The sequence below is a fragment of the Tympanuchus pallidicinctus genome, unplaced genomic scaffold (assembly GCF_026119805.1).
Source record: "Tympanuchus pallidicinctus isolate F22 unplaced genomic scaffold, pur_lepc_1.0 scaffold31, whole genome shotgun sequence".
In the NCBI taxonomy this organism is placed as follows: Eukaryota; Metazoa; Chordata; class Aves; order Galliformes; family Phasianidae; genus Tympanuchus; species Tympanuchus pallidicinctus.
The window spans coordinates 13,639,569-13,698,391 of record NW_026294749.1 but is presented as its reverse complement, the minus strand read 5'-3'; the positions used below and the strand labels follow the sequence as shown (position 1 = coordinate 13,698,391).

At 36.7% G+C, this 58,823-nt stretch overlaps 1 protein-coding gene across 3 annotated transcripts; it reads left to right on the top strand.

Moving 5' to 3' along the window:
• Positions 1-658: 658 nt before the first annotated feature.
• SLC9A3 (solute carrier family 9 member A3) lies at positions 659-54,720 on the top strand. 3 transcript variants are annotated; one of them, XM_052697669.1, is made up of 17 exons: positions 659-854; positions 24,745-25,047; positions 30,387-30,547; positions 31,656-31,734; positions 32,458-32,635; positions 33,528-33,748; positions 35,681-35,883; positions 36,707-36,796; positions 38,561-38,631; positions 40,382-40,511; positions 46,109-46,224; positions 46,799-46,928; positions 47,405-47,581; positions 48,116-48,191; positions 50,004-50,117; positions 51,366-51,609; positions 54,599-54,720. In XM_052697669.1, exons 1-17 carry the CDS (start codon positions 659-661, stop codon positions 54,600-54,602), a joined length of 2,493 nt encoding a protein of 830 aa, XP_052553629.1. In that variant the 3' UTR covers positions 54,603-54,720. The 3 variants fall into 3 exon arrangements, with proteins under 3 accessions (XP_052553629.1, XP_052553630.1, XP_052553631.1); XM_052697671.1 differs by lacking the exon at positions 659-854 and adding an exon at positions 18,195-18,268; XM_052697670.1 differs by lacking the exon at positions 54,599-54,720 and having other exon boundaries at positions 51,366-51,613.
• The last annotated feature ends 4,103 nt before the right edge of the window (positions 54,721-58,823 follow it).

The window sequence follows — 58,823 nt, the reverse complement described above, 5'->3', positions numbered from 1 at the left end:
AGATCCGAAGGCGGTTTGAAGCTGAACATCAGAAAAAAATGCACTCCCTCTGGGAGTACTATTAGTACCGCGTCTGACGGAGCGGCTGACCCGTTTCGCTATACCTCAAAGGCATCAGGACGAACCCCCTCATCCAGCCCGAGTTGAGCACGGATCCTGGGCTCCGCCTTGGACGTGCGTGCGGAAGCGCCCCAGCCTTGGCCCCTAGCACCGAGAGCACAAGGTCGCTTCTTTCCAACCCCCATGTGCTCGGAGCCGAGCCGGGGCGGTTGGCACAACCCACAACCCAGCCTTCTATCGCCGCCTCGGCGGAGCGGAACTCTGCTGATCCCGAAAGGTGCTCAGCTAAGGGGCAGCACCGCTGCCTCCACGGAGTCACAAAAGCTCCGCCTCCGACCGATCTGGAACGGCTTGATAAAGGCAGGTGCGGGAAAGCAGCAGGAACCCAACTCGCAGCATCTGCCTATGTCCAGAGCCCCTGACACTTTCTTGCAAAGAAGCACCAGGGCCGGCCGTGCAGCCGTGCCGACGGTGGCGGGACGGGACCCGCTCCACCAGAGCGTCTGTGCGAGGAGACGAGCACCTCGCCCCCAAGGACCTCCGAAGAGGAGGGATTTCTCCGCGAAGGGGAAACAGGATTTTGTTGTGTGGCTTGGAGATGAGAGAGGTCTCTAGAATGGGGTTCCTCCTGGGACTGATGGATCTCCCAGCAGCGCTAGGAGAGAGAAGCTCGGGAAGCCCTACAAATAACAGCCATCCTCAGAGCTTTGCGATCGTCTCTTTCCGATGGGATCACGTGAAGGACCCTTATGTCATTACACTCTGGATACTTGTGGCCAGCTTGGCCAAAATTGGTGAGTCCCGAGTTATATATTAATATGTCCTCTTCCCTCCCCTTCCTCTTTTTCCTTCTCACATCCAACATAAATGAAGAGAGCTTATCAGAAGTCCACTGACCCGTTTTCAGGGGTTTTACTGTACTCTGTCCTGATTTCATAATACTGCCTTACATAGCACTTAGCAGTGTGATTTTCACCTTCCCGAGGGAGTTAAGTAGTTCATTTTCAACACCTAGGACTCTGGCTTTTGTGTCTGACTCCTTACACATGGTTGCATTCCTTGAAGCCTTTCATTACAGTTGTTCTCAGGAAAAGACTTTTTACAGACATGAAGTGACGATTAAGCTTTATTGCTTATCGAGTGCCCATTCCAACTGACAATATGCTGTTCTTTTAGATATAATTGGCAGATTTATGAGCTACCACCATCACAGATAAACGCAATAAAACCAACTTATGAACTTGGCAATCTCTGCTTTGCAAAGCACTGTTGTATTAGTGAAAGAAAATAAGGAAAATTATTTCACAGAGAAAGGTAACAGTGACTTAGTCTAATTGAATTCAGTATGTGTAAATACATGTGAGTACTCCTTCTCGTTCTCTGAACCTTGTGACACCTCCAAAAGCAATCTTATATTAATAATACTGTTTGCTGAACTAGAAAAGTGGCTGCTTATTTAGAATGTATTTTATTTCCATGATGCTATTATATTCTATTAGAATCATAGAATCATAGAATATCTGGTATTGAAAACAATTCACAAGGATTATCAAGCCCAACTCTTGGCTCCACACCTGACTATCTAAAATTTAAACCCTACATCTGAGAGCATTGTACAAACACTTCTTGAACTTCAGCAGGCTTGGTGTCATAACCACATCTCCAGGTAGCCTGTTCCAGTGCCCAATCAGTTTCTTGTGAATAACCTTTTTCTACTGTCCAGTCTGAACTTTACCTGAATCAATTTGATGCCGTTCCACTGGATACTTTTACCTTTGGGATCTAAAATGAGACCACTGTCAGTTTGGCTGATATTATCAACATCATTTTCAATTTTCAGTAAGTATTTTCTAAAATCAGTAGCAATTCGGCTGCGTGACCAGCTGAAAATCATGGTAATATTCTGTACTTGTACTGATAATACTGATATGGGATGGAAACATCATACACCATGGATTTGGCATGTTGCGCCAAATGAAAGATATAAACAGACAGCTCATGCATACAGTTGCACATAAGCTAAATGCACTGAGGATGGGTGAAAAGTACTGCTTCCACATTCAAATAAATTGAAATAATACTTTTCTAAAAGGGAGGAGACAAGTTATGCAAGGGTTATGTTGTTAAGTGGTTTTCAGCACTATGGGCATTGTTTAGATGCTTGCTGATATTACCAGAAGCTAAATATTGTTAACGGAATCAGTATTGAACTACAAGTATTTCAGATGGTAGCTACATTATCTAGATTACATAGAAATGCAGTTTTGATTTAACTGATTTGTATTGATGGGTTATATAGAGTAGAAAACTGGAGAAACCAGATATGGTGAAAAAAGCAGTGACAGTGTTGAGCCTCTGTAAATTTGTGCTAACTAATCTAAATAAAGACTCCTTGTCTGAACCATTCTTTTCTTAGTAAGTATTAACTCTCTGTTATTAAGACTTTCCTGCTTTCTATATGTACCAGCGTTATTCAAAATAATATTAGTGCTCAGCAGCCAGATCTGTGCTGTGGGAGAAACTCAGTGCAGCTAACAAGGCTTTGATTTATACTTAAAATGCTGAGGCTTGGAATGAGATTGTCTTGAATTAAGATGAGACATTTTATCATAAACTGTGTAGTACGTCTACAAATATTTGATTCTGGGAGTTAGGAAGATGAATACCACTGGTTCTGTTTTAAAATTATTTGCACTTATTTCATAGCTGCACAGAGCACGTTACTTACTAGTAAGAAGAGAGTGTCTATCATCAATTCCATCATTTTCCCAAGCTCTCGAACTTCAGACTTCTCTCACATTTATGATTGCAATCCTGCACTGCCCCATATGTTGTCTCCGAAGAAGCAGTGGACAGCTGCTGTATTCCTCTGCAGAGGAATAAATGCTCCTGTTCTCCCCACCAGCCACAAATAACATACAACTGATCAGAAAGGTACATTCACTGCCCAACTGTTGATTGATGCAGAAAGCGTGAAGATGTTCATGTAAATCAATGGGAAAGGGAAATGAAAAATCTGTCAGCCTTTTACCTGCCTGTGTGTGTCAAGAATTTTGGAAAGTAGGACAGAAATCCATCAGAAGATTCTGAAGGGCAAAAATGCTGGGCAGGACCAAGATCTCTAAATTTAAAAAGATGACAGAAAAGAATGGGGGAAAAAAATATAGAACATCTGACCCTGTGTATTACTTGAAGGCAGGCAAACACAGTACAATCAAAACAATGATTTTGTTCTGGATTTTTTGGAGAGGGGGGCTGAGTGAATCATGAAAGATCACCTCCCTGTGGCTATAGAAAATGATAGAGTGTTGACTGGCAATTGGGTTAGCAAAAGGTCGCCTGGGAATTGCAAGCTAGGGGTGAAAGATATATGATAATGCTTTGCTTTCTTTTGCATTACAGTAAGCTTAATTTTTTATTATTTGATAGTTAGCTTGCTCTTTTCCCCAACAAAAATGATTCTGATTGTGATATTATAAGATTTTGGGGAGGGTGTAATTAATAAAAGGCACTTTTAGCTCTTCTGGAACTTGTTATTCCTGTTTCATACATTCAGAATTTAATTTAGTGCTGGCAAAGTGTTCTGCATTAGAAGCTGTACTGTGTAAAATGTCGTTAAATATCTCTAACACACAAAGAAGTCTCTAGTGTTCTGAACTATATGCAAAGGAAGATTCTTATTTTTTTATTATTGTTTTTAATTTTTTAATTTTTAATTTATTTCATGTGAGGAATAATTATATATCTTGACAAATCTAAGTATTGGCACAAAGCTGTGGAATAAGTCTTCAGACAGTTGGCTTTCATGAACTGTAAGATACTTAGTCTGTGTCTAATATAAATAATCTCAGTCTACTTTTTCACATGTCATAATTGATTTGATATGACCCTCTCCATTTGAAGTCTTCCAGCTCCTTATTCTAAGGTTCACAGTGTTCCATCTAGACTAATTATCTTTATTTCCTCTTTTGATAGGCTTTCTTATCACTACACAACAGTATCCTTATGGGATAAGGCTAATAAACTACTCACATGTGTAAAGCTAAGCCTTAAAAACACCTTATCTCCATGAAGAAAGTACATCAGGTACATCTGAGAACCCTCCTGGTAGACTTCTTCCACTGTGTGTCCGCTTTCTGGTATCTCAGTTGTCCAAACTGCACAAGTAATATCAACACATACATACATGCTCATTATTTATAGTTACAGACTAGGTAACTTTGCCACGCACGCTCCTATTTCTTTATATGCCTATAATGGATCACAACTTGAAAACAATGATTTAATAAACACAAATATAGAAGATACAAGCAGTGGGAGCAAAGTCTGTTGTAGAAAAAGTCAAAGACAGGTGGGAGAAAAAGAACTCTGGAAGTAGGCAGAAGAAAAGGAATTATAAAGTCAGGAGAGAAAGTCAAAGAATCACACAATCACAGAATTGTAGGCATGGAAGGAACCTCTGGAGATCATCAAGTACAACTCCTCTGAAACAGTAGGTTCCCTACAGCAGGTTGCACAGAGAAGTGTCCAAACAGGTCTTAAATATCTCCAGAGAAGGGGACTCCACAACTTCTCCGGGCAGCTTGTTCCAGTGCTTTCACTGTAGAGAAGTTCTTCTTTGTGTTTGTATAGAACTTCCCATCTTCCAGTTTGTGCCCATTGCCTCTTGTTCCATTGCTGCATGCCACTGAAAATAACCTGTCCCTATCAACTTGACTCCTGTGCTTTAGATATTTGTAAACAGTGATGAGACCCCTCTCAGCTTTCTCCAGGTTGAAGAGACCCAGGTCTCTCAGCCTTTCCTCGTGTTTCCTCATATGCTCCAGGCCTGCCATCATCTCTGTGACCCACTGCTGGACTCTCTTTAGAAGATCTTTGTCTTTCTTGAACTTGTGGAGCCCAGAATTGGACACAGTATTCAAGTTTCATCTAAGAATATTGTATATGAGTTTGGTTTTTTTTCTAATGGTAGTGTAAATTAAAAAAAAAAAGTAGTATGTTTTTTACCTGAGGATATCCACCGTGTGCTGCTGTATGTGTGCTGCACTTGTTCAAAATCCCAGGTTGCAGAGAAAGTTTTTATATTTTCATTAACACTTGGGTAACTGCAAGACTTCTATCTGTGTTTTACATCTTTTTGACTACCACAACATTTTCCCATGCAACAGTTAATTGCTTTGCACTAAAAAAACTACAAAGCACATTTTTGTGTTGGTTTGTTTGTTTTTGTAGTGGCAATGTAGCCAGTGACAATGAGGCTCATTACTGAAGTCTGAGTAACATTTACTGCCTTATTTCTGCTACCTAGACTACTGACCTTACTATTTACAGGTCTAATCATTACTGCACAAGGTAACTTATCTCAGTAAGGCCAGCTTAAGCTCATTGTTACTGTTAAAATGCCATATCCATTTTTCTTCTTCACTCTGTCCCATGTCTGCACAAATAGCAGTACCCTTCTGAGAGATACAGTGGCCTTACAATGACATCTGCCAACGTCTTCAGTACTCTTGGATGAATCCCATCAGCATGCATGACTTTGGGTATGTTCAGTTTGCTTAAGTACTCTCTGATGTGATCCTCTACCACCAACAGTTTATCTTCTTTGCTCCATATTATCTCTCAGATCTTTGAAACCTGGGATTCCTGAAGGCCGGTCTTGCGAGTAAAAACCGAGCCAAAGAAGGCATTCAGCACGTCAGCTTTTTCCCTGTCCTGTGTAATCACAACCCCCACCTTATTCAGTGGGCCCATGCTTTCCCTAGTCTTCTTTCTGTCACTGGTGTATTTACAGAAGCCCTTCTTGTTGCCTTTAACATCTGTGGCCAGATTCAGTTCCATCTGGGCTTCAGTTTTCCTAACTTCATCACTGCATTCTTGGACATGTGTATGCCTCACAGGTTACTTGTCCCTATTTCTTTTCAGCTTTGGTTTTGTTGATTCATGCAGGCCTCCTGACATTTGTGCCTGACTTTCTCTTTGCTGGGATGAATCTCTTTTGAGTTTAGAGGAGATCCTTGGATATTAACCATATTTCTTCAATCTCTCTTGTCTCCAGAACATCCCATGAGACTCTTACAAGCAAATCCTTTACCAGTTCTATTTGTGCTCTCCTCAAGCTTGGGTTTGTGAATTTGTTTCTCACCCTCCTCTTTCCCCTGGGTTTCCCAAACTCCACCATCTCATAGTCACTTTGACCATTATATTGCCCAAAAGCCCCTTGTTAAAGACCCAGCAGAACACCTCTCATTGGATTTTCTGTCACTCGGAGAAGGAAGCTACCATTCAAAGCACTCTAGGAACCTCCTGGGTTGCTTGTGTCCTGGTGTGGCTGTCTCTCACATCCACACTTTATATTTTAGATTTAATTTTTCTACCCATTTAGCCTCCTGAATTTGCTCAGTGTGAATCAGATAAGGAAGTGTAAGAAATGGCAGGAGAGCATGTGGCTGTGAAAAGGAATGAGGAAGAAGGGTACATACCCTTCGGATTATCTGCGAGTCAAACCTTTGCCAACTGTTTTTGTCAGTGTAGTTTATTCTAAGTCTGTCACAAAGCCCTCAAATGCTGTCTTGTTTGAGTCCATCAGTTCTAAAGAACCCAAGATAAAATGAGCTGTGAAGTGCACTGTGTTTTTAAGCTTACAGAGAAATGGGTTCCCACTATATATCAGTCATGCTGTTACAATCAGGTTAGTTTATTTTACTGAAATCCAGTCAGCAAACTACCCTAAAGTCAAGTTATAGTTATTACACATGTAAGTAAACAATTGATCTGGAATGCAGGGATTCATTGAAAAATAAAAAGTCAGTGAAAAAAAGGTTATTTTCATCTTGTTTTAGTTTTCCTTTATTTCTCTAGACTTTAAAATATTTAGATTCTATGATCTGAGATGCCCAGAAGTGACTCCAGTTTCTGCATGCCTGGGACCCTTCGTATTGTCTCACTTATCTGAGAAAGGAGCATATTGTTAACACCAGCATTCCTGTGGAGAATGTTAAGCATGTTGGGATGGGCTAGGGAAGAAACAGTGAAATGCATATGTAACAACCCACCTAATTTTGACTTTTCAAGCAAAACCTTGCTCCTTTAAAGAAATCTGTACCCTTCCTCCAAAGAATCCATTTGACTCCAAATTTCTCCTGGCGTTTTAGGAGTAGTAAAAAGGGTCAGCTACTAAACTGATTTAGAGTATTGTTTTAATTATAGTAAAAATGTGAGAATAGGTCTTCCATTGGCAATTCTCTGTGTCTATCTCGTAAATACTATCTTTAAGAAGAAATGTTGAAGATTGCTTAGCAGAACTTTATTGTAAGTATTTAACTGAAAAAGGAATGAGAGAATCAGATGGCGAAGATATTTCCAGACCCTGCAAAGCACTAATTTTGTCGTAATTACAATGTTCTTTAAAAGCTGTTCTCATTAGCAAGTGATGAGAAATGATTTTGCGCTGTGACTAGAAAGACTGGACTGCCTTCCCCTGTGTACTGATAAAGATAACAAGGAAAAATACGTATTTATACTAAATTTCTTGCTTTATTGTGATCTCAGAGGAAACTGGAATAGGTTGGCATCCTTATAAAGGAAGTGCATACATTTCCTTCCTGGATATATCTTTTCATTAGCTACCTTAAAGTAGCAAAGCAACTACACAAAAATGCTGTAAATTTATGCTGGCAAAAGTGTTACATAACTGAGGTGCCTTCATTTTAAGCAATACTCTGCTTTCTCTTGTCCAGTTCTGTTTAGAATAGCTTTTAGTAAGAAATGTTAAGCAGTGCAAAATCACTACTGTCTAAGGCATAACAGCTTTTAAGACATGATTTTAGGCAAATGAAAATAACATTTTCATCATAGAATCCATTCACATTTTGGGTCCTAGGAACAATTGTATGCACATTTCTTTATCTAATTTATGATTTATAAATGGATATCTATCTCCACATTTTGTTTCTGTGCTGCTCTTGTATCTTATTCATCCTTTTCCTGTTTTTTCTGCCTACCTGAAACATACATCCCTCTTTCACCCCCCCCCCCCTCCACTCTCCAAGTCTTGTGAGACTCAAGTCTGAATTATTTAGAGTAAGGAAGAAGATATCAGGACGGTATAATTTGACAAGATTCAGATTACATCCCCTGACGAATAGGAAATGTGCAGTGACAACTTGTATGAACTACATAAGAAAAAGTCTCATTTAAAGAATGATCCTGAACTGAATACAGTTCAGGCATGCATACCAAAGAAAGGATCTTTGCCATCAATTATTTTCAAGCACCTGCACGCAAACTACTCTGCATTCTCTGCAGAACAATGGAATCCTTTTAATACTGTAGTCAGGTTTGTTGAAAACATTGATTTACTGTCTTTAGAGCTGAGGTCACTTATTACTTAGCCTACCGAACCCCAATATGACTGTAAATCTGTCATTTGGTAGCATAGCAGCAGACCACTGGCAGGCAAGTAGTTGAGTGCAAGCAACAAACCCTTTTAGATATATAAAAGTTCTTCAAGTGAAAGTTTTTGTGAAGTCTACTTTGTTTTTGTGAAATTGTTGTCTATTAGAGATCCTTCATAAGAAAGCTGATTTGTAGTTTATAATTTGTGATTTGTTTATTTGATGTGGCAGTAAAAAGGTGGTATTTCCAGTTGTTTTGACTTCTACCACATGAAGTCTATCAGAAATTAGTAAGTTTCACAACCAGTTTCCTTTTTGTTTTCAATTCAAATACAACACTTCTTTTCCTCCTATGTTAGTTACTCTATTTTAAGTACTCTGAAGTAATGGAGTAATTGATAACTGAGTTATTCTGTACCTTTTGTTTGGCTCTTTCTATTCCAGGACAAAATGTTCTGTGTCTAGAACACTCCTTATTTCTTGTCTATTTCTTTTCTGAATATTCTTTTTACACTTTCAGCAGACTGCCTGTAATTTTTTCTCATCTCCCTGCAGTAGTCCAGTTAAATTCATATCTCAAAGTACTAAAGACTCTAATTATTCTTTACCTAATTAAGAAGTGACACCCATTTAGATTTACTGAGTGTTAAAAGTCTCTGTAAACTGCAGAGCATGGCTGATTGGCCTTGTTGTAATAATTTGATTTATCTTGTGAAATAGCTTACCGAGTATGAAAAGAGAGACTTGATACCCAGTTGGCTGCTATGTAAAGTGCTGTGAAGTCATAAATACTGAAACTACCTACAGGCTGACAAGGAAGAGTCGAGATGGAATGCAAGACCTCAAGTGGAAACACTTTTAATTAAAGTACGAATATTTAATGTTTCATTGTGGAAGAAAAAGAAAATGGAAAGGCGTTCTGAAAGTCCTATGGGAAAGTGGGTTTTTAAGTAGGTAGTTCCAGGAGTTTTCTTCTTCCAGTAAATGAAAATAGAAGTTTCTTCTTCCAAGGATTTCCAAGAATTCTGGGTTCATTAATATGAACCCATTCATTAATATGCGCTATGCAAGTTCTTCAGCTGTTATCTATTGAAAGACAAAAAAAAAAACCCCGAGCAAACTGGGCCTTTTGTCAACCTCTAATGTTAAAAAACTATAGTCAAACTTCAAGAAAGAAAATCTCCAACCAGATTTTGTACATCTTTTCAAAAGAATTTGGTTATGATTCTCTCTTCAAAAATTACCAGTTTTAAAAAATGAAAAGAAGTTTTATTGGTCAGTTTGCTTCCAAAATTGGAGCTTGAAGGAAAATATTGAACATTCAGAAACCTGTGGTTTTGAGCCAGTAAGGTTTTTAATGGAAATCTCCCAAGTGTAAACAAATGAGGGGACTTGTCCAAACATAAAACTGATTCTATATTACAATTTTGTCATAGTTAAAATATTCTGACTCCGTGAATGTTTTTGTATTGTTTTAGTGTTATAGTGGTATTCAGAAACGAGAGGTGACATAGCATAGAATAACTCTAGGTTGATGTACTAACAATTAAATCGGAGGTACAGTTGTTATGTGATTGTATAACACATCTAACAACTAAGTATTGTTCCAGTATGGAGTTACTAAAACCCTCATATCCCTGTGGGATAGTAGTATGGGTTTGCATGTGGATGTAGATCTTCAAGCCTTGACATTTTAGGCATATGCAACTTCACTTAACCAGTCTGAATAGTAGTTCTTTTGTTCTGTTCTTATGCATAGCCTGGAGACTCTCTAGAAGAGAGGACAATATATGGTGGCCATACAATTCATGATGGCTATGCCCTTGTGACTCAAAGGAAGGAATGGTGAGATGTCAGCATAAAATTTAACTCTAACCTGGATGCTTACCCATTAAAATGGCTTCAATTTTCTTCCACTGGTTTGCGTTAGCTGTGTCACTCTCTCCTCTGCCTTCTCTTAACTGATGTAACATTTTAATCTGTTATTTCAGACAACTTAAATCATTCTCCAGGATGAACTGATATTCCAGAAAATAGTGTTATTTGACATGTATGTGTTGTAAGTTATGTTAACTGGTAATAGCCACCTGATTCAGCAGTAACCTATGTAACCTCAGAGGTGGTGGATGTAGTATTCCCTAGAATTCCTAATTTCCTGCAGAACAGGATGATAGAGTTTCTCATCCACCCACAACTGCACACAGAACTGCACACTTCTGTAGTTCTCTATACAATGTTGATATCATTCTTATTTTTTTTTAACTTGTGGAACTGGTACTTTGTCATTGTATCTCAGTTTCCCAGTTTCTAACAGGATTTTCCCAAGAAGAGACTCTCATTGTTCCTTCCATGAAACAATAACAACAAAACAAAATTCAAAACTACTGCAGAGTTATGTGGGTGGATATTCTGTAAATACAGTGCATCCTTTCTTTACAGAAAGGAACAGGAAATTTCTGTGTCTATGACAGTTATGTCCATAGTGATTAATTAACTCCTTATATGATGTTCCATTCCTAAGTTCCTTTCACTGCACAGCTAGCCGTGTAAGCACTAACTCTGGCTATGAGCACATTTCTGCCATTGAACTGTAAGTTTTGTCAAGCTATGTTATTTGGAGTGCATGTCAGCTGTCTTTTTTATTTAGTTACCTGTTCAGATTATTTCTCATGGATGATCATTATTGGAAGTTAGTGCTTTCATTTTCTAAGTAGAAATATTGCCTAAATATTTTGTTTACTTTGATGCATTTCTATAACACTTGCTACTGTAGATGTCATGTGGAAAAGCAGTGATATATATATTTATAGACAAAAGTAGACTTAAGTTATACTTAATCTTTCTAGCGTAAAAAGCAGAGTAATGTGTTCTGCATTTAAAAAAAAAGAGTTTGTATTGATCAGTGCATTGGTCTGTTGCGGAAAGAAATAGGATAGGATGTACTGTGGGAGAAGGAGCAGGATGGAAGCTGCAGATGGGAGTCTTATTATGTATGTTGAATAAAAAAGGATGTAATTCAATGGTGTGTAGAGGAGGGAGGAAGTTGTGCTGCCATCTATAGAGGTGTTGACAGCCTGAAGAAATGAACTAACAGGAGCCACATTGTTGATGGTTTATGGGCTGATTTGGCCCAGTTCCATGACTCGCCGGGTGGAGGGACCTGTGGATCCACACTCCAGAAAGGGACAAGAGAAAAGGATGGAGAGATGGGCCTAAAACAACTGCAGGCACCAGTACATTTTGGGATTGACCCAGCTGTAAAGAAGCTTCACAGAAAAGAACCTGGAATTCCTGGTAAGATAGCAAGATGAACATCGGGAATGTGCACTTTTCCATTAAGAAGACTTACAGTATTCTAGGGCTCTTTGTGCAAAGTGTTGACAGCAGGTTGAAGGAGGTGATTCTTTCCCTCAGCACCAGTGGGGCCACTCCAGAAGTAATGTGTCCAAGTTTTAGGTTCCCAGAACAAAAGAGATGGACTTTATATTGAATGTATAACAGGTTTACATATTAATTCATGGATTTTTTATTTTATGTTATTTTATCATAAAGAAGATAAATATTTGCTAAAGTCTAAAAGATTTTCTGTTAGTTTTACTTTTCCATTCACTGAAAGAATTTCTTCACAAGCTGATGACTGATTCTATAAATATGACCATTATTTGTAATCTCTTGCCATGAATGAGTTATGTAAAATTATTTTAGAATTTGCTCTATAAGGCTTCAAGAAAACAGATTCTTGGCTTGTTAAATCTGTTTTCAGAGGGATTTATTCAGTAGCTCTACGTATTTTCTTCTGGACTGGTGTATCTTAGAGGATACAGCTTGTTAGATGTGTAAAATGAGCATGCATAGCAAGGCTTATTTTTTCTCCACTAGTAAGGCATTTTATAGGTGAGGTAAATAGTAAGCATCACTTTGTTTTCTTCAGTGCTATATTAAGTATTCCTTCAATGTGGGGAGCTGCTATCTTATCCCTTCCCAACAGTCCTATAAACCCTTATTTTTTCTAGACGTTTAAAAGGGGGATTATATATCTGCCAGTTGCTGCATTGCATCATTGCACATAACAAGTTTTTTAAAAGGTTTAGCTATCCACAGTGGCAGAAACTTTATTTTTCTATTTTAATACATACTTTATTTCTTCTGCTTATGTATTCCATAAAGTATCATGCAGCAAACTCTTATAATTCCACTCAAAAAGAACAAAATACGTGCTGTAAAACAAGGCAGATTGTAGATCACTCAAGCCAGTTGTTTGAGTGGCTGTCTTCTATCCATAACAGATTCTGAAACTCATGCCCTGCAATTTATGAAGAGGTATATATTTAATGAAGTAGAAGTATCCAGGAGAATAAAGGTTTTTTTGTTACCCTTTTTTTCTGGATAATATTTAGGAATATAAGCTCTTCATTTTTCCAAGAGTTTCATTAGAAATAAAAACCACGAGTCCAGAAACTGCACTTTCTTTTCTGTATATTGTGATAAATACAGCACTGAAATTAATCATCAACGGGGCCCTTGTAATTCACCTCCACCTACCCCACACCCATGCTAATTTGGTCAACAACCAGATATTACCTAGTGTTAGGATAATGTTATTACACTTTGAATATGGGTCTAAAAAAGAGCTGTTACATTTATAATGCAGTGAGGGAAAGTGGCAGTTCATTAATACATGATGGTGTCCTGGCTATCTGAAATCATGTAGCCTGCAGGACTTGGAAGATGGTCATCTCTGTTTTTGGTACTGGTGAGCCTGCACCTAGAGTACTTTATTCAATTTTGTACCTCTCACTGCAGGGAAGTCACTGAGGTGCTAGAGCATAAGGGCAATGAAGCTGGTGAAGGGTCTGGTGCACAAGTCTTATGAGGAGCTGGTGATGGAACTGGGGTGGTTTAGTCTGGAGAAGAGGAGGCTCAGAGGAGACCTTGTTGCTCTCTACAGCTACCTGAAAGGAAATTGTTGTGAAGCAGGGTTTTTGGCCTCTTCTCCAGGTAACTTGCAATAGGACGAAAGGTAATGGCCTTAAATTACATGAGGGAGTGTTCAGGTTGCGTATATGTGGAAAATTTCTTCTCAGGTATAGTGGCAAGGCTTTGAGGCAGTCTGTGCAGGCAAGTGGTGGAGTCATCATCGCTGGAGGTTTTCAAGAAAAGGATAGATGTGGCACTTGGGGGCATGGTGGGCAATGGTGATGATGTGTTAACAGTTGGACAAGATGATCCTAGTGGCATTTTCCAACAAGATTCTGATTCTGTGATTCTACTATGATACATTACTCTTATTTGCAACCTTATATTCTTTACCATTTCACTAACAGAAGAACATCTCATTTTCATGTCTTGAATAGTTGTGAATAAAAGAGTAAAAAAAGAAAAAGACTGATTAACTGAAATGCTAAAGCTTTTGGCTCTGAAGCACTCAATAAAGTATCTTAATTATTCAGACTTTCCAGAGGAATACAACATAGTTTATGCTATTAAAAGTGAAGTTTCCAAGACATGTTCTCTTGAGAAATGCCACTGGTGTCTGAAAGTATGAGGATGTAAAAAGCTGCTTATTGTGATTCAGAAGGAAAAATTAAAACCGCCCGAAGATAAATCTGCCTGTGCAGATGGGAACTCAACTTATGTATGTGTTCTGAAGATCTTAGGTTAGGAAAGACCTACACAAATTAAGAATGAATGGTCTGTAGCTCTATTTTCCTTTTACTGCCTCATGTAATAGAATCAGTATTATCTGGTCTGTATACCCATTGCCCATGTGATAAATATTTTTTCTGTTTATTGTCCAGTGCTGTAAAATACAGCTAATAGTCACTATAGCAGTGCTTGTACTGTAGTCCCTAAAACACATTATCTTCATATGTGACTGAAAGAATCTTGATAACTCCCCCAATACTCTGGGAAATGCATGTCAGTGATGACTAACAGACATGCAAATTATGAAACTGGTTTAGTTGTTCACAAACTAAGCATTAATTAAAGAATGTCTGAGGTTGAAAAGGAGCTTTGGAAGTCATCTAGTCCAATTATCCTTTTCAAACAGAGACAGCTACAGGAGGTTGACCAGGACTGAAAAGAAAATGGGAAAATATATCCCATGTATCATACAATTACTTAGATGCTACTGCGCATAGAGAGTGCAGAATCCATACATTTGTGGAAAATTCAGCTGAAATTTGGCTTGACATTCCTCTATCATTTTTCTTCCTTAACTTTCTTTCCTCTCTCTCTCTCTCTCTCTCTTTCTTTCTTCCCCTCTCTTACCTACCCTGGCATTTATGTACATATGGAAGTGCTAAACCGAGCTTTTAAGATTTAAGTCTTATACAATTTTTTTTTTTTCCGTCTGTAGTCATTTTTTCATTTCTGATTTATCTGTGTTAAGTAATTTAGCTCCCTTCAATATAGACATTACTGTTCACATACTAGGTGCAACATTTTATTTACACTGAACTGCTCTCACATAATTAGTTTTGCACTAACATACTTAGGAGTACATGTAAAATCTTTATTCCTTGTTGACAGGGATCTGATAATGTAAAGGGTCCTATGCTGACATGATCTTGTATTGAGTACCATGTTTATTCTATGTGCATGATATTCTGGGATGTTGATTTTTAGGTAGGAAGAGGTTTGAGTTTTGTTTCCACCTTCCTTTCTTCTTGAAACATGCAGCTACTTGCAGTAACGAGATTTGAGATGTGAGTTATTACAAATGTAGCTTTTAGACAGTTGCATTTATCCCTCCTTTAACTTTCTTAACTATGACAAATTAAGCTAATCTTACCAGGAAATTCCTTTTGCATACTGAGCAATGCTAAGATTTCTTATTTTGTCTCTGTATGCACTACAAAATGCAAACGCATAGTTGAAGATACAATTGTCACGCAATTACCTTTCCACCCTATTTTGAAATACCAAAGCTACTTTCCATGTAACACATTATGCACTATGAGGTCACTATCCAGTCTTCTATTCTTCTTGTTACTAGTGTGTTCTTCAGTCTCAAAGGAGATAATAAAGATATGAGAGTTAATATATTACTTCCTCAGAAAAGCTGTAAGGACAAACAAACAAAAAAAAAAGGCGCCACGTTAGAGTGTATTCAATAATGGCATCTCAGACCTAATTGTGAGAAAAGAAAGGTCTCAGCTTTGCTCTCTGGAAAAATAAATCGTAGATTTCTGACAACATACTTCTTTCAGGGGCTGGAATGTATGCATCCAGTAAGGAAGCACGTCTTGTCATCTGCTCTCTGTTGCCTAAGTCAGAAACTCTCAGGATAGATTGGTAAAAATGTTGCTTTCAGAAACTTCCAATGAACAAATAAGTGTTCATATAGTTCAATATACAATAAGGATTGTAACATTGGATTTCTTACCTACGTCTTTCACAGATATCATCTTCCTTGCTCAATTCCTTAGCATCTTCTTTTTGATTGGAACTTATTAATATTAAACAAGGGAGTCTATCATTAAGTGGAGCGCTTTAAAGGGATTTGTATGTGGAGAAATAGGTGAGTGACAAATGTTTTCGCTGGCAGCCTCATAGAAAACTTATTTTTTCTGTTTTCTTCACAAAGTTTTGAAATCCCAAATACTTCACTAAGGGACTTCCACAGCCCTGTAAGAATCTCAGGAAAATACTCTTTATGTTTTGGGCATATTTTATTCTTCGTTCTTAATACCTTATACCTATAGGGAGTGTTTTCTCTGAAAACTGATTCAAGCTTGTTAGTAAAAATAATTAATCTGTAAAAACTGAGTTTTACTAAAAAGTGTTTTCCTACCCTATGACTTGGAGCACTCTTCATTGCTATTCCCCTCAGATCTTAAGCTATAATTATATCTCTCCTAATAGGCAGCAACCAGTAAGAAATCCTTGCCATCCCCTGGAGGAAGAAGAACAGAAAGTCTCTACACTAGAAGTAAATTTTCAGTTTCAAGCACCAGTATTAGACTTTTTCACAGAATCACACATTTAGAGGGTTTGGAAGGGACCTCAAGAGATCATCAAGTCCAATCCCCTTCATAAAGAAGGTACCTGCAATAGGTCACACAGGTAGGCATGCAGGCAGGTCTTGAATATCTTCACAGATGGAAACTCCACAACCTCTCTGGTCAACTTGTTCTTGTGCTCCATCATCTTTACCGTAAAGAAGTTCTTCTGCATGTTTGTATGGAACTTCCTGTGTCCAAGTTTTAGACCACTGCTCTTCGTCCTGTCACTGCACACCACCAAGAATAGCTTGGCCTCATTAGCCTCCCACCTCCCTTTAGATATTTATAAGCATTATTTGGATCCCCCATCAGCCTTCTTTTCCCCAGTTTGAACAGACCCAGGTTGCTCAGCTCTTTCTCGTACAGGAGATATTCCTGGACCTTTATTATCTTTGTGGTCTTCCACTGGATTCCTTCTAGGAGATCCCTGTCTTTTCTGAACTGGGGAGCCCAGAACTGGACACAGTGTTCTAAACATGCCTCACCAGGGCAGAGTAGAGGGGAGGATCACCTCCCTCAACCTGCAGGCCACAAACTTTGAATGCACCCCAAGATACAACTGGCCTTCTGGCCACCAGGACACCTGCTGGCTCATGGCCACTCTACCAGAACACTCAGGTCCCTCTCCTCTTCTTTATCTTCCTTTTTTCCTTGTACCTGGAATGGACCCAAAACAAGGAAAATAACTTATCCTGTGGTGCTTTGGTAATTTTTTGTGTAATTTATCTTAATACCATAACTGTTTCCACATATCACTAGTAATCCACTTCTTTGAAGTTCTTTATGTGTATGAGCAAAAGACAAAACATACTCAAATGGAGACTTGTTTTAATTCATTTACCATGTTAAAGTAAAGGTCCTAAGGAAACATTTTTCTCAAATACATTGTATGAAATGATTCATCTCCACATTTATATTTGTATTAACTATGGAATATTGTGTACTGAAAGAGAGTCCTTACACAGAAAAGCCATAGCAAACCTGAAATGACCTCAGTCCTCAGTGAGGAGCATTATCTTGTTCAAGAAGATTATCTTTAAAACTTAATTCTGATACCTTTACACAGGAAGTGAAGTGGTTTTTCTGATAATTTGCTGCCCTGTTTTATATCCTCTATTACACTTCAAGGTTTTTCTAATGTGCACTCTGCTCTCATTTTGAAATATTATTTTTGACTGTTCCCATTTATCTTTTAGTGTCGTTCAGTTCCATAAGGGCCAAGTGCTTGCACTTGCACTGCAGTGGGACTGTTCCTTCAAAAAAGAACTACTTGGCATAATTATGATAATCTGTACCCAACTGCTTAAACTTCATTATGCTCTAACTGCTTATAGAGATAATAGTTGCTTACTCACACACTTCTTTGAATTTGACTTGGGGCTATCTTGTTATGTTATGACCTGTCAGCTGGGAACCTTGACCTGTATGTTGGTTGCACTTTTAATTGCTAATGTATTTTGTTAATTGTTCACCTACAGAGAACAGTGACCCAAAATCTCCTATTTAATGAGCTCATTAAAATGCTGTACGCTTTTTAAATGGTAATCATTGCATATGTGACAAAGAAATCTTTCATGAGCTGGATAAAACTAAGCTCAGACCAGTTTATCTAAACAAGTTAAATATGAAGGACTTTGTGTCTTGCTTACAAAAAATATGTCCAAGAACAAGAATGATTACTATTAATATTCATGTTCTAGTACTTTATTTAAGACGGGGAAGCGACTGCTCTCCTCTATCCCACCCTTGCAAAGCCCCAGGTGAAATACTGTGTCCAAGTCTGGGGAACCCAACAAAAGACAGGTATGGAGCTTTTGGAAAGGGTCCACGGGAGGGTTATGAGGATGATCTAAGGGCTGGAACACCTCTGCTATGAAGATAGACTGAAGGTATTAGGCTTGTTCAGCCTGGAAAATAGAAGGATGTGGGAAGACCTCACTGTGGCCTTTCAATATTTAAAGGGAATTTATAAACATGAGGGAAATCAACTTTTTACAAGGGTTGATACAGATAGGGCGAGGGAGAATGGTTTTCAACTAAAGGAAGGGAGATTTAGATTAGATGTCAGGGGATTTTTACTGAGCGTGTGATCAGGTGCTGGAACAGGCTGCCCAGAGAGGTTGTGCATGCCCCATTCCTGAAGATGTTTAAGGCTGTGTTGGATGGGACCCTGCACAACCTAATCCAGGATTTGATCTGGTGGCTGGCTTCCCTGCCTGTGCCAGGGGGGTTGGATCTTGAGGTCTCTTCCAACTCAAGCAATTCTATGATTCTTTGATTCTAAGACAGTACCCAAGGACCTATACCAAAAAATACTCATACTGCTTGTTACATGATACATGGGTAAAAAATATTTGGTCCAAGTTTCTTCATAGATAGAATATCTCTTGTTTTTTTCAGTAAATCTTATTTTGCTAGATTTGGTAAAAGCATATGATTCATTAACACAATAATTTAAGTTCTGACTAAGTAATTGGTGAAAGCTATTTTCTTAAATGTTTTCTATCTCCTGTGTGTAAACAATTCAAAAACAACTAAATCAATTCATAAGAATACTGTTGTTGACACATCCACAGAACAGAATCTGAAAAACTATAAAAAATGTAATCAGTCATCTGACCAGGAAATAAATACTGAGTGTGCTCTGTAGATAAAGCTTAAAAAAGCAAATACAAATTGTAATGAGCAGCTTCAGCCATGTGGAGTCTGCTCAGACATTTCCTGGGCAGATGAGAAAGGCAGTTCCTTGTGCTTTGTGCTTTTTAGTGCTTTGAGTTTCTTTGAAATGAACCCTTTTAGAACACAATGAAAGATTTTTTTCTTGATTTAGACCTAAATGGATATACAGGTTACTAGGAGATCGAAGGTAGGACAAGGTAACGAAAGAAACTATAAGGAGATTATTTGTACATGTAATTAAAGTTCATTTTTTGTACAAGTCTTATGCAGGTTTTTGTTTGTTTGTTTTAATTTCCACTGCAAAAAAACTAAGTATCCTATTGCAGGTTTCAGATATAATTTCCATAAGCATCATGTACTGTAGATCTCATTACTGAACTAAAATAATTATGCAATTCTAAGAGCAAGAGAAAATGAAAAAAAAAAAAAAAGCTAAAATACTAAGAGAAATTTCATTCAGGGAATGGTAACAAGAATTTCTACGTGAAGCTGTGAACAAGAAGAGAGTGGCATGTGTATGTATGAGCTGTACACAAACTGTACACGGGTTGACTGTGAGTCACCAATGGGATAATGAAGCCAGGGTGTAGCAGAACTATAGATTATACCTGTGACTGGAAATTATTAATGGTGTTGGACATGTTGCTCCTATGGTAACTGATGCAGAAAGCAGTCTATACTTCTGATGACTCTTGAACTCAGAATGAAATAGAGCTCAACTGGAGAGTGAAAATAAACAGCTTGCTGTAATAGTACAAAGACAAGCAACAGAAAGAGATAGGTTTTTCCCTGTGGATATATAACACAAAATTAAGGATTTAACATCACAGTTAAAGAACTGTTTAAGAAAATTGAAATAATTTTCACACAGGCAAATGGGTATAAAATTGCTATGAATACTCTGATAGAAAGAGGTGGAGGCTGATGATGTACCTTCACAGAGATTTAGCAGGAGCAAAAATCTCTGAAATGAGGATCATCTTGTGTGGAGTTGTGATAATGGAGGTTTTTGGTGTGTGATCAAATAGTTCTTCCAGTTCTTATGATCATAACTGAAATTCCTGGATCCTCTGTGCAGGCTGCATAAGCAAGAGAGCTGGCAGGAAGATACTATGGATAGCGTATCTATAAAGAAAATGTACAGAATCACTAAAAGTTGCAGTGTTTTGCTTTTACTTTTGGTCAGTGGCAAGGCTTCTCAGAAGTTAGAGAGAATCAAGACTTGGATCTCAGAGTCAACTGTGACTTGATATCATATGATTATTTGATCTGTGTATGTGAAAATACAAACGCAAAACTGAAAAACACACTAATAGCATATTAGCAGTGTGTGCTTGACCCACTAGCAAAAATACAGCTGATATAAACCAAACTGTCAGTAGTGGTAGAAGGAACTAAGAAATGTTTGCAAATTTATTTCTACACTCTCAGGCAAACTATGGAAGCCAAAAGGCTGAAAAATCTGCTTATAATTTAAATTATTTTTTGATTCCTTGGATTTTATTTGAAGAAATATTAAAGCAAACAAACAAGCAAATAAGAGAGCAACAAAACCTTTCAGCAGGTAATTAATAGCATCTTTATAAATCAGCTCTTAATTTTTTTGAATGACCTGCTGCATATTGTTTACATGCTGTGGCTTTGGTGGTTGCAGTGACTCTGACACTATCACAATTTTTCTCAGTATTTACAAGGTCTTGACTTTAGAGTAATAAAGTTAATGAAAATGTCGTTAATCTCTTAGGGAAGTGTTGGAGTTGCTGTATAAATCCAGGAATTAAACAGAATATTAAACAGATAATTCCAGCTTTTTAATTTTAAAATGCTGTATGTTCAGGCGGAAACTCTGTCATTTCAGCTGGAAACAAAGCCAAAAATTCTGAAATCCAGTCACTGATTTGTTTCTCTTGATATCTAAAATTCAGTATTCATAAAAAATAACAGGTTCTGTTAGAGAGAATTTGGAAAGAAATCTAGAAAAATCTACTTCAAATTCTTTTTGCTTGCGGATCTACAAAATTAAATGATTTGAACATGAATTGTACATGACATCTTGTTTTTTACTCTCTTGTTTTTTCTTCTTGTTACTAAACTTCCCTTTTTTATTTAGAAACCAGTCATTTTATTTAGTGAATGAGAAAAAGGCTGATCTGTCGAATCGCTTCCTTTAAAGCAGCTTCAGGACACTTTAAAGATTAGCAGACAGTTCACTGAATGTTGTAAATTCCACTGCAGGATTTAATCTAAGTTACTGTAGTCTTCAAGTGTGGGAAACTTACTTTGAGTATATTGTTTTACTAGATTCAAAAGAAACTGGACCCAACTATCAAATAATAATCTGGTAATTTTTGTCTTCCTTCTGAGATATTTCAAATGCTACAGTTCCTTTTCATGGATCTTAAAGGAAGAAGTGTCAGGTTTTTTGTTCTGTTTTGTTTTGTTTTGTTTTGTTTTTTACAGGAAGTTTATGCTGTGCAATTGTTTCTCAACTTTGTAGGAAGCTTCTACTTCAGTGATACTTGAATTCAAGTGCAATTTATCCACAGCGCAGTTTAATCTGCTAAGCCGGGTTTAGCATGAAATGGCAAATGAAAGGCAAAAATTTTCTTTAAATATTGTGGTTATTTGTGTTTCTTTGCTCTTTCCCTTGCCTCATTAATAGGCATTAATTTACTTTTCAGAGTTGACAGCAGTGAAAACAGTCTAAATTTCACCTTTGGGTGGCTCACAGAGTAATTTATATGAGCTGCACTGCTTGCTGTCCTTACTGATGCTTGGGATTTCCTTCACAACCGTGGGTTCATGCTAAACTCCTTGTCCATAATTTCTGGATAATATTTTACTTGTCAGTCAGGTGGAATATCTATTCAAGCTAGGCACACAGATGTATGAGGGGATGCTCCGAAAGTGATGCCTCCTATTTTATTATATTAGCTCGTAATTTCAGACACGGATGTTGGTTTTAAGGCAGTAGAGGTTGAGCCTTACTGCCAATATTCTGTTATATTTTGTTGCTGTGTGACAGATGGCAGTAGAGGGTCAGTCTGACAATTTGGTATCTGACATGGAAGTTCATATGAAGCAAAAGTGCATCATTGAATTCCTCCATGTGAAAATAATTGCACCACTGGCATACATGAATGCTTGCTGAATGTTTGTGGAGACCAACTAATGGATGCAAACAGAATGAGGCAGTGGGTGGTACTTTTCAGCAGTGGCAACAATGATATGGAAGAAATACCATATTCCAGATAGTCATGCAGATTTTTGCAACCATGCCATGCTTTTGTTTGTTGTGGCAAAAATGCGTGGCTAATGATGGTGACTATGCTGAAAAATACAGATTTGTAGCTGAAAATTTGCTCTATCAAATAATATTATTCTGCTCTTTGAACTTGTTATAGTTTCCATGGAAATAAATAAGAGGCATTACTTTTGGAGCAACCTATGTAATTAAAACTTCCAGTTCTTCTACTTACTTTATCTTGTGTCCACAACTTTGTCGGGCTATTTCTGGATCTCTCCAAGGCTATCAACACACTCAGAGCACGTTAGGGAAATAACCTCTAAACAGTGAGTGTTAAAAAAATATTAGGGAATGAATTTGGGATTAATGTTTATCAAGTCCCATAGATGCTATAACTATATTGCACTATCTTTATTAAATATAATTTATGCACGTACCTTGAAAAAGAATTTAAATGAAAATATGAACTCAAAATTCCAGTTGCATCCTAGTCTGAAGTTATTTCATTTAATTGCATCAGTTGTGGAATCTTCCTTTTACGTATTTCTAGGCTTACAGACACCAGGATTCTGCTAATGATACTAATAATACTCAAATGTTGTACATATATCATCAGCTGATCAGTGTTAAAAGGAACACAGAATGATGTGGTTGTTGCTGTAGCTGAATTCATGGGAACAGCTTCTAGGGGAAGGTGACAATGTTATAAGCAAAATCTAGTTGAGTTTTCAGCACTCACTGGGAGAAACTAGTTTTTGATGGTAAAAATGAGAATACTACGGAATATGAATTTTTAGCTGAAGTACATCTTGGTATTTTCTCAATATCTTGTTTTGAAATGCATTTACTGTTTTATTTTAAAGTTTTAACTTCTTTTAGTTACAGTTTGTCTATTAAAATAGGAGTTGGAAAAACAGACTATAGTAACATTAGCTCAGTACCATTCATTTTCAGGAATAAGGATATAATCCCTACTCCACGAGGTAATAGATTAGTTGATAATTCACTGACTGGAAATTCAAGGAATAAAGAATAGCCAGTAGAAAAGACTTTTGAAAAGTTAAATGCCACAATTTTTACGCATGAAATATTGTTTGTTTTTTTTTTTCCTTTTTTAAACTAAGGCAAAAGTTGAGGGATTTTATTATAAAGAGGGAAAACTGTGAAAGCCACAGAATTTGTTTCTGTGGAGTATTATGCAGCGATTGATTGCAAGACCCAAATGATAAAGTGAACTAGCATAGGTTAGCCAACATCACTGAGTGCTGTTTGCTTTTATGTGTGATTGCTGTTTTTTTAATCCCATTCTCAAGATATCTTCTAAAATGGCTTAGTTTTCAAATCTCTTCTACAGACCCTTAGGAAAACATGCATTCGTTCTCACTGTGGTGGGAATGCTGACGTAGGCAGGCTGCTCTCATTTTTCCCAGAATGTTTTCTCTTCTGATCAGTTCATGGATGTCATACAACTGTAAGGATCTTTTTCTGCTACCACCATAGTGATGAGCTGTGCTTCTCATGCTATCTGTGTAGATGCAGCCAGGAAAAAGAGACATTTCAAAAATGGGGCCCTAAAATTACTTCGAAAGGTAACTTGTAAATGTTTGACTAGGGCAAATACTTAAATAGGAGACTTTGAGGATGAGTTAACCTGATCTAAGACCTCTGCATAGTCATGGGGAAGATTCTTCTGCTGTACTTTAGAAAGCTGGAATGTTTTATGGCTGAAATTCTTGCTTGAGGTAAGGGCCCCAAAGTGATCTCCCACTTTGTCAGCTCCATTCTCTTCCTGTTGCGGGCTACATTTTCATACAATATTCTTCAGTAATTCAAAAAAAAGTTGACCTAAAACTAATTATTCTTTTGGCTTACTTCTCTTTCCATCCTTCAACATATCTACAAGTGCACTGACTACTTCTAAAGATGAATATTGGGATCTTAAGTGCATATTTTTAGAACTAAACCACAAAAGAGTATATTTCCAGCATTTTTCTATTTCTTTTCATTCTTGCACTGAACTCTTTTGCAAAGAACGCCTTCTTTCCCTAAGCAGATCTTTCAAAGAGAAGATAGTCCAAGAAAGGAAATGAATGTGGAACACTGGCTTCATACAAGGTTAAATATGAATTAAATATTCCGCCTGGATAAAATTGATCTGAAAATCAATGTTTTTGTTTTGTTTTTCAAAAAGATGGGTTTTGGGTTCTGACAGGCTGTGTCCCATGCATTACATGCATGCCGTGGGGGTTCTAATAGCAAGGAAAGCAAGAAGTTTATTTCAAAATTACCAGCTAGCAACTGTTGGTGAACTTCTTTCCAGTTCTCATACACTGTTTTCCTTTTTTCATTGCAGTTTTCCACTTGTCCCACAAAGTCACTCGGGTGGTTCCAGAGAGTGCTCTACTGATTGTTCTTGGTGTCCTCCTTGGTGGCATTGTATGGGCAGCAGATCACATTGCCTCTTTTACCCTTACACCGGAGGTGTTTTTTTTCTATCTGCTGCCTCCCATTGTTCTGGATGCTGGATATTTTATGCCAAATAGGTTATTCTTTGGAAATCTTGGTTCCATCCTTTTGTATGCTGTCATTGGGACCGTATGGAATGCAGCCACAACTGGTTTATCTCTCTATGGTGTCTATCGAACAGGAATAATGGGTAAGTTTGATCTGTTAAAAGGTACAATTATGGAAGTTAGTGGATGCCAGCTGTTAGAACAGGTTATACATTGCAATTTAACAGCACTTGTCAGCAGAAAAGTCAGATTTTAACTGGAGCAACTTGTAATAATGTTTTCCAAATTTCAGAATAAACTCAGAACTCATCTCTGAATTAAGATCAAAAGCGACTTGTATCTGTGCCTCTCATATTTCCATGCTCTAAATATCTGCGTACATTCTCAGGATCAAGCTGAGGATTCATCCTGCTTGTGGTCACCTGGACAAAAAAAAATACATTCTGAAGGGTTTGTTTCTTCCTACTGTGGTAGAAAACTTAAAAGTTAACATTGAAAGGAAATGTCTCTCTTCCGTCAGGTCTAATATCAAGGAAGCAATGTTTGCTGAGTGGGTATGTATTCATGACATCTGTATTTTGCATTCTGATGCTAAAAATTTTGAGTAAAGACTTACAGAGCCAAGTAGCACATGTAAGACGGATTTTGTCTTAACTTTACTATGGTATGCAAGGGCATGGAGATGCTAGAAGAGACATGGAACAATGACTCTTTCTCTTCAAGCAGATATGACATGCATAAAAGCCGTGTACTGCCACCTGGACAGCAATAATTAGCACTAATTGTGCTTTGCATGTGTGTTTAGGAGTCCTATTTATGCTTTTTTTGTTATCTGCACTGGAGCTCAAACGCCCTTCAGAATTCCCTTAGGTCGGTGAGTTCCAGAAGATAGTTAAAGAGCACTGTTGAGTGCTATTGAGAGTGGTATAAATATAATGCTGCTTTACCTGTGCACTTTGCCCCTCTGTTCTCTGCAACCTGTGCTGAGATCCTGGATGGAGTGAGAGGCCCTGAGATGCCAAGGTGTGTGTTGTGTTGTAGAATAGGCTCAACAACCAGTCATGAGTCTGCTCTCTGAAAAAAGTAGTGCCAACACATTCAGGGTAATTTATCACTGACTTCTTTTTCAGTCCAGCTATAAGAATGCCTCAGATATTAGAGTTTGCAGATGTTTCAGAGAAAAATATTTTGTCTTGGAAGAAAGGAGATATTAGCAGATTATTACAGAAGATAAGGTAGTAGAATTTCACTCCACTTTCTAGTCTCTAATACTAACCAAGCACCCAGTACAGGGAGTATGAGAATCTGAAGCTAGCTTCTTTGAGCACTCCATTGTGATACCTATTAGACTCATTTTAAAGGAAACCTGTAGCTGAATTTCTTGTCTTTATATGAAAATCCGTGTATGGAAGAACTTGACTACAAATTTGTTCGTAGAGAAATTCATCTTTCTGTGGTTACCGTAAGTATTTGTATCAACATACATACCTTACACTTTAGATACTTAACTGACTTTGAGATAAATCATGTTTTGTAAGTCACAAGAAGTTACTAAGATGACTATAGGCACTACTGACAACTGTGAGTAGATAAGATGTTCTTTCAGCCTCTGGGCACAATATTTTGTACTGAGTCTCATACTTGTTAAATACAGGCTTTGGTGAATAGAAATGTTAACAATGGGAAATGGAAAAGACTTTTTATGTAAATATAGCATCTATATGTATTGTAAATATAAGCATCAACATTAAACAAACAGTGTAGTATTAAATACTGGCATAAGTTTCCACACAGTATTGCTTGATACTGCAACAGATTGGACAAGACTTTCTTTCTTTTAACATCCAAACTGTTTTTTCTTTTGGTAATTTTACGAAGCAATTTAAAAAATACTGTCAACCTATATTTATTAACATCCTTTTTTGGAAAATAGAATGAATGATAATTACTAATTATAAAAAAATTATAAAAATCATGAAGAGAAAAGCACTGACCTCTGTATGACATGCAAAATGTTTTCTTGAATGTGTTATTTGAAGTGAAAAGCCCATTTACCTCCTTGCTCTCATCCAAATCCTTACACAGTTCTGGATTAATTGTACAAGCTGTGTTTGATAGCTGCATATTTTGTTTCATTGTTATGTGATTATGTGTTGCTTCATCACTATGCAGATCTTTCAGTGATAGAACCAAAACTGTACTAGAACAAGTATAGTATTAGTTCTAACAGTTCTCGTACTAGAACTCGTTCTGATACTGAAGCTCTGAACTTAAACAGAGAATCATCCCACACTGCCGGCCACAGATAAAGCTTTATAAGCTAAATGTGGAAGATGTTCACTAAGGCAGACTATTGACTGACGTGCCTCACAAATTTCAATGTTTAGAAAGAGTGTAATTGCTAACTGTCACAACCTGTTTTAGCAACAAGACATACTATAACCTACTAGAGCTCTAATTTGAGTCACGGAGTAGGGCAGAGAAGTCTGTCCCTAATTTAAACTGTGTCATTCTCTGTCAAAACTAAATGAGACTTCAAATTATCTACATGACGCATACTACTAATCCACTAAATTCACTGTGTTGACCTCCAAGATGTCATCAAGATCTGAGCACCAGACTTTGTGAGAAGCCTTGCTGTTTTTACTTGTTTGCTGAAGACGGAGAAGTGCTGAGCTACTCAGTTTTTTGGAGAGTTCATAGTACCTTCTTGCTGAGTTTCTAAAACCTATTTTTGGTTCTACTCTACTCTTTCTATAATTGGAATGAATACTGCTTAAAGTAATATAATTAGTGTGTAGGAATGTGTACCCACTAATGTACAGATGTATAGAAAAAAATTTCTTTCAACTTTACCGTGGAATCATCCTGTAATCATTTACTTCACACTGATCATCAGTGTGGAACTGCTTCATATGGAAGCAGTTAATCCAGGTTGAATTACATAGATTTCCTACATAAATAAAAATTCTAGAAGCACTTTGTTTCCATTTGGTGTTCTCATAGGTATAATATATTTATAATTATACCTATATTTATAATATATCTATAGTTTACAGAATGGAAAGACAAGGTGATAATAACAGAGAAATCTTTCCTTAGAAGTGAAATAATTTCAGCACCTTACCTATTAACCAGCAGCCATGGGAAGAAGAATCTAATGAATCTTCTGGCTGATTGCACTGAACTCTTCACAACCTGCTGTTAAACCAACACAGGCCTGAGTTCTATAGCACTGTGTAATTGTGGTTGTGCTTAACACTTGGACATCTTTTTCCCTGTACAAGTCACTGTGGCAATATGTTGAGTATGTGTGGGAGTCTTGACTTGGGCCCAGCAAACTTACCTTGCTCAAGTGTTACTGCTGACAGTTAGTGACTCCAGACTCCAGTGATCTGGAGGAACCAATGATCTTGTATCCCTTTGAAATATCTATTTGTCTAACTAAAAGTCTGGTCTAGCAACCCCATGCCTCTTGACATTAAGTTGTAGGAATTATGGATGTGTCCTAACCTTTCCATAAATATTTGCTTACTAGCTTTGCAACTCTTCAAAGAATGTACCAATGATTATAATTGGTAACATATAAAAAAAGATAAGAAATCCCAGTGAGCCAAGTTATTTTAAAGGCTTATTGTACCCTGATATCTGGTAATTATTGTTATTGAGCTTGTCTTTCTTTAAGCTTGGCAGAGATGGACATCATTATATGGAATCATTACTTAGATTTAAGTTCAAGGTTTTTCTCAAAACTTTTGGCACAGTCTCCATCTCACTGAGTTGACCTTCCTCTCACATGAAAAAGTGGAAAGATTCACTCCTCATTCACTGCCCCATATGTCCAAAAGTGAACAAATCTATCACGTGGGTTTGTTATGTTTTGTTTTGCTTTTTAAATAGTAGTTATATATATATATATTTAATGCAAATTATGAGCTTCAGTTTTCATGGCCTTACCAAGACCCCTGAGAGAATATGTTTTTCTCCAGCTTCCTCAGATCATTGGCTTTTATTGCATTTTTGTTGTCTGTGCCTTCCCATTTAAGTGTCCTTCTCTTGAGTAAATATGCCTATGTATTTTGTAACAAATATTTGGAATATAGTTTCTCTCTCAGTTACTTTTTAAACGCTAAACACTCTAGATTTAAAAAAGTGTTCTGCTAAGGGAGTGGCCATGTTGCAATAGAAGTGCCTTACAAGCAGTATTGATCCCTCGGGTAGGGCTATTGTCCATTTATTTTCTGACTTTTTCTTCTAAATAACTTATTCAGGTCAATTTCTCCCTCACTTATATAAATCATGCCTGATACGACTGTCTATTAATTTTTGTCCTGGACCTCTGCACTGTGTTCTCATGAATGAATTCTGAACATATTCCTTCTTTGTTCTTCCTCATATGATCTTTTTCTCCTCTTGATGAACCTTGTTTTCTCTTCCATCCACTAATGAGCACAGAGGGATTTTTCCTGTTCTCTACTCTTGCAAAAATCTGTTCCTCAGATAAAAAGGACTGGGATCCCACTCTTGGTTGCATGAAGAAGGTAAATTTTGCAAGATCTTTAGGAAATTAGCAGAGCCATCTTTGTAGCTTTCCCTTTGCTGTTACTTTTAAAATGATAGTGCATGCCTCATTCTGTTTGCACATATTTCTGTTTCCATAGGTGAGCAAAGTAAACTTAATAAGTAATACAAGATAAAAACTAATGCAATAAATAAGCGCTGTATTCCTTTGTCACCAGAATCCTGTAGTTCCTAAATCTTTGAAACCATTGGAAAAAAATAAAATAAAATCAACAGCAACAACAAAAAACAATGAACAACAACAAAACACCATTATTCAAAATTCTCATGAGCTACAACACAAGCACATTGAAGTTGTAACTTTTAGTCCTTTACCTGTTTCTAGAGCCCACCTGCAATGTAATACTGGCCTCGTGGAACATAATTTGGGAACAACTGTCTCAACTACATCTGTCAATACACATCTACTGGTACAGAAATGCTGTATAACTGCACAGAGTGTGGTTAAGCCCCCACTGTAGTCATTCTTAGTGAGCAAGAGGCAAATTTGGCCTCTTGTAGTATTTTAGAACATTTACTTCAGGGGTGCTGGAATATTACTTCAGCCATCTTGTCTGTTGTCAACTAAGCTGAGACATTTTACTTCAGATGAATGATACAACACGTAACTACAAAGGCAGTTTATATCTGGAAAAACTTAATCTCATGTGCCTTGCCATAAGAATAAGGTACTGCTTCCAGAGTCTGAGTTAGATGGTATGATTTTGGATCTAATAAATCTCATAGGACACAAGGTGACATCATGAGGGACATGTTAAATAGCTTATATGCCATGCTTTCCAGTTAAATCTTAGAATCTCTATTTTCAAGGATTTTGTTTTGTCTGTGATATGACAGTCTGACATTACTACAGATAACACAAAGATGAATCTGCTTATAGTTTTTGTACTTTGTTTTGAAGGCCACCTGGACAGTGGGTTGCTGGACTTCCTCCTGTTTGGCAGCTTGATTGCTGCTGTGGATCCTGTTGCTGTGCTGGCAGTATTTGAAGAAGTCCATGTCAACGAAGTTCTATTCATCATTGTTTTTGGAGAATCACTTCTGAATGATGCTGTCACTGTGGTAAGTAAACTATATATCCCAAGGTCACTCTAACTCTCAAGTGGCTTTTTGTTGTTTGTTTGTTTGTTGTTTGTTTGTTTTTTCTTTTCTGAACGCACTCTCATAAATGAAATACTTTATGTTGGAGGGATTTCTGGAACCAAATATTAAACTTCTTATAAACTCCTGTATCAACATCACTGATTTTCACAAGGAATCAAGTTTTTGCCACTGCATAATGAATAAAAATACTCCACAAGCAAACTTGATTACTTGTTGAAAAGAACAGGAGAGAACAGTAAGCATAACCAAGAAAAAGCATAGCTTATGAAAAAGTTTAAAACCAGCAAGGTTGTCTACCTTGAATAAGAAAACAATGGAGGGCAGAAGAAAGTGAAAGATATGGCATTCTTTAAATGTAAGTATGTAAAAGACTGTTGCTACAGAAGAAAATAGGGGTAAGAAATGGTAAATATGGTAAGAATTAATGAGTTTAGCTGAAACAACAAAAGCTGAGAAAGCCACAGTAAAGTACTCTTCCATCACTAGAGGTCTTTAAAAACAGGTTAGACAAGTACCTATCATAATACAAGAATAATACTCATACAAACAGTGATCTCCTAAGTTGGGTAATAGATGATTTCTTTACTTTCAGTGGTTTTTTTTGAAAATTTTTGAAAAGCCTTAGTGCAAAAATTACAGTTAATTCTCTTTCATGTTTACGTATGTTAAACATGTTTCAATCCAGTAATTTATTAATATCTTGTTAATAATTCTTGTTGTATTCATGCTACCTTATTTATCTAATGCAAGCAGTAAAAAAATCTTCTGCCAAAAGCTTGGATTTTAGAGTGAGAAGTGTCTTATAATACTCACATACATCTAATTGTTCATAAAGAATCATATTTATATAAGAAATGGAAAAACATTTTAAACTGATTTATTTGGCTCTTCCCATCCCACTGCATCTTTTTTGCAAAATTAAAATTCTGCAGAATCTTTTCCCTCCGTAAAAAATTCCCCTCATTCATAAGTAGGTTCAGAATTCGTAATGTTGCGGCCCATAATGAGATTATTGTAGTAGGTTTCACTCAGGGCAAGTACTAAGCCAGTTTACTTTTCTTTTCAGGTGTTGTACAACGTGTTTGAATCTTTTGTTGCAATAGGACCAGAGAATGTGACTGGTACTGAATGTGTCAAAGGCATAGGTGGGTAGAATTGAATTCTGTAACATACCACTGGTGTACATATGCCGACTCTTAAATAAAATTTTATTATTGTGCTGTCAGAAACTGTTCTTTTTCAGCATTTTCCCTGGTCATATTCCTACACTGCTACAGAATATAAGGAGAGAATAAACTTGCAAGAATTCTTTAAAAAAATAAGTGAAAATTCATGAACATGTGGGAAATTTCTCAGACTCTTCTGTTCAACTTTGTTTGAGTATCGATAGATGTAGATTTCAGTTGCTAAGATCGCCAACCTTGATTTTTGTAGTACTTGATGGAAATCAGTGTCAAGCAGCGGTATTTGCCAAAAAATTTAGTCACTCTTTCCCATTCCAAGCTTGATAAGATACTAAATTATCCTATGAATCAATGCATTAGCAGTGACTTTGACATATTCCATAACAGTAGGGGAAAAATAATTGTTCAAACTAAGTTAGTGGGTTTTGAGTAAGCCTGAAATAATAATGCTCAACAGAAAGTAAGTTTGTTGGTTTTTGTTTGTTCATTTTGTTTTGTTTTGTTTTCCTATAGGATGTTGTTCCTATACCAAGTACTTGCAAGAATTCTTCTTGTTGTATTGGTATTTCTGAAACAATTTTTGAAATGTCCTCTAAAGTTTTCTCTGATTCACTGGCCATACAGTAAAAGAAGAATTAGTTCTAGTTTCTACTCTGTAAGATGTGTTTTTTTCTTGTATTTCAGTGTCGTTCTTCGTGGTAAGCCTGGGTGGGACACTTGTTGGCATTTTCTTTGCATTTCTGCTCTCCTTGGTCAGCCGTTTCACCAAGCACGTTAGAATCATCGAGCCTGGATTTGTTTTTATTATTTCCTACCTGTCCTACCTCACAGCAGAGATGCTTTCTCTTTCCGCTATCCTTGCGTAAGTCCTTTTCATTGTCTGTGAACGGGGTTGAGAAGACAACGTAGTTTCTGTAAACACTGAAAGACCTAAATTACATAAGGCAGCTACAAAATACAGCAGTTCTAAAGTTTATGTTGAATATTTCTATCTTTTCATCATAGATGATTACAGTTTGCAAATGCCATGATTATTTATCCTCAAAAAGCAATGCTAGTTTTCTAGTATTTTTTGTTCAACACGAAGACATTCTTTGCAAAACACAGATTTGGTTCTTTCTACTTTGTGGTTCATAGTCTCCTCTTCAATAATTAACAGTTGTCCATTTTTATTGACCCTCTACAGTTTCTAACTGAAACAATAATTTTCTAAGGCATTCAGTGACATGCATTATGTCCTGCTTTCACTCTCCAGATTGACCTCCTTAGGTTTTACCAAATTTGGTCTGTTTTATCATGAGTCATCTTTTGTAGTCTTTTTTACCTTTTGTGGTTTTTCTTCCTTTGATATCCATTGATTTCTATCATATCTTTCTTCTCAGTTTTGCTTGACATGCTTGTAGATATTACAATTAGTACATTTAGTACCTGAAAATGTTACTGGAAATAGATAATTAGTTTAAGCTTTAATCTAATGTAAAGAAGAATTAATTTTTTTCATATAAATCAGTATAGTAAGCTGAAAAGGTCTTTTTTGACCAGGGAAATGCTATCATCACATATTTTGGGAATCACCTCAGGAGAAATGTTTGAGAAATGCTTTTTAAGCAGATGAAAAAGCACAATGGCCTCTGAGTGCATTTTTTGTACGTTTGTTTTAGGAATTAATGGTGAGATTGTCACTATGTGACAGACTAATATTAAATGTTACATTAAATATTTTCTGAACAATTGAATATTTTTTTTTCCCCCAGGATAACTTTCTGTGGCATTTGCTGTCAAAAATATGTCAAGGCTAATATATCTGAACAATCTTCTACAACTGTAAGATATACCATGAAAATGTTGGCCAGTGGAGCAGAAACTATCATCTTCATGTTCCTAGGAATTTCAGCTGTAGATCCAAAAATTTGGACTTGGAATACAGCTTTTATACTCTTGACTCTGGTATTCATCTCAGTATATAGAGTCATTGGTAAGGGGATAATCTTCTTTTTGCTGTTGGTATATATTCTTTTGCCCAAACCACACCAAGCCAAGTCAAACCAGTTCATTCATTTTGGTTGAATTTATGATTGTTGTCATTTAGTAAGGAAGTTTTTTACAGTAAGATTTATCATAAGTGGAAAATATAGTAGGACTTCACATTTGTGAGGTAATGGCTAGCCCAATAATTAAGTCATTCACCTAGTTCTTCCAGTGGCTAGTTTCTGTGATGAACACACTATTTGCAAAATCTCCCAATGAAATTAACTTTGTTTTTTATATTACAACCCAGAAAAATAAACTTGTGAGTCCTGTCAGCCATCTCTTTTCTTCAGCTCTTTCAATTTGGTAATAAAGAGAGTGTCTTAAGCTAATTTCATGGTTGACTTCAGATTTGAGATGCACAGTGATGTAAGACCATACAGAATTACACTACAGGTTCTCTGGCTTGAGAAATAATTCTCTGGGCTGGTGAAAAGCTGAGTAAATACGTGTGTGGCAGGTAAGGATTACATACTGTCGATGCACTGGACTTACATAAGTATGCAAACATTCAAAATGCTGATAACATTTTGCCTAAATGCGTACTTCTACAATTTAATGACTGTTTTGTGAAGTAGCAAAAGGCCTGAAACAAAACGAGTAACATGCATTTTGATTTCATGCATGTGCTCACACCTTGGAATTTTCTTGTTTATTTGAATGTTTGATTTAAATTAAGTACCAGCTGAGCCACCTACCTAGCTGGCAGGTGTCCTAAACCCTGCGATCACATTCAGACTGAATGAGCTGAATAAAAGATCTAGTACCATGTCCTCATTTCTAAATAGTCTGTAACCATTTTTAATTTTGCTCCTACTCACTAATTAGGGTGTGTAATGTGCTTAAGCAGGTTTTCATTTTTTAAACTTTATCATTTGCTGTATTCCTAGAATTAATTGTTAACCATCCTGTAATATGAGTGAGCAATAAACAGTAAATATTCAGCAATGACAATATGTATCCATGGAAGTAATTAAACTTAGACCTTGATAAATTACTAAAAGTCTGATGATATTGGGCCTTTGTCTTCATACATGATTACAGCTTTCATATCCTCAGAGAATTAGATTGGTGATGTGAATTAATTTTCAAGGTCCCCTTCATCAGAGGCCTTTCTTAGAGTGATATATATTTTTCTTTCCTTAGTATAACCTCCGAGTTCTCTGAAAAGAGAAGGATTTCTTTTGCTCTGGCAAATGTAATGGTCCTGGCTTGCTGTGGTGGGATGCACATGCTGTGCCACTCACAGGAATGCTGAAGCATCTTTCCTTCTGCATGGTGATATTATGATTTCTAGAACTCCAGGTCAAGCATTTCTAGAAGGCGGTATCTCATCTGTAGACCCAAAGATGATTGTTAGCATAACAATACAACTCTGCACAAGGCACTGACAGTGATGACATTTTTAGTATGATTTGTAAAAAGTACCACACTTACCACGCTTTCTAAATCAATGGGGTTGCAACAATTTTATGTTTTGGTATTTCTTGCTGTTAAAATATCTCATGTATATAATTTACTACAGTGCAGATATTCTAGTATTTCCCAGACAATGATTTCAAAGAAGAGCACATAGCTCTCATGGAATTTCACCTTCAGCACCTGTGTTAGATGAAGAAAAATTCTTGTCTCCTATCAAAGAACAGCATTCTCAGAAGGGTTGCCAGATTGTAGAATAAGCTTCTTCTAACTCCTCTGGCTAAATATGATGGACAAGATGCAAACTGGCCCCAGCCTACCTGGCAGTTTAGAAGCAGAGTGGGTGAAGTAGAAGGTGTAAAGAATTTGTTATGAAATTTGTACTGTTTCTGTAACACACCGTTGAGATACTGATATTTAATAAGAGCATTTCTAGCATGTCAATATTTGCTTTTTATAGGTGTAGTTTTACAGACTTGGATTCTTAACCACTACAGAATGGTCCAGTTGGAGATAATAGACCAGGTAGTGATGTCATATGGTGGACTACGTGGAGCAGTTGCTTTTGCTCTGGTTGCGCTTCTGGATACAAGAAAAGTGAAAGAGAAGAACCTGTTTGTCAGCACAACTATCGTTGTTGTGTTTTTTACTGTTATTTTCCAGGTAATTTTTCTTCCTATGCATGTTTCTTGCGAGGAAAAGGAGTCTCTTAAAAGTATTAGGCCTTCTCAGCTGAAGGTTGCGTATTGTTTCACTGAACTGAAGGCATAATTGACTTTGTAATTTTAGTAACAAAGATCCTATTTTATGTTTTCATATAGTACCACAAGGGACAAAACACAATTTCCTCTGTGCTAAAAAATGTTCAGTCTTAGCTGCTCGATATTAATAGTACTGAAGTTAATATCTGACTAAACATCCCTCATCTCATAGGAATAACTATAGGGAACAGTTCTATTTATTGGCAACTACAGTCTTTAAGCTGATCTACCTGAATGAGCCTAAGCTGTTCTTTTAAAATATGGCAATAAGCAGTGGGACAAGAAAGTATTTACACAACAAAACAGTGATTTGTGGATGAAAAAAAAAAAAGAACATAAATGCAGATGTGTCAGTACACACCAATTTGAAAGACTTAAAAAATGTATCAAGAATTTAATTTTCGTAATAAATAAAAAAAATTTTCGTAATAAATTTGTTAAATAAATAAATATGCGTGGAAAACAAACATGCAGTACTATAGGAAATATTCTCAGGCTCACAATACTATATAGAAGATAAGTTTTTTTTCTGCTGCTTGATGCCTTTTCAAGCCTTTGTAACAGTAGCAGTGGGTACTGCATTATTTTAGCTCTAATGGGGAGAGGGATCAAGTAGGGAAGTGTGACAAACAACATAAACATGTATAAAACCACTCTATTTAGCACTGTTCAGCTGGAGGAGAGTCTAATACCCTAAGTATTTATTATTATGTTTCATTGCCTAGGGATTGACAATCAAGCCTTTGGTACAGTGGCTGAAAGTGAAGAAAAGTGAACACAGAGAACCAAAACTCAATGAGAAACTTCATGGAAGAGTAAGACACTTTTAAACAATATTGTGGCATCATTTGAATTTTTACAGAATGCCTTAAGAGAGAAAACGGTTAAAGAAAAATTATTCCTGGAAGAGAGGAGGCAATCAAACTCATATTTACACAGCAAAAGCCTTCAAATTTATCAAGAATTACTGCATCAGCTGTAATTTGTTACTGGATTGAGTCCAGTCCAAATTGAAAGGATACTCAGCAGAAGTTTTTTCTGTTCATTTGCTTGAAAATTCACTGGTTCTGACGGAACTGGGGAAACAGCTGGAATAATATTCTTTCTCTTCATCTAAAAGAGGAAGATGTTTGATTGAAGGTAGATAGGGCAAAGCATGTGAAAGAAAGTTTATTTTTCCTTCTTAATTGTTGTATATTTATGGACATGAAATGAAAGCAGGCTTTGCAGTGTGCATATGACATACAGTCCCAGATTCATGGTAATATTTTTAGTCCCATTTTGAATGGCGTATGTATCCATATTTATTTAATCTTTGAAGAGATTTTGAAACGTGACTCCTTGGATCTTTTACAATTCAGACAACAGGCTGTCAGGCATCTTGTTTAATTCGTAACTCTGCAGATTTACACAACTGTGTCTTTAATATCTATTTGTGGAATCTTCTAGTCTGTTTGCTTTCAAGCTGGAGGTTACCTGAAGTGGAGTAACAACTTGGTACCGAACAGGGTTTATTTCTGAGGAATCCTTTTAAAGACTACTGAATAAATATGTTATGTTTTTAGCATCCAGCAGAAAAGTTGCTTCATTTACAGATAGTATTTATCCAGAAATAAAATTTTGATGCTTTACTATTTGAAAATCAGTAGTTTCTTTCCAGAAATAAATTCTATCTGACATGGGATATACCTTTGTGTGTCACTGAGCAGAAAAATCTGAACAGTAATGTTAATCCTCACACTTTATTTTGTTAATTGACTCACCATTATATTCTAGCACATATCATCTTGGAGGAGTATAAACTGCAGCCTTTAAAGAGAGCACTATCTATTCCCAGAGAGTAGGAGAGAGGCACCTTATTTATAATGTAATTTTCTCCATTTCTATGTCAGATGTCTCCTCAAACAGTAACTAGTAATAAGTGCAGAAATAATTCATATCACACGTGGTTGTTTAAGTGGCATGCTATAGATTCTGTAGTAATCAGTTCAATAGAGAGTAAAATGTTAACAAGTATATAAAGAAAAAGATCAAGTTCTGCTGCAGCTGCCTTGTCTTGACTCAAAAGTTGCAGTCCTCAAAATTGTTATCAACCATGTGATAATAAATAAACTATGACATTTTGCTCTGGATACTAAAGGAATGACTTCTACTTCTGCCCTGGGGGAAGATACTGAAAAATCTAAAAGAAAAAAAGTATTAGGAAATACTTTCAACTAACTTGAATCATCAACGCTAATAATGACACATTACATTAAAGGGTAGAAATGGAGATGTAAAATGAGTCGATAATGAGTCCTAAAATTGAATGTCAATAAAATGAAGGCTTAAGTACCTTCTTGCTGAGTTAGTTCATAAATTATGAATGGTCAGTGAATTTGCAAAGGAGTGGTTAGAAGGCTCAGACCTTCAAGGAAAGGCATATGGTAGTAAGAGTTTCTGTAAAGAAAGAAAAAAATCTGCTTGACAGCAATAAAAATTTTCACAGAGTTACTTGGTCTAACCTGACATGAATACAGATATTTTATAATTATGCCTTTAATGTATGTGTGATACTAATTCCGCTTCTACTTTTCTAGGCCTTTGATCACATTCTTTCTGCTATAGAAGACATCTCTGGACAAATAGGACACAACTATCTGAGAGACAAGTAACTAACTTAACTAACTTGTAGAGTTTGAAATTCTGCTAGGAAATTTTATATGTAAATTACGACTTTTTAAGCCTGCAAGCCTGTGAAAGTAGGGACAAATATCTCAACTGCAATTGTTTGCTCATCTTGAGAGAAGAAAAATTATTCACTTGAATGATACAGACACTATTCTCATAAAAGAATGTGAAGAACTACCATTAAGAGGGGCAGGCTTCCATAAGCTAGATGAACAAATGTCAAAAAATGATGTTAAATCTGGACTTCTTTAACAGTGTCATTTAGGGTTAGACTGTCTCTCTGGTCTTAGGTCATAACATAGATGCAGACACTCATAGTTGTGACTTGCTGATGTTCTGACTCAACATGTCAATTCCAGTCTAAAAGTCATTCAGTTGCATTAATCATCTGCAGAACTTTCCTCTAAGTCTTGCTGAGAAGCTGAAAACAGTGTAGGTTTAGCATTATACTCATGCAGGTGAACAACTTCTAGGCTGGAGCTAGATTGTATCTAGCTACTTGTGAGAACAAGCAAAATCGCTCACCTGACTGTACCCAGTCATAGAGACAGTTGTCACTGTTTCATTTTTTTTTCATTTTTTTGGAGGAAAGCCATAAAATTTATCTTATAATATATCCCTCCATAATATCTGCAATTACGCATTGAAATAATACGTATTTCTTTTGTCTGGTGTTCATTTATGCAGTGAAGAATTCTCACTAGGCATCCCAAATAGAACATCTTTTTTTCTTTTGATAATCTTTAACATACACTTTAGGAAAGAATTTCAGAATATTACATTGCAGTGGAATACATCATCAGGTCTGAAATATTGACTTAAAGGTGGAACTAAACATTTTTAAAGTGGCAGATTACAGTTTGTCTTCTCATATGGCAGAAGGTAATATGCTTGAGTAACAAAAGCCTTCTCTTAGTAGCTTAGTGTAGGTTCTCAGTAGTGTTTAGAAATATATTTTGAATGAGACCACATTCAGTCTGCTTCTTCTAGGCTATATGTACATGGAAATATTACTTCTTCAAAGAAATGGCAGTATCCCAGTTTTTTCAGTAATATGCTCAGGTGTAACAGCCTGGAAACTGATTTTCAGATGTTCTGACTAGAGAAGAGGAATAATGATCAATTCTGGAACATAAGCACAAAATAACAAATATCTTACTATCAGACGATCTTGGAAGTGAACATCACAGCAAGCATGTACCACTTCTATCTCCTAGAGCACTCAAATAGCATGAAATGAGGCCCTCTCTCTGTGCTTTTGGAGTACAATGGTTGGAAACTGGCTTTCTAGTCTAGGTTACCACAATACAGCTGTGGAAATGTACTTTTCCTTTCAATAAAGGAAAGAAACTTGAACTTTCAGAATGAAGGTTTTAAGTATAATAGTAAATAATCATGAGTGGGAAAGAAGGTAGCATGATTTACCAGAGTATGTAAAGTGTTCTAGTGACTATGAAACGGGATACGTTAATCATAGCACTTGTGCTGCTGCAGTAGTATTTGTTAAGTGAACCTATTAAATGCTTAGTGACAGCTGCATAACTAGCTGTACCAGGTTTTTCCTTTCTTTAGCAGTTATTTGAAAAGCTTCAAAATACAAACCCTCACATTTTTATGCTCGACATAAACTAAATGCTGTTAGCTCACACGATAGTCTTTTCTGATAAATTACAAATGCTCAGGCACTACAATTGCTTGCTGCCCTTAACATGGCTTGTTTCAATTATCAGGTGGTCCAATTTTGATAGGAAATTCCTCAGTAAACTCCTGATGAGAAGATCTGCTCAAAAATCAAGAGACCAAATCCTTAATGTTTTCCATGAACTCAACTTGAAGGATGCAATTAGCTATGTGGCTGAGGTACTTATAAATACTTACTTTTTATCCTTTCTAGTTTTTCTTTCTTTCTTTCTTTTTTATTTTTAATTTACAGTGTAATCTAAAGATGATATTTTGCAGGAGATGTCTTAAAAAAAAAAAACACAAAACTTTTCATTTGTTTTATCTCAGTGGAATTTAAGAGTTATGAGTCTTGTTACCACCCGTTTGGGTAACCATAGTTCTCAGTACTATGCCTGAACCCCAAGATGAGTATGTTTTACATTTGTTGGTGTATTTTTCTGTTGAATTTTTCTGAAGAATTTTTTTATCAGTATTCATTGCATCAAGAAACACCGCAATCAGAAATGGATCAGGTAAAATATTGTCTTTTCCCTATAGAATACCGACTATATGTGGCAATAAATTTGATTTGAAGAATCTCATTTCCACATGGTGTGAACATTTGACTTTAGTGTTATCTTATTATGCAAGATCACATTATTATTATAGAGAGAGATCAGCAAGAGAGCAGTTTATTTCAATGGCAGAATAATACCTACATTTCAAAAATTAGGATTAGAATGACAGTAAATGCAATGACAAAACTTATGACTTGCAGGGTAAAGTACAGAAGTTACTATATGGAAGAAGAACTGCCATTCTGCTTTAGTATCATTCCCAAACCAAAACAATGTAACAGATTGTGTATGAATTCCTTATCTTCTTCATCACTATGTTGGGTGTCTTAGTTTAGATCAACACAGGTATGCAGCATTCACACAGTGCAAAGGATAATTTTAAACAGGAATGTTTAAAAGTGATGTTTGAAGTGATAATCAATCTAAAGCATTAATCTCTAAATGTACTTTTTTCTTTTGTTCTATTTTTATTTTTATTTTACAGCTGAGAAACAGACTAGTTGGTTTCATTAATTAAAATAAATTATTTCACTCCCCCTACTGATAATAATGTCATTTTTGGTGAATGTACTACAGCCTGTTAGACTTCTTACAATGAAACACAGAATTTCAAATATCAAATTTGCAAAACAAGATCTAAATCAGAAATTATTTTAGTGTGAAAATTGGGGATTACTTCACAAAATAAACAACTTTCTCAGATTTATGTTTTTTAAACTATCCATAAAGTTTTCAGACTGCTTGAGAACAAATTTTCTTTCCCAAGGTGTTTCCTGGGTCACACCTCTAAGGAGGAAAATTAGATGTTGATGAGGATGGTAAGCATGATACACATGCTCAGATTCACTGCTGAGTCTGTTTTGTAGATTCATTACATTTTTTTTCTTTAACAGATGTGAGTGGCTGTACTGATTGCTAAGCTATGCAGATTTATCAGCAGAATCTTTACCCAATAATGTCATAAACAGCATACACTAGTGTAAAATGAAGTTAGATTATTCACTGTTTGAAAGAAGAGCCTTTTTTTCATTGTACATAATATATGGTATGATACAAGGAGGCTGTCTTTTGATGAGTTCAAATAATATTTGTGTAGATTGTGTCTTGAAGGCAGATTACAAATGTTTGCTCATTTGCTAAGAACAAACAAAGAAATTTAAAGTTTTCCAGGTTCTACAAAAAGTTTCATTCATGCTGTTATGCTGCATTTATTCAATAAAAAAAAGCATGAGTCTCTTCATGTTTCAGTGGGCATCTGACTCAGATAAGATGAGTTTTTTCCCTAAAAGCACTGATTCCAGATAATCTCTGAGCAAAAAGTGCTAGAGCATTATGTTCTGGTAGTGCATCACTGTTGCTTAATATACAAGAAAAAGTATCAACAAGGATTTAGATATCGGCTATCAACAACTTTTTCAAAGGAGCTATAAGACTTCTAGCATGAAGTATTACTTCTAGTTCCAAAAAATGTATTTTTTTTTAACACAAAGCATTTCATGGAACCATTAGTATGACTTCTACAGATTCATCCTGCAAACAGCAGCTCAGTTATCTGTGATGACCACAATTTTTTCAGTGCTAAGAAGGGCTAAAGGACCTTTTGGAATGATACAACAGATCATGTCTTCTTCTGGCTAAAATTCCTCCACAGATGATATGATATAAGGTATCTATGAAACATTATACTTCATTCTAAAAGAAGTCAGATGCTCATAATAAAACAATTGAGATGATGCTATTTTTTTTTTATTATCCCTCTTTAATTTCTACAGGGGTCAAACTATACCTACTACTGAACTGGTTCAACAGATACTAGTTCCTGGGTGTCCAACATTTTGTCTTAACTTGGCCCCACTGAGCTGAGAGGAATTGCCTTGGGCTGTGTAAAATACATAACATAGTTAATGTAGATAAATAACAATTTTTTTCTAGTTTTTTTTTTAATTAAAGAAGAGAAAATAAAATTATAAAAAAAATATGAAATAAATATTGTTAACGTTTCTTAAATCTGTCTTCTTCACAGAGAAGCTCCAAGTAAATTTCATTAGTAACTATAAAGAAGAAAGATTTTCTTTCTTATTGCTTCTAGTGATGTAGTGATAACTTTTGTGGGACAACTAATACTACCATATGTTTCAAGATATAGTTTCCCAAAACTGAGACACTGCAGTTTCACAACTAGATAGACTCCAAGTAAGTCACACAGCCTGTAAAGAATGAACCTTTGTGAAAAACGCGTGGCACACGGAAATATTTTTATTCCTGGTGGTGATGATTTATATTTCCAGTAGCCAAAGGCAGGGCTGGCAGCAGGCACTGTAGGAGAAGGCTGCAGGAGGCTGTCCGTCAACACATGACTCACAGCATGAATTCACCACTGTGAGATGATAAAGAGTTGTGAGGTGCTGCATCGGGAAGTGGGGCCAGCAGCAAGTGGGGCAGCCTTCTTGTAAGTCATCATTAGGATGGGGGTCTCCCCAGGCTTCATGTCTTGAAAGCACATAATGCAAGCAGTTATTCTTCCTCTGCAGTTAAAGCATAAAAGAGTGCAGAATGCTGGTGCATGTGGGGGCACAGCTATCAGCAGCACAAGAGATGACAGCACTGGGCCCCCAGGTCAGAAGGGTGCAGGCACTGAGAGTGAAGGCAGGCACTGCCAGTTGCCTTTAATGCATGGGCATCCAATCTTTGGCTTGCCTGGACTGCACTGAGTGAAGAGGAATTGTCTTGAGCTGCATATAAAATGTAGCTATTGTATATAAATAGCAAAACTTTTTAAATATATATCTATATATTCAATTAGACACACCACAAAAAATTCAACAATAACATAAGACTAGGGGGATATTTGAGCTTGTTTTTTTGAAACTAATACATCAGTCTGGTTTCCTGTAGGCAATTGCCATTCTTAATGAGTTCTTAAGGTGTGTGTCAGAGATTTTTGATGAAATTTTACTCCTATACCTAATCCTTGAAAACAGTTATTCACAAATATACATACTTCCAAAGAGCAATGACAAGAATAAGGCATGATTGTGAAGTGAGGGATATCTTTCTCTGGCAATGTAGGTCTTATGGAAGCCTAATGAAGAGGCATGATTGGATTTTTGAGTTGACTATCTGATTTTGCAACTACGTACATTCCTCTTGAAAATTTGCAGATAGTGTATTTATGTCAAATGAAAATAGAGTCACAAATATAACAAAAATTAATGGTTTTTTCAACGATCTTGAAACCTATTCTCCTTTATGAAAAAGGTAAGCAAGGCTAACCTTTCATTGTTCACAGGACCGCATTTAGCAAATGTATCAAAATGCATAAAATTATATACCATAACTTGAGTTAGCATTGCTCTACACCCTCCAGTGTCCTGATTCCAGCTCAAACAGTGTAAACAGTACACTACTGGTTGGCCATTGCTGAAAGATGGGTGCTTACTGAGGGCAAGGCTAGGCCACTCAATGGGACAGAACCACCAGCATGATAGGTTGGGGCAGGGGATTAACCTGAGGACAGGCTTGGCTTGCAGTTGGATACATCTGTTCTATCGTAACATGCACGTGAGCTACCATAGTACAAGGAAACATTTGTTTGTCTTATTCTCTGCGACTACAAAAATATAAAGTGAATGAAATGTAGATGGAAAAAAATAGATAAAATCTCTTTCAATATTGCATAAGGGAGATTGTATTCTTTACTACATTGTAAAATATAGATATCTAATACATGATTTTCTGCTCTGATATAAACCATAGATGTTTACAGTTGTAATGCTATAATGATATGGAAAACATAGCAGTGACAGCAGGATATCAGAGTCCTAGGCTGCAGTAAGTCATGGTAAGCCCAAGCTGCTGCAGTCACAAAGGAAAAAAGCTGCACACCTACAGAAGACCTCTGGCAAGATACACTTGCCTCCACTGCCAACCCTTAAATAAGGTCTCCTGGTTCCACCCCTTCCAGTCACTCAGGTACATTGCATGCCCTGGGTTGGCCCTGCGTTCCCACCAGGTGCTCCATCCCTGTTTTAGGCCATGACTTAGTGTTTCCGCTAGAGCAGTTTACATAACTGTGGTCTCTCAACAGTTAACTTCCACCTATGTAAAAGACTGTGCAAATGGTAGGGAAAACCATGAAGATAGAAATCTGAGCTTTCCCAGAAACTCACTTCTGTAATGCCAGTTTCAGAACTGATTACAAAGCTTACCTTTGCAATATAGAAACAGAGCTGTGGGAGTGGATTCAGAGGAGGGCCATGAAGAGGATCAGAGAACTGGAGCATCTCTCCTATGAGGAAAGGCTGAGAGAGCTGGGCTTTTTCAGCCTGGAAAAGAGAAGGCTCCAGAGAGACTTCATTGCAGCCTTCCGGTACTTAAAAGGAGCATATGATTGGAGGGAAGACAGACATTTCACAGTGTCTGATAATGATACAACAAGGGAGAAGAGTTTTAAACTGAAAGAGAAAAAATTTAAGTTAAATACTGGGGGGAATTTTTTCAGTCAGGGAGCTGAAAGGCGCTGAAACTAGTTGTTCATCGAAGTATTGAATACTCTGTCCCTAGAAGTGTTCTAGGACGGGTTGGATGGGGCCCTGGGGCAACCTGATCTAGTGCCTGATTTAGTGGTTGGCAGTCCTGCCCATGGCGTTTCATGGTTTCATGATTCTATTAGTATCTCACCTCTTCACCAGATAACCCACAAGTAGTCTTGTAGACTTATACACTACGTAACTTTTGCTGTTTCCAGTCTGGTAGAAAATAGAAAACATAGTGAAATGTCTTTGAAAACACTGCTGTTAGTGAAGTGATGTTTGGAGTCCTAAAATTTTACACATATATGCCAATGTGCCTTGGTTGCAAGGTGGTACAAAGTAAAGGTCCATCCCTGAAGGATGGAGTTAGCCTGCAAAAGCACAAGGGCATAGTTTTCAAACAGGTTAGGCCTAACAAATCACTCACCTCACTAAAACTGATTTACAAGATCAGAAAGCTTTTTCTCTTAGCTTTTTTTTCACTGAGATATCAATTACTTAAATAAACCCTAACAACAAAACAAAATAAAATACTTTGTTATCATTTACTAAATGCAACTTCTCTTTTATTTCTTGTGCCATTTGCATATAACAGCATTATACAGTGTATGATCTGCATTTTTTGATCCACATTTTACTGCACGTGTTTACAGCTGTAATGTGTCTTGTTTCTTTCTTTGGCCAGGGAGAGCGTAGAGGTTCCTTAGCATTTATACGTTCTCCAAGTACAGACAACATGGTGAATGTGGATTTCAATACCCCGCGTCCAAGTACTGTGGAAAGTTCTGTATCTTATTTACTGTAAGTTACTTGTACTGATTGATTGTGTCTTCTGCTTGTTTTGTTTTCTTGTGTGTGATGAAATGCAAAAAAGATAGTTACAATGTCTGAAAAATGTGAATTACAGGGGCTTCATTCAAATTTTATGAACTACAATTAATCTTCCTCCCACATAAAATAGCTGATAAAATACTATTATTAACATTATTCTGCTGCATTTTGCAAACAAATTTTGAAGTAAAGATTGGTAAGATGAAGCAGAGTACCCCATTAGAATTGTTTCTTGTGACTTTTGTTCACCAATTGCTGTAGACAGAACCAGACAGCATTTCTGTGTCTGCTCCAGAAAACTTTAGGGAGAGTCAAGGAAAAAAATTGCTGCTTCCTTAATTCTTTCCTGTCTCGTTCACACAAAAGCCCACCTGCCATATACATAGAGAAATAAATGTTGACAACCTCCTGAAAGACAATATCAACACTTTCCTCATTTTTTGCATTAGATATTTTGATTCAACCAGTTTTGACATTTATTTAGTTAGTTATTACTTATATGAACTTCATCTGTAAATTGTTTCTGTTTTTTATTCTTCTTCAGGAGAGAAAAGGCTGGACCGGTTTGCCTTGACATGCAAGCTTTAGAGCAGAGGAGGAAAAGTATTCGGGACACAGAAGACACAGTTGCACATCACACCCTACAGCAGTACCTATATAAGCCCAGGCAGGAGGTGAGAGCAGAAGACTTGCATTAGTATGTTTTAAAATCCAAAGATTAGGATATTAGAAACCAAAAATATGAAAGCAAAACTCAGAAGGGAAGATCTTAACTGCGAATTGCACTCTTGAGGGAGTTAGTCTTTGTGTATATAGTCACATACTGACCTACAGGGCTTTTTAACAGAGAGGGTCTAGAGTGAGTGTGGGGCTAACACAGTACAGAACTAGGTCCAATATAAGTTAAGAATAAATGGGTTTTATAGATCAAAGTAGTTTAGACATTATAGAGAGAAGCTTACTTTGAATGACTATCATGCATTCCTACATGAGGAAAGAGGGGAAAAAAAAAATATAATGCCTTTAGACTCTGCTTTGGTTCATTCTTAAAAGGAGTTGTTTTTGTTTTCATGACACAAGCTGAATGCACTGATATGGCTTCCAGCTCTATTTCTAAATAAATAATATTGTCTTCCTTTCCTCATAACAGCACAAACATCTGTACAGTCGACATGAGATCATGCACAATGAAGATGAGAAACAAGACAAGGAGATTTTCCACAGGACAATGAGGAAGCGCTTAGAATCTTTCAAGAGTACTAAACTAGGAATAAATCATCCCAAGAAGCTGAATAAAATCCACAAAAGAGAACGGGGCCAAAAAAGGGTAAAATATCTGCACAAGGACCCAGATGCAGCCACCTAGTATACAAAACAAAGGGAGGGCAGGGAGGATTCTCAAGGTTCCTATGTCCTGCATCTATCTCTGTCTTACAGAACTTCAGTAACTTAAAGGGTCTAAGCAAGAAAAGATTGAACTATGAATCAAGAGGCATCTTCTCATATACTGCTTTTCTCCATGCTTTGGGACTCTTTTGGTTGAGAGTTTTTTGATTGCTTGAGAAATAGCAGATTTGGAGCCATGCTAGAACACTGTGGGGAGCTTTTCCAGGACAGACATAGCATTCATCATTTCACAAAATTTGCATGAATCCAGGAACTTACATCGTATGAAAAGACCAAGTTCCTTCTTTTTCCTGTACCAGTATAGAGTAGCAGATTAATGACAATAATATTGAACCTCAAAAAAAGATTGCAACAGACATCAGGATAATGCTGCTCAACAGTGATTTCAAAGAATGTCTTAGCTCTAAGGTGTTGGTAGCATTTTTGTTCATTTAATTTGTTTCTTTTCTTTCAGCGAAACAGCAATGTCATACCAAATGGAAAAATACCATCAGAAAATGCTGTACAAGATTATACTTTGAAGGAAAAAGGTAAAAAGACCTTTAGATCAGTAGTATTTCATCAGCTACATTGTCTGTAAATAATCTCTTTAAAAATTTAATGATATGCAGTGGTGAAGCTATTAGAGAGGGACTTCTAGTCGTAACTTATAACAGAGAGTGGGGATCTAGTCCATACTTGAAACAGTATCTGGAACATTAAGAAGTTGTTTTTTTTCTTTTTTTTCCCCCAGGCTGTTGAATGACAAATCAAACTTGAACTAGTGTTCTTACTCATAGTTGTAAAATAGCTTGTTCAAATCCTGAAAACAAAACAATGCGCTAGATGCAACATAGTTGAACTTTCTGCTTACTTTTACATAAGTTGCATAGAGCAAGTTTTGCTAAATTTTTTTTTTATCAAGTAAGGTATGCCTATCCATGACATCATACCATGCAAAGTTCAGTCAGAGTGGAAATGTTTTTTGAATTAACACCTATTTATTTAGAAGAGTCTGAATCAGAGTTGAAGCTGAGTTGAAGTTAGAACTTGGGGAGAGAAGGCAGATTTGAAGGGAAAACTGTCAAAGGTCAGTTTGAGTACTGGTTAATCCTTCATGAGAATGTGCCACTTAAAAACTGAAACATGATTTGAAGCCCACTGAACTAACCCTTACTTGTGGTCTTTCTTATGTTTATTCACACTCTTAATCTCAAAGAAAGCTGAAGTAAAACAGAGAGAGTCATTTTTTCTCTTTAGATCCAAGCAAAGTTTTTTCTTTATGTCTGCTACCTAAAACATCTTCTGAACATTACTTTTTTGACTGGCAGGGGCAATACATGCTGGCTGAAATAGACATAACATTCTAGAACATCCTTGCATAGAAAGTGTTTTCCAAAGACTTGTAATTAGTTCATTCAATGCTGTCTTGTTGAAGGACTCTGCATGCATTGGATGCATGTATTGCATCTATTGGAAAAAAAGAAAGACTTCTTCAGAGAACATACTTAACAAGTGGTTTAGAAGGTGATGTAAAACTGTTTTGATGATGATAGAAGCAGCAGTGACCTCATCAGCTTTGAAATTAGTCAGGGTTCCAGTGTCAACCTCTGTCTAACTGACTCTGGGCAGCCTGGTCTGGTGGTTGGCAATCCTGCATGTAGCAGGGGGATTGAAACTAGATGATCATCGTGGTTCTTTTCAACCCAAGGTCACTGTATGTTTCTTTGATTCTAATAAAGAAAAATCAGTAACAAGTTATTTTAAGGGACTAAAATAACTTCTTTACAAGGAGAGTGGTTAGGCCCTGGAACGGGCTGCCCAGGGAGGTTGTGGATGCCCCGTCCTTGGACGTGTTCAAGGCCAGGTTGGACGTGGTCCTGGGCAACCTGATCTGAATGTGTATGTTTGGTGGCCCTGCTAGGCAGGGGGGTTGGAACTACATGATCCTTGAGGTCCCTTCCAAACCGGGTGATTCTGTGATTCTGTGACTACGTTTATCTAAATGTGAGAAAGTAAGACAAAAAATATAACAGAACCAGTAGTCGTGCATCGAAAGTTTGTTTCCTTCAGACTCAGAAAAATATACAGTTCTATCAGCCAACAGTCTATTCAGAATGTGAAATCTCTATCGTAACACCAGGTAACAGTGAAAGTCTGAAAGCCTTGTTGAGTTTCTCAAAATAATTGGTACCTAAACTGCAGTTTGCAAATACATTCACACTGTCATGCCAGCACTACAACTGTTAATCTTTGGTAACTGTACCAATATAATATGACATAATGCTCTTTCACTTATTCATCAGAACTGATAGAAATCTCTAATCAAACTGGGCTTATGTTTTTTATTGCTGTTGTTCCAGATTCGGAATTTTCTGAAGCAGAAGAAAATAATGATTATGAAACTTTGCATCTAGGCAAAGGAGTTGATTTTCTGGCTAACGTGACCAAGCAAAATTTCACAGATAACCCTGCTGGTAAAAATATTAATTGCATGCAGTATTTTTTTACTCAAATATAAAAACAATCACTAGAAATGCTGCAGGTTTAGCCTGTATTTTTGCTTGTTTGTTTGTTTTGATTGGATCTCTTTTCTGAGGGTTGATATTTGCTTAAAATTATGGCAAAGGTAACAAATTTCAAGTATGTGAAATTATGGAGAGCATCAAATTTGCTATTGCTATTGATAATACTGACAGGAGATGTGAAAATGACTGCCTAACCCTAAGATCTAAATTATCTTCAGCAACAGAAAATGTTAATGTTGTCCTACCTCACCAGGCCAATTGATTTCTACTTGCATAAAAGTACTTTGCAACGATATCTTCCATATTTCTTCTTTCATGCAGTATTTCTTAAATTCACAAGTCCTTCAATTCCCTGCAGACTTACAGAAGTCACAGAAAAGTGCAGATTTCCAGATATTTAGGAGTATTCATTGGACCTGAATTCCTGACCCGGAAGGCTCCAAAATACCATACTGAAAGTAAACCACTACATATCAGAGATAGTATATGATGTGATTTGTACCGTGCTAAGGTTTAGCATCTCTTTAGCACTTTAGTGTCTGAATTATCAGCATATGTAATGCCATTCATACACTGAAGAAAAATCTTCGTGTCTGTACTCTTTTGACAAACAGGGTGATACAATATTTTAACTGCCCAGAGACAAATTCCACATTTGAATACTTATAAAGACATACTGAAATCAATCCAAAAGCAAGTGACTAGCAAAATGCAGGCCTAGACTGATTTTACAATTTTTGTCTGGTATTAAAAGGTATTTATATTAAAAGGCTCCTTTTACTTCAGTGCCTTATTTCAGTGCCCTCACACACATCTTGTCCCTTAATGGAGATGTGCAGCTCATGTTTTTGCATTTTTTGGTCATCTTTTCCTTCTTTTTTATGGATTTGGTCTGATTTTTTTTCTGCAACTATTTCATGTTTTGATTTGTTTTGCTTAGGGGATGAGTTGGTTTATTCTTTTAGCGATTTTATTTATTTTCTCCAGATATCTCAATCATAACTGCATATTTTATACAGTTCTTCACTATATATAAAAAAAATCCAAAATAACTAGCTATAACCAAGCCAGAAAAAGCAACCTTTGATTATATAATAGTCTTTTTGCCTATTTTTTTTCCTCTTTTACAAAGCACCTTTCTGTGTCACCAAGAAATCATTTTGATTAACTGTGTTTGTCACTCGTGAATTTTTGTAGGAATTGATAACCCAGTATTTTCAGCTGATGATGATCAAAGCATCTACATGAAGTTTTCACCATGGTTGTCTAGTGAAGATACTGTGGTACCATCACAAAGGGCCCGAGTGCAGATCCCTTATTCTCCAAACAACTTCAGACGGCTCACTCCGTTCCGGCTCAGCAATAAATCAATAGATTCTTTCCTGCTAGCAGATGGCCCAGAGGAACAACCCAGACCTTTTCTCCCAGAATCAACACATATGTAATATTTTAAGAGAGATTATCACCTTTGTTTTTAATCAATCTCAGTCCGTATCAAGCCTGAGTACTGACAAGATTATTTTTCTGATTTTTCTTCTCCCAGTGTCTCTTTATTTCCTGACTTTTTCCTTCTGTTTGAATAACAAAACTTCTTTCTATTTGAGGATTTGCCCATCTATTTGAGGTCAAAAGCCGTACCATTTTTAGAGCAGAAAATGTTCTTGCTCTTTGTTTTGTCTTGTAAATTCTAAAATGCCAAGCAGGAAGTTTTCCTAACATCCAAATGTTTTTGTATCCAGTTTCAAGAGACTTCATTTTTCTTGGTTAGTCAGCTCTAGAAGATAAAACTCATATTTGAATTCCCTGACATGATGTAATTCTGATTCAAGTTCTTAAAAAAACAGTTGTTCTTTCAACTAACATTGTCAGGACTGTCTTCACACGTAAGCAAAGACAGGATGAAGCAACATGAAAACAATCTATCTGCTGATGTCAAAAGATACATTTTGCCAGGAAAAGGTCAGATCAGTCATTTAACTCATTGGACTCTATTACATTTTGGTGTACAATAGAAGCATCGAGTGATTTGAATAGGCAGGATAGCTGGGCTGAGGTCAATGGGATGAAGTTCAACAAGACCAAGTGCCGGGTCCTGCAGGTTGGCCAGAGCAACCTCAGACAACACTACAGGCTTGGGGCAGAGTGGCTTGAATACTGTGTAGATGGACCTGAGGGTATTGGCCAATGCTTGGCTCAACATAAGAAAGCAGTGTGCTCAGGTGGCCAAGAATGCCAGTGGCATCCTAGCTTGTATCAGAAATAGTGTTGTCAGCAGGAACACGGAGGTGGTCATCCCTGTGTACTTCTTTCTGGGGAGGCCACACCTTGAGTACTGTATTCAGTTTTGGAAGCCTCACCACAAAGACATTGAGGTCCTGGAGCGTGTTTAGAGAAGGGCGACAAAGCTGGTGAGGGGTCTGGAGCACTGCCTTTATGAGGAGCAGCTGAAGGAGCCTGGAATGTTCAGTCTAGAGGAGACTCAGGGAGACCTCATTGCTCTCTATAACTACCTGAAGGGAGCTGTAGTAAGCTGGAGGTCAGCCTCTTCTCTTGTGTAACTGGTGATTGGACTGGAGGGAACGGCCTCCAGTTGTGCCAGGGGAGATTCAAGTTGAACATTAGCAAATGCCACTTCTCTGAGAGAGCGGTCAGGCACTGGAACGGGGAGCCCAGGGAAACAGTGGAGTCACAGTCCCTAGAGGAGTTCAAGAAACATTTAGATGTACTGAGGGATGTGGTGCAGTGGGAAATGTTGGTGATAGGTGGATGGTGGGACTGGATGATCTTAGAGATCTAAATTTCTCTTAATCCGTATCCTATTTTAAAAGCAGAAAAACATTTGACACAGTAAATAATTAAATTTGGTACAGTAAATAACATTGCCTCTAATTTCTTAGAGGTTTAAAAATAAATTAACTCTGGATTTATATAAATATCCCAGTTGCCCTTTAATTCTTGCTCTATAAAAATTTTCCACATCATAAAATCAGCCTTCATTTCTATAATCTACAGAGTCAGTGCAGTAAATGAGGTGGGTCAGGTCACAGTTCAACCATCATAATTGAATAGAACATAGGGCACTGATTATGCAATGAAATGTGCCAGTCAGTTGTCTAGCTTTTGTAGAATCCATGATCACAAACATGTGACCTAGTGCATTCTGTTCATCAACAAATAAAGGAATGTGGCAAGTTGAAAGTACTTAGTTGATGAAACTTTTTTTCAGACAAAGATCTCAGTATAGGAGTGAACACTGCATAATTTTGTTTTGAAAAGAATTTAATAATCTTTGGAAAATAAAGAGGAAAGGAAGTTCTGATTTTATTCTGTTCTGGCTTATGTCTTGCAGAAGGTGTGCTAGTTCAAGTGTAATTACAGAAAGTACATCACTTTAATGGAGAAACCTGTAGGGATGAGTTTGTTTGAATATTCAGTTTCATATAACATATCATTGATTGTTTTATTAAAACCGTGTTTTAAAAGAAATGTTGGATTAACTAAAGAGCTGTGAATTAAATTCTGGTATCCTAATTAAAAGCTTGAATAACAAGCAGTGTTCTACAAGGAAAACTTCTCCTTGGCACTTAGCCACATTGAAATCTTCCTCTCCTTTATCCCACTTAGTTTGTCATAAATTATTGACCATAATACTTTCCAAAATTTAACTTCTAACCTTTATTCTTTTTCTCACTTCTGTTGCCATATTATAAGTGACTGTATTATTAGAAACTGCTATGTATGAGTTTTTGTGCAGGTATCTTTAAAATATCAGGGTTTGTGGGCTTTGAGTGCTGTGTTTCTTTAGAAGCATTTTGGGAAGTTAGGTTTCCTGAGAAAGTAATCTGGGACTTTGGTTATTCTCAGAAACAGTCCTCTCAGTTACATACTTAATGAAATTCTCCTAATAGGAAAATTTTATTAACATTTCAATTAAAAGATTTTAAAAACCAAAGTAAATTGGAAACCAAATGTGGGAATGTGAAGATTCTCTACATAGTTTAAACAAAAAGGATCATAGATGACAGTTAAGAATAAGTTGGATTTTCTGGTGAAACATTCTGTTTCTTTATTTAAAGAGCGCAATTTCTTTCAAAAGATTTCCTTGGTAAGCATTAGGAATAAATGTCTCGAGATAAAAATGCACTACAATAACCTGAGGATGACTCCATCTCCTAAGTGTTGAAGCAGGCTGCATTCGTTGCAAATACTAAGCTCAGTTTTGCCTGATTCTCAGCAAGGACAAAAGGCTCATTTTAGGCTATTCAAGATAGAAACAGGAACAAGGTACAGTTCCCCAGCTCAAAAATGGTCTTAAACCACTCATTTTAATAAGACACTCATAAAAATAGCCAAAAGAAAAGCCTATTAGCCAGAATAGTAATATACAAAATACATATGTACAAATGTTTCTATTTAATTGTACTCTCTAGGTGATATGGACCAAGATGTTGAAATGACAGAATACTCCTCTTCAGATGACAAATTTCCTCCTTATACATCTGACCAACTAAACCAAAATGAAAGTGTTTCAGAGAATCCCCTCCACTTCTTTCCATCTTGTCTTCAAATGCCTTGGACACAAAACTATTCTTCCTTGGAAAACAGAGGGAATATATCTCTTTCTACTGTCTCTGAATACATAGCTTCTTGTGACCCAAGTGTACCTGATCTTTTCTGGGAAACAGATGCAGATACGGATAACAAAGAGACGATAAACTCTGGTTATTGTTCTGAAGTTAGCTACAAGTCAGAGAATTCACAAGAAGAGAATTCTCTACTTATACCTGAAGAGTTGGAAGACCCTTACATGAAGGAGCCCAGGGAGAAGAAAATGTTGCTTGATGTACAAGGAAATTACAGATCCATTGCAGCCAGGCGTGTACAAAGCCGGCGTTCATTTCACAAGCCAAAACCTCTTCAACACCCGAAGCTTCAAAAACTAGCATCTCTTCCAGCATCTTGCCATGTCCCTCCACATTCTTTGGAGCAAGAGGAAACACAGTTGTGAGCCAGGACTTACCTGAAAGGAGGAACTGAGAGAGAATACTTTGAACAAAGGTTTTCTGTAAAATTTGAGAGAAACCACTTGGTTCACAGGGCCTACTGTAGAATGATTTGGGATGGAAAGGAAGCGGCATCCCACGATGTCAGAAATTCTGGAGGTTTTCTGCTGCACTTACAGTTTTAAGTCCACGTTCATATTGAAAGGGTGCATAATGAAGGAAAAATATGCCTCCTTGTTATTTTTTCGTGTAGACTGTTACAAAAAAAAACATTATTTTTGGAAGGCTAAAACAAGAAGTATTCTTTTTTTTAATATATAAATGATCTGTTATGCCATACATTCCCAGTAAATACTTTTAACAAAAATGGGCTGCATTTTTTGCCTCATTAGTGGGGTTCAGTATTTATGTTGTATGAAATTAGTGTAGGAGAAGTCAGTGGTTAGCCTCTTGCCTGCTAATTCTACTCCAGCTGAAATGGATCAGTGCCTTTCATAAGTGCAAACTAAAGAAAAAATATTTTACTGCTCTGAATATGTGTGTTACTGAGTAATCATGAGGTACTGATTCTGGCAGAAATCTTTGCAGGGAGGGATAAGTCCTGCATTTTGAAATTTTGTCCGGGTCTCTTGGATGGTCGTTTCCTTCATTCATCATCATTTCCACAACTCAGTGGTATTAGAATGAAAGAATATCCAGAATTAGCTCATAATTTTATCTTATGTAACCACAAGCAATTTTGTATTCTTAATTAAGCTGCTCTATTTTAAATAGCCTCACAGAAGTGTAAATATTTGTCATTTGTCCTGCTGCTTTGGAAGACATCTTCCCAATACTCCGTTGGATTATCTTGTTAATTTATGTATAATGCACTTTCTGGGATAATGGCCTCTCGATGCCATTTTTGACACAAAAGTTAGTGCCACGATGACTCAGGATGTCCATGTTTCAAAGTACTGTATAAAGGCAGTATGCTTGTCTTGTGAACTTTCTATCCCCAGCCCCTCTCCACTTCTCTGTTAAATGACAGTCAATAAAATTGCATTAGACTCCTATTATCAAAGCTAGCTTATATGAAAACTAAATAAAAATGAAAACTCTAAGAATTCTCATTCATGTATGATACTGCATGCCAGCCTGCTTTGCCCTTAATTGACTCCAGTCCTGAGACTTGGTCTCAACATTTTCAGTGGTTATAAGTTGTAAAGGTTCTTTGACATTAATAGGGGATGAGTGTTTAACCGCTTCCTTGATCCTAATGTGTACCTTATTTCTACTTCACATGAATGTAAGTGAGCTAAGTCAGCTTCAGGGAAGTATCTGTATTACTAAATGCTGGATTCAACAGCAGCTTTCTTTGGTAAATTTTATTTTATCTGTGGAAATGTGTGGTTGTTTCCCTATACCTACTGAGACTTTGAAGTGGGCTCTGGCTGGTTCTGTGTTAGATGTCCAATCATAGATTTACCCATTTGTCCTCTAAGAGTGAAGCAATATGTGAAAATTCAGGCCCATAGCTTTTATCTATCTTTGTGCTCTTTGCTAATATTGCCTGCTAGGCTAGTTCAAATTGCAGAGCTGCAATGGCAATTGTCATATACAAACCCATTTACATAACCTATGCTTTTTCAGACTTGGAGTGCTGGTCCTTGGATATCAATCCACAGACAGCTGTACATGATCATCTTGGACACAGATTCAATTGAAAATTGAAAAGCTCCAGTAAATTCTGTAATTCCATGATGTAAATACCACATTTTCTGAACTGAATATATATACATATACTATTTGGTAAAGCATTTCAATCCTGTTCTAATTGGAACATGTCCTGTAATTTTAGTGATCAGCACAGACACATAGCAGGGTCATTACTGATCTCAGACATTTTCACTTAGAATGTGCAATGTGCCAAAATCTGACTTCCAGTCTCATATCATAATGCTGAAATACCAACAACAAAGTTGGTAGCATGGTGTTGGCTTTGAACAAGACTTTCCTTTCTTATTGCTATGGTACAGAGGCCATTGCTGTCATGCAATCAAAAGAAGAGACGTGTTATGCCTTGTGTTTTCTGCATGCTTGTTAGAGTAATCCTAGGCTACCTCAATAAAGCATTTGTAAATCCTAACCAGCAGATGCAAGTTCTCACCAGTTAAGTGTTGCACACACAAGCGTATATAATTCTTAAATCCAAAGTTACAAGATTGTCACGTTCTTGTATGTTCTTATGATAAATAAGAGGATCAGTAACACTACAGTCTTTGTAAATGAAGTATTTTCTGTAAGGAGCCAGCAAGATTCTGTTTGCTTTTGAGAAGGCTGTGAATTATAGCAGGTTTTTGCAAAACAAATGATAGCCCATTTTTTGACAACAGGAGAAATGGAAAGGCATTATGTACAAACTGCTTAGCTCTCTACTGGCTTCCAAATTGTTTAAGCCTTGTCTGTATTCTAAAGGGCAGCGTAGCCACAGTTCAACAGACAGAGGATAAAATGCTCAGTCCAGTAGTGAACAGGCTTATCCTTGGAATAATTTTCATTATTAATGAAGATCTTAGGACTCTGGAACATGTTTTCTCATATAATTGCCTCTATATCAGAGCTCTAATTGGCCAAGTTTCTCAGTTTGAAATGTTTCATGTCCTTAAAAAAAAGTTTCATATTCTCAGTTTGCACACTGGAAAAAATACTCCCAGCTACAATACAGTAGATTATAATTCCTTATTTTTTTTCCATGGCAATTGCTCTCTATGTTTATGCGGGTATACAAGAAAAGCAATTTATAAGATTTCATTATCTATCTCACACTGTTTCTTTACTCTTTCTATTTACTTCCAGATTTCTGAACAAGTCCTGTTGGTACAAGTATTTTCTTGCTTCTTCAATGTACTTTAGTTAGTTGAGGCCCACTAATTTCTGTCAGAGTAACATAGATTTAAAGCTGGCGATGTGTATCAGTTTATTTTTTTACCATATGAGATAGCAGTTAATTAGTTTGGTGTGATCAGTCGATAAATCAGTTCACCTCTGCTGAGGCCATTTCAGTTCCTCTTGAGCTTTCCTGGCTGAAAAATATCTTTAGATTTTTTTGTGTGTGTATGATAAGCTCTGTCAGAGAAAGTCAAGTTGGGTATTCCATAATTACTAGTAACATGTAACTATTGCCCACTTTGTTGTAAATGAAAAAATGAAGAATATTTGATGTCTTTTCTATATATTTTTCTCCATGTACAGAATAATTTTTAACGATATTCATTATGCTGCACTATGTCCTAGCAACGTTAAAAAAAAGTGTATGTGACTTCTGCTGAATCCTCTCTGAGCTCTGAAGTTAATTGTATGTAATTATGTTTTACAAATATGTGATCTAGTCAGAGATTTATGTTAAAAAGGTTGTAAAATGATCATGTGCCTTAAATTGTCACTCTGTTGAGTGCTGCTATTCGGAGATTTTTGTGTACTTTCCAAGAGGTGTCAATTTATTGCAAATATTTTTAAGTAAGTCAAGTTGTTCTGCTAATGCATCTTTATAGAAATGTTTTAGTAACATACCATAATGAAAAAATTGGCAATAAACTGTATCATTTTGGTAGAATTACACTGCTTTGGCTAGACTCATTTATTCAGCAAATTTAGAGAAGACTTTCCATAC

Excerpts from the sequence above, each read along its gene's own strand:
- SLC9A3 (XM_052697669.1), top strand. The coding sequence starts at position 659 with ATGAGAGAGGTCTCTAGAATGGGGTTCCTCCTGGGACTGATGGATCTC. Across the intron at positions 35,884-36,706 it reads TTTTTACTGTTATTTTCCAG|GGATTGACAATCAAGCCTTT; the intron begins GTAATTTTTCTT and ends TTCATTGCCTAG. Across the intron at positions 50,118-51,365 it reads TTTCACAGATAACCCTGCTG|GAATTGATAACCCAGTATTT; the intron begins GTAAAAATATTA and ends GAATTTTTGTAG.